Below are 72,089 nucleotides of genomic sequence, written 5' to 3' on the forward strand. Positions count from 1 at the left end.
GTACAAACTGGCTGGGAGGTTAAAGAGAGAAACTTGCATACAGTACTTCGGCATTCCCACAGTACCGTTGTTGAAACTGTCATCCCGGCCACGGAGGAGGGCGACTGATACACAATATATAAGACTTGTCTGCCCTCGGTCCAATGGTAATTCACGGGAGACATAATACTTGCGCGCTAATCCACATATACAACCAGAACACCAATATTGTATGAGTGGGTCTAAAATAATTATTAAATTTCTTATTACCGTACTGATTTTCCAAAAATCACCGTGGGAATTATACCATGTTTCAAATTCACCATCCCACATTTTCCTTTAACATTTCCGGTACGAAACCATCGATAACGATATAAAAATAAATTTTCTCATAACACGAGGTTCAACAAATAATATTCCACGGGTATAATTATAAAATTTAAACCACCAATTTAAACAAATATTTTCCTTAAAATATTTAAACCAATTATGCCCAAAAAATAATATAAAAATACAGACACAATTAATTTATGAAAATACCTTGCTCATGTGTAATAAATACAATTAAATCACAATAATAAAAATTGGGGATTTCTTAATAACCCAAAATTCCGTTTAGCACCAATAAACATATACGTACTTATAAAATAATAATTTTCCAAAATTATAATTAAATTTCCACCACATGAGCAAAATTCTAAATACCAAATTAACACCAAATAAACATAATTAATCACCCCAAAATAATTTTAAAGGTGGATCACTCACCTGGAGCACGCAATTAACCTAAGATCCTCCATGGGATCAATTCCACGACGCACACGTGCTCTTAGAACAACAATTCACGCACAGTCAAATAAATTAATATTTTATTCGGATAAATAATATCCGGTACTCGGGGGGGTCTAACACAAACGTTAACCAAAATTGACAAATTATATGTCTATGGAAAGCTTGTGAGATGAGGATCACATTACCGACCTCCATTGAGCTCAATTCAACCGGCGGTGGTCGGAATTTGGCCGGAAAGCTTCGGCCGAGTTTAAACTTGAGGGATCTCTCAAATGGTGGGGATTTTGGGCAATCTAACCCCGGAAATGGACTCAGAGGGGTCGAAAATGGTGGGATAGAGGTATGGGGTGAGCTGGGTTGGCCGGAAAACACACAAATCGAGGAGAGAGAAAAACTGTGGCCGTCGTGCTTCACCGGCTCGATCTGGGCGCGTCCGGCTACCGGTGGCCGTGAAATTTTGCGCCTGAGCTCACCTCCGTCCTCCGCTCCTCTTTGGCCAGCGCGTGTAGCAAGGTGGTGGCCGGAAATTAAAAAAACGGCAAGAACCCGAGAGGAGGAAGGAAAGGAAAGGAAGAAGAAGAAGAAAGAAGGAAGGGCCTGTGGCCCTTTTTTCTCACGTGGGGGAAAAGAAAAAAAAAGAAAAAAGAAAAGAAAAAGAAAGAAAAAGAAATAAAAAGAAAATAAATTAAAAATAATTAAATAATATTAAAAATAATATTATTATATAAAATAACAATAATAAAATAATATGGTATTAAACATGGTTGACATGTGGCATCTCATCATGGTGACACATGGTCACATTTATTAAGTCACACGTGGCATATGGTTACACGTTTAAAAAATAATATTAAAATAATACAGTATTTGAAAAACTCTACAGGTCCATAACTTTCAAACCACATGTCCAAATCGGATGTGCCACTAGTTTACGAATCGTATCGACGAATACTTCACAACCATGCATGAGTCAAAGCTCAACTTTGCATGAATAAAAAGTCAACTCCGGCATCCCTTGGACAGTTTGGACCTTAACTTGTTTTGCTCATAACTTTCAAACCGTAGCTCCGTTTTCGACGTGCTACTAGTCTACGAACTCGTGCCAATGCGTACTTCGTAACAGTACCTCAGTCAACCTAGAATTCCATCTGAGTCAAAAAGTCAACTTTTGACCCCTTGATCAACGGTCAACGGTCAACCTCGATCAAAGTTGGAAAATTTCCGTTGTACTTTGGGACGGGGTGTTACAATAAGAATTTAAGAAATTCATACCATTAAATCAGAAAATGAAATTACAATTAGTTTTGCTCCCCGAGCATAAATGTAACCAACTCCCACTTACTTTAAAGTAAGCCTGGGATCCTTTTAAGACCTATACAATTTACATACTTCTTAAACACACATTCAGGAAGAGTCTTAGCAAAAGGGTCTGCTAGGTTCTCCTTCAATGCTATTTTAATAACTATTGTATCTCCTCTATCAATGAATTCAGGAAGAGTCTTAGTAAAAGGGTCTGCTAGGTTCTCCTTCGATGCTATTTTAATAACTATTGTATCTCCTCTATCAATGAAATCACAGATCAAGTGATACTTTTTCAATATGTGTTTCTGCTTTTTGTGAGACCTGGGTTCTTTGGACTGTGTTACGGCCCCACTATTATCATAGTAAAGGATAATGGGCCGATCTACACTTAGTATCACATGAAGATCCAAAAGGAATTTCTTGAGCCATATAGCTTCTTTTGCAGCTTCAGATGTAGCCACATATTCAGCTTCAGTTGTGGAGTCAACAACACAAGTTTGTTTAACAATCCTCCAACAAATGGCTCCTCCATTTAGGGTAAACACATCTTCTGATGTTGATTTACTAGAGTCAATATCCCCTTGAAAATCAGAGTCTGTCTAACCAAGGGTTTCAAGACTCCTATTGGAATACACCAACATATAATCTCTTATTCTCTTTAAATACTTGAGTATATGCTCATTGCAGCCAGTGTTCTACTACAAGATCTAATTAGTACTGGCTTACTACTCCCACTGCATAACAGATATATAGCCTAGTACGTATCATGGCATACATGAAACTACCAACAGCCGAAGTATAAGGTTTCTTACTCATGAATTCTTTCTCTTCAGGAGTTTTTGGTGATTGCTCTTTAAAAAGATAAATTCCATGTCTAATGGGTAGAAATCCCTTTTTACAATTTTCCATGTCGAACCTGGTTACTATTTTGTCGATGTAGGAAGCTTGAGATAGAGCTAACATCTTATTCTTCTGATCTCGTAAAAGTTTGATTCCTAGAATATAGTTAGCTTCACCCAAGTCCTTCATATCAAACTACTCTTTTAGGTAATCCTTTACATCTGACAACACTTTCACACTATTTCCTATTAACAGAATGTCATCTACATAAAGAACTAGAAAAACTACCACTATACCTTAAATCTTTTTATATACACATGATTCATCAGGGTTTTTCTCAAAATGTATGATTTGATAACCTGATCAAACTTGATGTTCTATGACCTGGATGCTTGATTAAGCCCATAAATTGACCTATACGACTTGCAAACCATGAGTTTTTGACCCTTTGTTATGAACCCTTCTAGTTGTTGTATATAAATGTCCTTTTCCAGCTCCCCATTTAGAAAACTGTTTTGACATCCATTTGTCAAATCTCATAATTGAGAGTTGCTGCTGTAGATAAGAGAATCCGAATAGATTTAAGCATGACTACTGGGGAAAATGTTTCATCATAATCTATGCCTTCTTTCTGGGTATAACATTTTGCTACCAATCTAGCTTTGAAGGTTTCAACCTTCCTATCTGGTCTTCTCTTTCTCTTGTAGATTCACTTACACCTAATTGGTTTTACATCTTTAGGTGTTTCTACAAGAGACCAGACTGAGTTAGAATACATCAGTATGTAATAACCATAGATTTCATCTCACGGTCTATGGCCTTTCTCCACTCTGCACATTAACATCCTCCGATACCTCTTTGTATGTGGTAGAGTTGTCATCAGGATTATTCAGAATGACTTGATAAGTGTCCTCTAACAAGACATATTTTGCAGGTTTGCGTATCATTCTCCCACTATAAGTTTGCTACACTGGTTGTTATATATGTACAGGAGGATCCAAGTTTTATGGTTCAGGTGGATTACCAATCTCTTTATTATATTCTTGTTCTTGAGTTTCTTGATTTTGGTCTTGAGCTATTTCCTGTGTTTGTTCACCTTCAAGTATATTTTGTATATTTTTTCATCTTTAAACATCAACAAGAAATATGGGTGGAAAACTAGGAGTTTCTAGTGGATCTCGAACTGAGTCAAGATTTTCAAGAACTACTTTACTCTTAGGTTTAAAATTGTTCATATAATCCTCTGCTAAGAAAGTGGCATTAGTACTCACTGTCACCTTCTTTTCCTTTAAATTATATATAAAATATTCCACCTCTTGTTCCCTTGGGATAACCAATAAACATACACATTTCTGTATGAGATTTCAATTTTTGAGATTTTTGTGCTAAGACATATACGGGACATCCCAAATTTGAATATGGTTTAAACTGGATTTGTGCTCTTTCCACAATTCTATGGATGTTTTTGTAACAGATTCAGATGGAACCAAGTTTAGTATGTATACAGTTATTTCTAAGGCATATCCCCATAACTATTCAGGTAATGATGAATAACTAAGCATTGACCTCACCATATCTAAAAGGGTTCTATTTCTCCTTTCAGCGACTCCATTTTACTGGGGCGTTTCAGGAGATGATAATTGAGAAATGATCCCCTCTTTAGCTAAATAAGACTTGAACTCTCCAGACAAGTCAGACTAAAGCTGCTTGATATGGATACCCAATTACTTTTCTACCTCAACCTTATACTCTCAAAATTTATCAAAAACTTCAGACTTATGGCGCATTAGGTAAACATAACTATATCTTGAGTAGTCATGAGTAAATGTGATAAAATACTCATATCCGCTTCTGGCTTAAAAGTTCATTGGTCCACATATGTCAGTATGTACCAATTCTAATGGTATGGTGGCACGATTTCCCTTGGCCATGAAAGACCTATTTATCATTTTACTTTCTAAACATGATTCACATACTGGTATAGGTTCAAAAATTAAAATTCCACTTTTAATCAAACCATGAATTCTACTATAATTAATATGACTTAAACGCAAATGCCATAGATAGGTTTCATTTGAAACCTTCCTTTTCTTAGATATGGAAAATTGCTCATCATCAGTATTTTCAATGACATTAATACTATAAGACAAATGAGTTTAAAAAATATAGATCATTTATCAATAATCTGGGACAAATAAAAGTATTATTACTCTTTATTGAGACTGAGAAATTAAACTATACTGTTAAACTTTGTTCAACTGAACAACCAATAGAAACCAAATTCCTCTTAAAATCCGGAACACACAAACAGTCTAATAAACATAAAATTTTATTATTAAAACATAACTCCAATAGTCCTACTGCCATTATAGAGACATATTTTCCGTTTTCCAACTTCAAACTTCTTTGTCCTTTACTGAGTGGGTTGCTTTGTTTGAACCATTGCAAAGAGTAACAAACAAGGTTAGTGGCTCCTGAATCAATGATTCATTTATCATTGTAATTCTCCTCTAAACAAGCATCAATAACATTTAGACTACCCATACCTGATTTAGGGCAATCCTTCTTTCAGTGACATTTCTATTCGCATTTAAAGTACTTGCCTTTCGGCTTCTTCATTACAGTTGGTTTGATAGCTAGACCTGTTCCCTTCTGCTTCTTGTTCTTCTTTCCACCCTTAGGTTTCCTTTTAGGTTTTGAGAAACTTTCAGTATGATAAGCACTTCCTTACTTCCCGAGAGACCTTTCAGCACTCTCAAGCTCTTGCATAAGTTCAACATGAGTAAGCTTCAATTTGTTGAAGCTTTTTCAGTTGAAGCTTTCCAGTAGAGATTTCAAGATCATGTCATCTTCATCTTTTGTTCCAGCTTAGCCCCCATCATTTCCCCATTACCGATGTGCCCTATCATCTTTAGACAATGGTCTTGCACACTTCCTCCAGTCATACAAGTGTTCATTGGTGCCCCTATAGTTACTTGTCTAGCAATACTGCTACTTTTAGTAACATCCCATCTAGAGTTTAAACTATTTCTGATACATACTCTAGATGATCAAGTTGCTTTTTTAGATGTTCTATAACACTGGCAAAAATATAACAGCGAGCTGTCGTATTCACCCATTGCCATTCTGCAAATTGCTTCTTAGTTTCCTCCGAAGCATCAGCAGTGGGCTTTTGGGGTTTTAGAGTTGTTGTAATAGATTTTATTCTCTCAAAATCAAGGACAATGTAAAAATTGGTTTTCCATAGGTCATAGTCATTTCCAACCAATTGTTTTTTATCTAAAATTGTAGCTAGAGGATTTAAGGATGTCATTTTCTGAAAATTAAAAAGCACACATATTAACACGTAATCAATACAACAAATATATAAATATGTAGATTCCTTAAACTACTTATTATTAATGTTTATTGTAACAATAATTTAATTTCCATTATAAATACTTACGTTGGATAAGACATTTGTAATAAATTAAATTTTGAACATGGGACGTGTTAATGTCCTACTAGGTTAGCTCTCAGGAAATGTGAGGTAGGTATCAAACTCTTTAAAAACCTACCTCCCTAAACAAAGCCTCTTAGATAATACCAGCACATACCACTCAAAATTGATTTAAAAAATTAAAACTTTTTGAACCCGATATGTATAGTGTCCTACCAAGTCAACTCCCAGGAAAGATGAGGTGGGTCAAAGAATCATTAAAAACCTATCTCTTTAGACAGAGCCTTCTCAGATAACACAAACACATATCATTCAAAATTCATTTTAGAAACCAACCATTGTTTCAATAATCTTTGGGCTTTTAATAACACTAACAGAGCCTCGTTGGGAGGATTTTAATGTCACTAAAATTGAATGTAATAATCATTAATAATTTTAAAATTATCTTTAATATTTAAGCATTGTTGATGTTGGGCCGTACAACCTCATTAAAATTTTGAAATTATTTTATATCCAATCCAATAAAATCCTATCATACTTATCCGTTGGGGCATTAAATAACCATTTTATTATTTAACTTTCAATGAGCCCGCAGGTTTCAAATTAATTGAATTAATTTTTTAACCTTCACCCATTTAATATTTTACATTAATTAATTAGGATTTTCCATAATAATATTATATAGATAAAATAAATATTATTATGCACACATATATATCAAATGATACAATTATATGGCACCACCTATTCTAAATGGCATGGTAAGCACATATCACATGTTATATCCATAAAATAGTTAATAGGCCTTAACCGATGGTTTCCTAGAAAAGAAAATTACAAGCTCAAAAGGGCCAAAAAAGCCCAACTTGATATCTGGCTCATACTACTTCTTTTCTTCAGGTCTTGCAAGTCTATGGAGTGTGGGCCAAGTTAGAATTGGTTTCTAGGATTTTTAGCCCAAAAAACACAAAACCCTAACATGTGCCCTATTGATCCCGAGCACCAAAACCGCCGCCATCCACCACATAAAACTCAGATCATCATGAAATTGTACAGGGAGTAGATCACCGCCAAAGGAACCAATTGACCAAAAATCATCAAATTCCAATGCTGCACGTGCCTCCACGGGCCGTTTGAAGTCAGGCACGTGAAAGCCACTCGCAGCCACTTTGGGTGGCGCATGTGGGTGCGTGCAGCTGTCTCCGGCGGTGGTCCTCCTCCCACCGATCCTCTCTGTGTCTTGCGTCTGTTTTTGGTGTTGGTTTGTCAAAACACGGCTTCAATTGGCTTGAAAAACGATGAACCGCAATATGTATACAGTTTTCTCTGGTACTTTTATATATTTTTCCAATAAATCTGAATTTACATATAAAAATTCAAAAAAAAATTGCAGGAAAAATAATTAAATAAATCAATCAAGGAAGAAACCTAATCTTATGATTAGCCTCCTTATTACATCCTAAAAAAAATACAAGCAAAAATCTACCATGAATTAAGGTCAAAACCAAAACATGCATTCATAATACAAAAATTATAAATAACACGATTAGGTGCCATATATCTAATATACATCACATATACATGAAAAATAAAAACAATGGATTCGATTTATCACACACCGTTTCAATCTTAGCTCTGATACCAATTGTTGGAATTATACATACAGCGGAAGCCTGATTGAGATCGAATAAAGTATGTAATAAATTATGTTACTATCTATCATATTCTACTAACCTTGTACACAAAACCTTCCAAACTATTCTCTAAGTGACAGATCGACGTGTGGGTGCACCTGATCACAAAAGAAATAAGAAGGTTAATGTGAAAAATACTCTGAAACTCACAGTTTCTATTTTTCTCTCAAGATGTTTTATTGTCTACTGTAATTCATACTCTCTAGAAAATAATACGTAAAAATCTATTTCTGGAGACTAGTAAGCAATGTATTTATATACTGCTAATCCTAATCCTCCTAGGGTTTCATTACACTTTGGGCCCAATTAATGGACTCTTTCTTGTATCTTAATAATCAATTAAATGTACTCTATCATTTAATGAGCTAGTTTGGGGATTCCATAGCCCATTATTAATCAAGGCTCCTGGTTATGGATTAGCTTGCTCCAAGAGCATAAATCCAACATGGAATTGGTGAGCCACCATACTTGTAGGGATCCTAGGAATTATGCCACATTATTATTTCTTCAATGATATCATCAAAAACCTCAATTGGATTGACTCATCCATCTATCTATTTTTTCCTCATTTTATCAGTAATGACAAAATTTTCTTTTTATGGAGTCTTTGAGGATGAACTGGCGGCTTGAGTGGAGGATGAGCTGGCTTTCTGCTCTTCCAGTAAAACATAGACACAAGGAGTTTGCTGGGATCCAATTGAAGCTATTCATGGATTCTTGGGTATGCAAAGATTGATTGTGATTGGAGGAAGAGGATGGTACTTATTGATCTCACAAAGATATTTGACCAATGGCTTCATATTTTCCTATTTTGGCTCTTGAAGTAAGGTGGTCTGTTCATATGTGAGATTGTGGGTACATAATTGATCCTCTTTATGGATGCTAAAAGTATGGTCAAAAGATGAAGAAGAAGGTATTAACTTTTTCCTTCTTTGTTAATGACATTGCCCAAACATTAGGACTAGCAGGTCAGGTGGTTTCACCTTTTAATTTGTATCACTTTTAAAATTAAATATCACATAATTTTTATAAACTTTCAAAATATTTTAATTGGATATATTTAATTTTTATATATTTTTAAAAAATATTTTAAAATTTATCTTGAATATCTGAAATTCCTTAAATACATCAAAATATTTAAACAAAAAAAAAATCTATAAAAGCCCTTTAAAATTACAATTTAATGAATCCCTTGATTGAATACGTCCGGTTACTGTTTTTTTTTAAAAAAATTGAAATAAAAGTTGGATATGATCTGGCAAATTTTTTTCATATGGCACAAGACGATTAAAATTGGTACCAGATTGTTTCATACATGTTCCTCTCCTATGAAACTATCCAAATGTCGGCTGGTAATGTTGTCCACGTGGCAAGAGCTGTCACTTTTTGAAGTCGGTTGGTATTTGATGTGAAATCTTCTTTCAGCTGGGGTTTGGAACCATGGAATGAATTGGAAAAAAAAAAAAAAAAAAAAAAAAAACAAAACAAAATAATTGGAAAGTACGAAAATCCGAAATCAAAGTAACAAACTACTACTGCAACAACCTTTCAATCAGTCGTCTCTTTCAATACACAATCTCTGATTGTGTTGTTTATACCCGACACCACCACACCCCTCAAAACGCAGAGCACAGACTTCCATACCAAGATTACGAAAAAACCAAAAAAAAAAAAAAAAAAAAACAGAAGCAGATATCGTCGTCTTCATTCGGCTCTGTATATATATATATGTATATTCATATACATTGTTATTATTTCTAACGACCGAATTCAGTTGTTGGTTGGATTCGTAGTTTCTGGGTTTGAAGGGCCTTCGCTTCGTGGCTACTCAAAATGGCGCTGCTGCGCAAATTGTTCTTCCGCAAGCCCCCCGATGGTCTCCTCGAGATTTGCGAGGGAGTTTATGGTTTGCTTCCTCTCTCCCTCTCTATCTCTCTTTTTTGTTTTTGAAATTGATTTTGTGATTATGTTTTATTTATTTTATTTGTTTATTTTGTGGAAATGATGGATACTATTTGATTAGAGAGTCAAAGACGCGAATTTTTTTTTTTTTTTTTTACTTTTTTATTTTGCAGTGTGTTAAACAATTTAATTTTGAATTCTGAAATTTAGCATTGGAATGAACAATAATGTTTGGCTGCTTAGAAACATCTGGGAAAATGTTGAAAGAAATTTTAAAACTTGTTAGGTGGGGATGTCTATATTTTTCTAACATTTTGTTATAATTATGAAATTACGAGTAATACATAATTTGTACTTTGGAGAGGTAATAAGTTGCCACTCAGTTGAGGCTAAAGATTTTCTGTGTTCTATTCCTAGGTTTTTATTTGTGTGTATATATATATATATATATATTTTTTTTTTTTAAAAAAAAAAGGCTCAGGGCTCTAATAAACTCAGTTAGCAGCTCAACGTTGGAGAACATATGAATTTTCTTTTACAACAATTCTCAAAGAAGACCTTTTTTTTTTTTTTTTTTTCAAAAAAAAATAATTTCATGAGTAATGGTTATATGTTTATTTATTTACATATAGTTTTTGATTGCTGCTTCACTACGGATGCATGGAAGGAAGAAAACTACAAGGTCTATATTGATGGGGTAGTTATTCAACTACGAGAACATTCACCCGATGCATCATTCTTAGTGTTCAATTTTCGGGAGGGAGAGACACCAAGTCAAATAGCTAATATCTTATCTGAGCATGATATGACCATAATGGACTATCCTAAGCAGTATGAGGGTTGCCCAGTGCTCAAAATGGAGATGATTCACCATTTTCTAAGGTCATGTGAAAGTTGGCTCTCACTTGGGCAGAATAATTTGCTATTAATGCACTGTGAACGTGGTGGATGGCCAGCTTTGGCGTTCATGCTGGCTGCACTCTTGATTTACAAGAAGCAGTATAGTGGGGAACAGAGGACCTTAGATATGGTGTACAAACAAGCTCCCAGTGAGCTTTTGCGTTTGATATCACCATTGAATCCAATCCCTTCTCAACTTAGGTATCTACAGTATGTCTCAAGAAGGAATGTAACGTCAGAATGGCCTCCACTTGATAGAGCACTCTCATTGGAATGTGTCATTTTCAGATTTATCCCTAATTTTGATGGGCAGGGGGGTTGTCGTCCTATATTTCGGATATATGGACAGGATCCCTTTTGTGATGCCGATCAAACTCCCAAAGTTCTATATTCAACTCCAAAAAGAAGCAAACTAGTCCGAGCTTACAAGCAGGTTTTCCTTTGCCATGCTAATTTATATTTTTATATATTTTGAGGCATTTCCCTCAGCTTTTCCTACTGTAGGAATATCTTTATGTTTATCCATATAGATTTATGTTGTTTTCTATCATTTCACATTACCCTCAGCCAGGGGGTAAGGAAGGTTATGGGAATGCTAAAAATAAAAAGCAAAACAAAACTAACATAAACTGAAATAACTGGGGGGAAAAAATGTCAGAAATATTTTGTCTTTGATACAACGACCATCTCAGGAAAGCAGAACTAAGTGAACAGAAAACTTAAGGAGAGGGATGAGCTAATTGGTAGGTATACAGAAGAACTATCTAAAATTAGAAGTAACCTCACTTGCCAGGTGTTTGAATTTCTAATCACTTGTGTATCTCTACGAAATAAACTTCCAACTGTAAGTCATGGTTGTGATATAATTTTTAGGCAGTTTTATTTTGATCTATGGATGCTCAACAATTGCTGCTGGGATAGGTGCATTTGATGTTGATACTTTGCATCTCATAAGTTATTACATACCTATTCAATGATATGCTGCCTTTGGGGGGTCTTTTTACGCTATCTGACATTTTGACCTGCTAGCAGTTAGAATCTTATCCGCTTCTTATGCATATGAGACTCATTTCAATATTCAGGAAGTGGCACTTCGTGGAAAGGGGCATGAGGAATGGTTTAGAGATGTACTATAAATTTATTTATTTCTGCATTGCTAAGAAACTTACTATGACCTACACATTAAAAAAGATGCCAAAATATGTTTCATCTTCAAGGTATCTTGGTTAATAATTGTACTTGCTTTGTCAATGGGACCCCTCAAAAGAAAAAAAAAAAAAAAAAAAAAAAAATTTCTTTCTTTATCAACTGTAGAAAGGAGATTATATACATAATCGTGTATCAAACTGGTAACTTTTCTTTTTCTATCATGATAAATAGTGCATAAAGTTTTAGATGGTTTACATATTTTGAATGGAAACCAAGGTTGTATGTTAAAACTTGCTGGTTTGTATGCTATCAACGTGCTTTTATATGTAGTGTGAGCAGGGGTTTGGGAATTTGCAGTTAAAATTTACCTGTGGTGTTTTGAACTTTGCCATTGTGGATTCTGGTTTTTGTTTACATATCTTTCTCTTCATTGCTATTTCTTTGTTTTCAATCCTTATGGTCTAATATTGTACGACTTGTCATTTCCAGGCAGAATGTGAACTGGTTAAAATTGACATCAATTGCTCGATTCAAGGCGATGTAGTGGTTGAGTGCATTAGTTTGAGTGATGACATGGAGCGGGAAAAGATGATGTTCCGCACCATGTTTAACACAGCTTTTATTAGGTCTAACATTTTGATGCTTAACCGTGATGAAGTTGACATGTTATGGGATACTAGAGATCATTTTCCAAAGGATTTTAGAGTAGAGGTTTGTTTCTTCATGTCATTTTGGTTGTTGTTGTTTTATTGGTTTTTTTCCTGATGTATAATGTATTGTTTGCTGTCATTTGGACGAAGATTCTTTTCACAGAGATGGATGCTGCTGCCTCTATAGTTGCAAGTGGTATGTCATGCTTTGAGGAGGAGGGTCTTCCTATGGAAGCATTTGCTAAAGTTCAAGAGATCTTCAGCCATGTGGACTGGTTAGATCCCAGAGCTGATGCTGCCCTCAATGTGCTCCAACAGATGAGTGTATCAAATGTTGTCCATGACAATTTACTGCTGGAAACAAGTCAAAAAAAGATTCAAAAAGTAAAGTCTCTAAAAGAAAAGAAATCTATAATATTGGATAATGATGGTAAGAGCTCCATATCCTCTACCAAAATTGAATCTGCCTTCTCACCTAAGAAATCTCCAGAGACTGGTGTGATTAAAAAGGAGACACAGCGCCAAGACTTCAAAATTGCACTTCCACCACCCAGTCAACCACATGATGCAGTATCCCAGGAGATATCTCAGTCTTCTGAATCAACTACAGTTACCTTTAATTCTATAAAAGATTCACCTGCATCACTGCCAAGTGATCAAATCCATGCCTTGCCTGGAATGGAAGTTGTCCCTCATTCGAAGACAGCAGCTCCAGCTCTCTCAGATCCCGAATCAGCTGTTTTACCTGCACCTGATTCCAAGAATGCCAATAGTATTTTAACTGCACCACTGACACCTCAACCTCCCCAGCCAGTGCAATCTTCATTGACTGCAGAAACTACACCTTCACCCCCTCCACCCCCTCCACCCCCTCCACCCCCTCCACCGCCGCCGCTACCATCGTATAATCTTTCAACTTCAAAAGTGGAACTTACATCACCTAGCAAAGATGCTAAAACCTATTTACCAGATGGAGCTCCCACATCAATGATTAGTCCAGTAGGTTGCCTTGAAACTCCGATATCGGGTTCTAATCAACCTTACTCTTGTACAACTCCTGCAATTACTTCATCAAGTCTACCCAGTCAAAAACAACCATCTCGCACGCCTCCACAGCCTCCACCTCCTTCACCTCCTCCCCCTCCTCCTACACCTTTGAGGGAGAATCTGTCTGTTAGAGCTAGACCTCCTCCACCTCCACCTCCTCCTCCTCGTTCTGGGGATGCTGCACCTTCTGCAAACTCATCTTCAATGCCACCACCACCTCCTCCTCCTGCTCCTACTCTTTCAATTAAACACCTTGCATCACAGAATTCCCCATCTGTTCCTTCTGCCCCTCCTCCTCCAGCTTCTTTAATTAAAGGGGTCTCAGTGACTGGTAATGCTTTTCCAGGATCAATGTCCCCGGTTAGTAATGGAAATAGTCCATCTGGCTCTCAAACACCTGGACCACCATCTAGTAACCCCAGTAGTGTTAGAGGACGGCTATCACGGACTTTAACTCCAAAAACTAATCACAAAAAACTGAAGCCACTTCATTGGTTGAAATTAACACGAGCAGTTCAAGGAAGCTTATGGGCTGAGACTCAAAAGTCTGGTGAAGCTTCCAAGTATGTACTATACTGTTGCAAGAGAAGTTATATGTTGTATCATGAATCATTGGTATCTTAAATCTAACAAACTTTGTGTTATTTAACAATTAGGGCTCCAGAAATAAACATGTCAGAGCTAGAGAATCTTTTCGGAGCAGCAGTTCCAATTTCAAATCATGGTGGCAAATCAAGCAAGCCTGGTGCACTTGGACATAAAACTGAGAAAGTGCAATTGGTAATTTAGTACTCTCAGATAAGAGGGATACAAATAATGTTGCATGAAGTTGTCTGTGTCCATTCTACTTTTTAGTCATGCGGCGGTAACTATTAGGATAAAATTGGATCAAAGCAAAAATTTTGATTCATTATAGCTCCCTAGTTTTTTGCCGCCTGCCTTTGTTTACAGGTTTGGACACAAAAAATAATAAAATTTACAACAGGGCCAATAAAGCATTCTATTTTCATTTATAGATGTCTACTTTTGAAAAATATCATCCTTCTAAAAATAAAAAATAAAACATTGGAGTAGATTTGCAGTTAAAGATATTTAGATATACGGGGATCTGTAGGAGTGGACCTATTTTGGTTTGATGTAGTCAATATTGAAAGAAGACAATAGAATCTGAAAGGAGAGCAGATTATCATGAGTGCCTGTGAATTTGAGTTCAGTTTGTTTTCAAATACTCTTTCATTCTAAGCTCAGTACTTTGAACGAGATTACATGCACTAAAAATGCAATATGTAATGTCAAACCAAAAAAGTACCATGACATGCTTTTTTGGAACAAAAAAATACCTGCTTCTGAATGTAGGCTTCTGTAAAATTTCCTTATTTTTATTTCAGCCATGTTTTGCATTCTGTTGCGATGTTGAGAATCTGGTTGATAATATTACTTTTCTACCATAGTTGATCATCAAAATTCATGTGTGCTTGCTGCTTGCAGATTGACCATAGAAGGGCATACAATTGTGAAATCATGCTTTCAAAGGTGAAGGTTCCATTGCATGAATTGATGGTAAGCTTAATTATAATCTATTAATTTGTAAATCATTTGTGATAAAGTTTCACTTCATATTAAACCTCCATAAATGTAGAAATAAAATTATGCAGACCCTTATCATAGAACTATGTATAGCCAGTGAAATTGTATTTTGTTTGAACTGCAATAGAAATTTTTATTCTTAGCCACTTATCCTCATATTGGTTTTAAAATGGCTAGGGAGATCCACATCCTATTTTCTGTTTTCTTAGTGAATGCATTGTTCTTCTTTACTATGGTAATCTGTATCATAGAGCTTTGCCATGCTGCCCATCTACATGCATATGTATGTGTGTGTGTGTGTGTGTGTGTGTGTGTGTGTGTGTGTGTGTGTGTGTGTGTGTGTGTGTGAGACTATGGAATAACCATTCAGTTCTACAGAAGCAACTTTTGAGCATCTTAATTTTTCTGTAATGTCATCAGCAAGTTTCTTCACCTTCCTCTTTGTTGGTTTGATACAAGATCATTTGTCAATTACTTTAAGGTGCTCTTATGCCTTGTATGAGTATTTTTGAAGTCCTTTTTCTGCAATCACTTTTGAAAATAAAAGTTCTGCTAGTTCTTCATCATTTTTTTTTTAAATTTTTTAATTTTGAATTTTTTATTATTGTTTTTGTCTTCCCTGGAAACTCGCATTGTAGTTTCATCAACAAAAACATTGTTCTTGGAAGATAATACTGATGGACAATTAAAAGCTCTTGCTCTATTGTCATGTATGTACAACTTAAGTGATGAAGCGAGAAATAAGCAGGGTACACACCTTATTGTGATCTGATACCGGTTGGAATAAGCTTCTTATTAATATCCTTCTTAAGCCAATCTATGTCTATAAATTGTTGTTATCTCTCTTAAATAATATACCGTAACAAAAGCTTCTTGGTAATTTTGATTGGTCCAAACTGAGAAGGAAATTTAAGTTTTCTTGATGTGAAGTCTTGCATCATCTTCTTTCTGGTTATATTCCTTGTAATTCTTATTCTCAAGGGATGCGAATTTAATGTATTAATGCATTATTGTCATTCTTCTAAGTTCCATTGAAACAAGCTCATTACACAATAATAGAATCTTTCTCTCTCTGGTATTCTGATTAAGAATGCTCTTTTGGGTAACATAAACAGAATTCAGTGCTTGCCCTGCAAAATTCAGCACTAGATATTGATCAAGTTGAGAACCTTATAAAGTTTTGTCCAACAAAAGAGGAGATGGAACTACTTAAGGTAGAAAACAATTAATAGAGTTATGAACATTTGGTACTGATGATAGTGCAGTGAACTATTTCTTACAAGTTATTATTTCATTTATACTTTTGTGTTCAGGGCTATACTGGAGAAAAGGAGAAGCTAGGAAAGTGTGAACAGGTCTGTAGGAATTTATTCCAATTTTTCTTTGTCAAATTTTGTCTTGAAGAAAAGATGAATGAGGTTATTAACAGTTTGACATCTTACAAGGAATGCATATAGATATTATCTTAAACTCCAACTTGTTATATGCTTCTTCAAATATTTAAACTTACCAGCAATCTAAAAGCTTAAGCTTGACACATTAAATTCACAGAATAGGGTTCGTAGGATTCAGACACAAGGAGAAATAGATCAATCGGCTTTAGTACCATGTTAAGTTACCATTAATCCCAAAAGCTTAAGCTAGTAGGAAATGAGTCCAGTTATGTGCATCAAGTCAACAAACAGACACTATATTAACAAGATATGATAATGTCAGCTAGGGTCCTTAGAAGTCTGAAAACAAAACCACTACCACAGATTTTTTTAATTTATACTCTTACTCATGCAGTACTACATATGCGCTTCTGGATTTCATAACTTAGAGCTATATTTTTACTTAGTTTCATGTCATGTGTAATGATTCCTTTTATTAGCTATGGACTCGACTCGAGTTTTTAAGTGTAAGTGGAATTAAACATGCATAACTATTGGTAAATTATGAAACTTTATCGGTATGATTTTGGAAGAAACTCAAAACTTACATTTTTGGTGTTACATCAACCAAGACTAAATTTCGGAAGAAGAGTTCATGTTTGCCTGCTTACCTTTCTTCTTGTTATTAGTTGTGCTTGCCATGATTAGATTTGGAACAAGTGACCTGTTAATTAATCCTCTATTTGTGAAAGATAATTAAGAAAATGAAATGGGTGCCAGATCCTGTGATTATGGCACTGTATATATCAAATGATGTCTTTTGTTGAGTATGACATGTTATTTATTACTATAGTTGATTGCAACTATGGAGAACTCATTCTATCTGTTCCCATGATGTCAGAGGATGAACTATATCTGGATAACATTCTAGCTCAATTATTAATCTTCTATAACTGCACAATTTGGAGAAAGTTTTTGTGAGATATTTGGTTTCACATCATTTTTTGCTTCATCTTGCTCAATGTTCAATGCAGTTCTTCTTAGAGTTAATGCAAGTGCCACGTGTAGAAGCTAAGCTCAGAGTTTTTTTATTCAAGATACAGTTCCATTCTCAGGTTAAGAAGTGGATTTAATCAGCCTACTTGCATAAATTTCTGGGTTTTGCATTTTTAAGATGTCTAGCTTTGTATTATGCAGGTCTCTGACCTTAGACATAGCCTGAATGTTGTGAATTCTGCAACAGAAGAGGCAAGTAATTCTTTTTTATCTTAGGTTTAAACTCATAAAATTAATTGTATTTATTGAAAGCTCATTGATGTTACTATTGATATTTCCTATCAGATCAGAAATTCTGTTAAATTGAAGAGAATCATGCAGACAGTTCTTTCATTAGGAAATGCTCTGAACCAGGGAACTGCCCGTGGTAAGTTGAAAATAAATTGAGTTTGTATCTTTGCTATTTTATACACAAAGCTGAGTTGGAAAAATGACCCAAAAGCTAAAATCGATGTTGGATCTCATCTATGCAGTTTAGAAGTCACGTAGTTCATAGCCATGCAAAGAACAAGAACTCTTAATACATTCATACATCCATCCTGATTTTGTGACGTATTTTTGAATTTGCAAAATCAGCAGCCACCCTTTGGGTTTAGATCCTTTTTTCAGTAATTATGCAAACCCTATTGCCTCGTTGTGGGTTTTTAGAAACTTTGATGACACAAAGTCCTCAATTGCAAAGAAAGTTCAACACTAGTTTTAGCACCCATGGTAAAAATTGAGTTTTGTAATAAGTTTCACCAATGTAGCCAATACTGATAAATAATGCATGGGGTGAAGAAAGGAGGAAGAAGATGACAAAAATACTGAAAAAGGATTTAATTTACTTTGTGTTTTGTTGTTGATTCAATTTAGAGCATGTAGGTCCGAAAACACCTTGAAGTATGAACGGGTCCACTGGGTACATCTTACATGGCCAAAATGCATGTAAAAGTGACAGTTAAAAGACTGCATTCCTTAACTATTTTAGCGTTTCTGTTTATGGTAGATAGATATTCAAATGCTGAAGTAACCTGCTCCTAGAGTTTCTATACCAACTCGCCTGTCACATTCCTATCATGCATAATAAGGTTTTCCAGATCTACTTCATCTTCTTTATTCACTTGAGAAGTTGCCACGATATTGCCACTGAAACCTTACCGGCCAGCAAGATAACTGGACAGTTGAGCACAGTTATAGTTTGGTCTTGTCAGTTTTACTTTAGGAAATTAATAAATCAATGTTGTTTCATTTCGTTCATATTTTTTAGTCTATTACGTTTGTACGCATATTGCTGGCTAAAAAAAAGGGAAAAAGACAAAAAATGGATTTAAAGATTTTTGGAAACGAAAGTAACCATCATTGTTAATTTCTGTGTTTTAAAAATATAGATGGATCCAAAATGGTTCCATGTCATCTCATGAAAAATCTATACTTTATTAACACTACTATGCTCTTAAGGGAAATTCTTGGGTTTTGCCAGATAATATCTGGAAAAAATAATTTCTTTATTACTTTTCTAAAGCTTGTTAAGCTGCATATCTTTTAAGAGATTGGAATATGATATTTGTTGTTCATGCTAGAACTCAGAGTCTTGGTCTTTGGTTGTTTATTCAGCAGCGTAGGATGTCTTATATCTGCCTTTTAAAATAGATTCATGCCCTTTTTGTACTGATTTACAAGCAACTAGTTGCTGATACCACTTCAAAAGTCAAGGTTGCCTGAATCTCAAGCATAGGTTTTTTCATTATAATCAAGATTGTTCATATGCATGGCCTTCTGTAGCACATTATGTTAGATGATGTAAATTGTACTTCAGCTTTGTGCAACAACATACTTTTAGTCATATACAATTTGACATTTTTTAAATCATGCTAGACAATTCTGAAGTATCAAGTTTTTAAAAGATGAAAATATAATATAAGTTATTTCAATGTCAATTCTATTGTGAGTTATTAAGCATGTTGCTTTAGATCTAGTTTCATACCTTGATGACTCACACCATAGTTTCGGTTTCAGTAAGAAAAAGTCTTTATTTCATAGCTATCCATTTTTTATTGGTTTCCAGACAGCTTTCATGCTATAACTTCTGTATCACATATTCTTTTCTAGGGTCTGCTGTTGGATTTAGATTGGATAGCCTTCTAAAACTCACTGAGACTCGAGCAAGGAACAACAAGATGACTCTTATGCATTACCTATGTAAGGTAAAGTAATTTAGATTGTTTTGGAACACTGCTACGCATTGCTTTTGTATTATGTTTTAAAGAAAATCATTTGCAAGGTCGGATACATTTAGTTGTGAGATATATTCATCCATTCATACATTAAATTTATGTTCTACAAAGCTATCTGCAGAACTGTCTAAACTCCACATTTTAGTTATAACTTTCAATAGCTTCCATCCTGTAAGCAACCACTGATAGCTCTGTGTCTTGAAAAGGCTAGAAGCTATATCCATTGAAATTTCTAGCATCTTTTTCTGATTTTGTGATGTGGCAATCAGAGAGAGAGATATTTTTGGACTTTACACTGGCAAGCCCATAAAACCTGATTATGCTTGATTATTTTCTAGCATTATGTAAGGAGGATATGTCTTGTTAATTTTAAATACTAAGTGTTTGACATGAAAATAGTTTTATGGTATGCATTACTGTTGTGTCTTATTTGATTTTGCTTCGTAAGCTGTAGGTACTTGTTGACAAACTACCAGAAGTTCTAGATTTTTCTAAGGATCTTGCCAACTTGGAACCTTCTTCAAAGGTATACTTGTCTCCATTCACTGACATTGATTTTTAGAAATACGTATTGAGAGTTTGCATCTACTGATTGCATTGTGTAATTTTACATGCAGATACAAATAAAATTTTTGGCAGAGGAAATGCAAGCTATAAGCAAAGGATTGGAGAAAGTTATTCAAGAATTGTCTACTGCTGAAAATGATGGTCCTATATCAAGAAGATTTTGTAAGGTATTTAATTTTATTTGCTAAAATATTCATGCAGTTCATTTTCAAGATCAAGAATATAAAATGAAGCGATAGAGAAAAGAAAGGGAATATTGAAGAAGGATAATCGAAAGTGAAATAAGTCTGTTAAAAATATACAATAATATAAAGTAAAATGGTAGCAACTAGAAGAAGTCTAATGCTACTTTTTTTAATTCTCCATACGGCAGAGATAGCAAACTCCATCTTCAGTGGGATAGTCTGAGCTCATCTTTCTGTCCACTTTACAGGTGGATGAAGTCATTATACAGTTGAAATGATAATTTTGTCAAAGGGTTAGCTTTTTTATGATATCACAGCTGCTATAATGATTAAAATTATGCCTTAGTAATCTTCTGTTGAGCTTTTTTATTGAGAATTTATACCCATTCTCCATTTTTTCAAGCTTTGATGCGACTTTTTTCTCCTGTTATTTAGACTTTAAAGGAGTTCCTCATTTTTGCTGAAGCTGAAGTGAGGTCGTTGGCTTCTATGTATTCAGCTGTGGTATGTTGTACTTTACAAACTTTTTTGTTATTCACAGTTGGTAAAGCAATTATTCACTTAAAGCTCAACGTTTTACAGGGTAGAAATGTGGATGCATTGATTGTCTATTTCGGAGAAGATCCCGCCAAATGCCCCTTTGAACAAGGTATCTAAACTTCAGGTTTTAAAACTACCATTCTTTAGTGGATATTTTGCTTTTAGAAATCTCAGTTGTTTAATTTAGTAACTTCCATCTTTTGAGACGGTGGACTCTTTTCCTTTAGGCTAAATATAATAGGAATTGAAGTTCTATTTTCTCAAAAATAAATTTTGTCTCATTAATCTTTACCAATTTGACGAGCCTCAATGTCACTTTTCTAACCTTCTTTGTTTCAGTTTCATGTCACAAAAGTGCTATTTTTTTACTCATTAATTACTGCTACAGTTATTTCAACTTTGCGCAACTTTGTAAGAATGTTCAACCAAGCCCATGAGGAAAACCTCAAGCAAGCAGAGCTTGAAATGAAGAAAGCTGCAGAAAATGAAAAGCACAGGATAGGTGGTTCGCATAAAGAGTCTGAACGATTGTTACACCATCCAATCCACAGTAGCAATGTCAAATAACTAATCCAGCTTTCTTTAGGAGAGAGACCACTTAAGCTCGGCATATTTAACACAAGAAGGTGATTAACCAGACTCCGTTGTTCTTGTTGACGTTTGGATGAAAAAAGGTTGAGTGGCAAGTAGATTCAATCTGAGAAGTAGGTATAGAGTTGCAAAGGAGCTGAATTTGTGGTCTGATAAGCCTTTCAATCTTGTTGGAGTTCAGTATGGAACTTGTACAGCATGCTACTTCATTATGCTGAACTGCAGCATTTGCCAACTTGTACAATACCCACATACCAAATATTTCCCTTTTTATTTTTCTTGTTTTCTTTCAATAGTTGTAAAGTTTAGCAAAGTGTTTTTGGCTGAATTTTAAGTAACAGAAAACATTAATATTACGGTTTATTTTAATTTTAGTTCTCACAATTCAATCCTGTATTTTGTATGACTACAGTTGGAATGAATATACCGATCCATAGAATTATGTACTGGGCAGCGTTGATAAATATATATCTGAATATATGTATGTATGATTTTTCTCTTATCCAATAATTCTGGATAAATATTCATCATATTATTTGTAATATGATAAATTTTGGATAAAATTTTGTTCAGGATTAGTCCTGGATAAAAAAATTTCTATGAACTCATCTTAAATCTTGGAGCCGGAGAGAGGGTGAATGTACATGGGCATACCAAGGCTTCTCTCACATGTGGGTCCTATATGACTCACCCTGTATACCTTAAGCCCTCTACACGTATAAAACCTCTAAAAATGTCGGAACATTTGAAAGTGATAAAACACAGGTTATGTGGTATTTTTTTTTTTTAATTATTATTTTTTTTTCCAGTCAAAAATACTGAAAAATGTCCAAAAGACGAAAACAATAGAAGATGGCATAGAGGAGATGATCCCTTTGAGAGGTTTGACTAAATTAACAATTGAGTAATTACACTTACGTTGATTGAATAACAAATTTGATGTCTCATTTACCCCCAGAAAACAAAATAATTATAATAATAAGAAACATATTTGGATGTTTCAAACTCTATATTCTAGTTGTTTGATTAGTAGTAGTATTTTTAGCCCCATTCTCATCATCATTTCTACCATTTTTTTGGTGACCTGATTGTAGTGGTTATATTATTTATTGTAGATTTGGTTAAGGATTCAACCAATCCACTTGACTTTGTTTTACAAAACCTCTTCAAAAGTCTTTTTGATATTATTAATAATAACTTTTAGGGATTGATTTAGTTTAAGATCTTTATTAATTTATTGAGAAGAGCTACCGCTTGATTACAGACCTGGGGAATAGTAATGCATAATAGACTCTCTTATCACTTTATTTTGTAAATTATGTATATACATGTTTTTGTGGGAAAAATATGTAGTCTCTATATTTATACGTATAAGTGTCTGAAATTTCATTTACCAAAAAACTGTTAGCCCTTTTAGATTCCTCTTTTAGTGCTTAAAAACTGTTCTTCAACTTTTACTTTAGTTAAAAATTCTAGATCAAACACCACACTGCATAATAAATAAATATTTAAGTGTGATCCAATTATAAGACTTACTGCAATCCCTTTAATTATATTACTTTACTGTAAGATCAGGATCAAGATGCCGTTTAGGAACCTTACTTTATTGACAATTTACAGATGGTAATATAATTTTTCTTTTATATATATATATATATGAATAAAGATTCGATGGTTGACCAGTTAGATCAACTGTCACTAATTTGTTCATCCATGAATATATAAAGAAATATTGGTTAGCTGAAGTTAGCCACTGCTAAAGCCTCTGATCCCCAAAATATATACAAAACACGCACAATCTGCAAGGAAGGGGAGGAGGTTCATCTAAAATGTTATTGATAAAGAAATATTAGGTCATTTTATAATATATTAGTACAATCCATCACACAAAGATAGGATAGCACGTCATGGGGTTAGAACTTAGACCAATGTTATGAATAAATTAATGGTCTCGTGGATACCATTATTTTGCATTTATGTTTGTGCATGTTGCATGTGAAAGTGTTTTTCAAACCCTTCTAAATTTCTTCTACCTAAGGACATTGGGAAATGTCAATAATTTCCACTATTTAATTACTCATTGTAATAAAAATAATTTAATTTTCTGAAAGCTTGGGCCAATAGTCAAGAAGCTAGATCACGTTTGTAAATTTTTTTTTTTTTTCTCAATTGAAAAATCTATAGAATCTTGAGTTTTGTTAATCCAAGTTTGTTTGTAGTATATTGTTTAAAGATAACATAATATCTACTTAAGAGCAATTATACCAAAAGATGCTTTTAGATAACACTGTAAAACTAATATTTTATATTGGTAACAATTTCGTAGAGCTTTAGATTAATTACTGCTTTTTTCCATTAAAAAAAGGGGAAGAAAAAAAAGATAATGCTTTTTTGTAGAAATATTAAAAAGTGAAGTTGTTTGAACAATTCCAACTTGTCCAGAACCAAAATAAAAAGTTGCTTCAGCAATAAAAGTAACAATATGCCAAGATAAGAAGTAATAGATACCTACTGACTTGTTTATTATTTCATTTATTGGTATAATTGATTTCATTTTTTTTTTTTCATATTGAATTAATTGAATTAATTTGGTATCCTATATATTAATGGTTGAAAAAGATGTGCTGCTTAAAATTATAAAATAATTTAGAATATAAAGCATAGCAATTTCATTTTATGTTTTTTTATTTTATTTTTTTAATGGTTATAAAATTATTTGTCATGGATTTTTTTTTTCTTTTTTGGTTAAACTAAAAATAGCAGAATAAAATAGGTCATGTGGATCACTGCAGGCAATTTGTGTTGGGTGGTATGATTTTCATTTTCCCCAAACAGTATGTCTTGCGCCTCGTGCAAGTCACGTGCCTTTAACGTTACAAAGATATGGGGCACATTGTGTGTATTAGTAGCTGGATATATTGTCAATATTGATTCTCTCTTCAAAATTTTCAATCCCAATGTTTCTTTGAAACAACAATATGTTGGGTGACTTTTTCGTCTTTTTATTTTTCCAATCACATTTTTTATTTTTTTATTCTAACTTTGCTATAAAATAAATCCCAAGAAACTACCCCCGTCCCTCTATCAAAATTACATATTTGACTTTCAAGGTTTAAGTTTTATTTAAATTTCCAAAATAAAGAAATTTTGAATTTAAAGTCCTTTGAAATATTTTTGCATATCATATATATATATATATATATATATATAATCTATGGTGCGGACGGTCTTCATACGGACCACAATATTGGTGACAATTTTTCATAATATTAGTGACGATTTTCTAAAAAACCGTCGTTAATACTATAAAAAATCGTCTCTAATACTGCGGTTTTTATGCGGACCGTCCTCACCATAGAATTTTCGTATATTATATTACCGAAAATGTCGGACGAATTTTGTTTAAAACAATGAAAAAGAAAATAATTTTTTATTAAAATTGTTATCAATACATTTTTAATAGGGAATGATTATTTGAAAAATTGTCATTTCTTTATTATCCCAAACAAACTTCATTCGGTATTTCTTGCATGTGAGGCTTTTTCCATATGTTACCCCATATATATATATATATATATATATATATACAGTCCGTCTATAGTGCGGACGTTCCTCATGTGGACCACGGTATTGGTGATGATTTTTTATAGTATTGGTGACGATTTTCTAAGAAACTAGCTTTAATACTATGAAAAATCATCACTAATACTGCGGTCTCTATGCAGACCGTCTTCACCATAGAATTTCCATATATATATATAAAAGATTTCTAACACATAATTATTATTTTATTGTAAAAAACTCCTTTATATAAATCGAAAATGCTTTTGAAAATTCCAAGAGTTGGTAGAAGTGTATAAATTACTAAACGCATGTAATGTAAGGATTTAATTTTTTTTTTCAACAAAAAAATCGACAAAAAAGTTATACAGGAGAGAAAAAAACAAAGTTAATTGCATCTATGCCATATTTATTTTTCAAAATAAATCAAACCATGATAAAATTTTTGATGAAATATAATATGAAGGATGATGTACGTAGATGAAAGCATTTTTTTTTTGGGTTGCAGATATTGGAGAATGGGGATGGAAATTCGACCACCAGACCTTTATTAGAGAAAGCAGTAACATTACCATGTAATGTATTGTTTAAAGCCTTGAACATGTATTAATGGAAAAAGGACCACACTTTAATTTAATTTTTTTTAAAATCAGATAGAGAAACTCAGTGTGGGGACTAGTTTGGTACCTAAGAGGAATATGAGAGACAAGATTCTCAATCTTCTTTCTTTAATATTGAAAGTGGTTGGTAACTTCCCAGAAATTGACCAAAAACCATATTTCTTTTGTCCTCCTTTTTCATTTCAGCTTCTCTCCAAAGAAGTTACCACTTTCAATGCCCATAAGGCTATAAACTGTTACACACATAAATTCTTAGGTTCATTTTGATACATATGACTAATAGGTTTTATAATTTAGACCATCAACTTTCAAAAGTAACTATATAAATGTTTAATTTTTTAATTTACTATACATGGGCTTAATATTCAATTTTGACCAAATAAGTTGATGATAATTTGGTCCAAATATTTCTTTCTATAATGGATTGAAAGGTATTTTTGTGCCTTTAGTGGGCTGGTTTTTTCCAGTGATTGCAATGGTTTCTTTATCTCTTCATGTTCAAAAAACTTTTTTTTTTCTTTTAAATAGGATGCAAAATCTTATCTATTTATTTATTTTTATTTTTTTCTCAAGATTGACGTGAATTATAACACGAATATCTATTTAGTATAATATGGTATAATGAGTGGCTTCTTCCAAGCATAAGCTTGTATGAATATGTAAACATGATATATGAAAAGGCTCTGTTTGGAAGTATTAAAGTTGAGAAGGAAATTGATTTCCAAGATTTAGTTTCTTAGAATTTAATTTTCTGAAAATTAATTTTTCTCTTGATTTATTTGGTGAGTAATAGAAAAGTTGGGATTTATAAGTAATTAAATTTAATATTATATAATAAATTAAGGGCAAATATGTATTTTAAAAAATTTCAAAACTATTTTATCTGCAATTCTCAAAATGACACTTATATAGATGGGAACAACTTTTCCACATATTTTTCCACATTTGAGGGAATGTAATTCTTTGAATCCTTACTTTTCCACTTTATAATAAATATCCAAACAAAAAAAAGTGTCCAAGGGATTGGTTTACTTTTGAACATATATTACTTTTCCAAAAGAATTAGATTTCTACTAACTTTATCTTTATCCAAACATGCCATAAATGAATTTAATTTCATTCAAATATTTCTTTTTATAATGGATTGAAAGTGGTGGAGTTTGTGAGGGAAGAGAATAAAGAAATCACCTGGATCAAACTAAACTGTTATCAGTTTATTTGGCAACCCAGTTTATAATAAATTGAAAAATTATGGTTTGAATTGCTACTTTTGAAAATTAAAAATTTGAATCACAAAATTTTACAAATAAAAGATATTAAACTGTAGTTAACCCTAAATATCTACATATTACATAATTAATATCCTAAAAACATCCTTATATGAACATTAAAAAATGTCCATATCACTTACTTTATAGGCTATTCTTAGGGGTCACCTTTTCTTTTTAGATTTTTAAAAATCTAGATCAACATATCTGGTACCATAAATTGGTAAATATCTTGTTGCCGACTAGTTCTAGTTCTGCTACATATCTATATGCAATAATGAATTAAAAAGGCCATTGATTCTTAATAGAACAAAGGGAAATACTAAATTTTCCCTCCAAACAATCCACTAACAAATCAATTGTTTTCTTATCAAATGAACTGAGTTTGAATCCCTTCTCTACCATATTAAAATAAGGAGAACTAATTGGTAAATAAATGGCAATCTGCCTAACTAGTTCCCATGTGTCACTTGCATTTGTTCTTGTCACTACATATAATTTCACTTTGCCAAACTCTTTAAAAAATAAAAATAAAAATAATCTAAACATTGAGCATTAAAGAAATGGGGAAAGAAGCGTGTCGGTGGTGAAAGTTGTACCTTTAAGCTTGTCTCCATATGAAGGCAGTCCCTGTGGGAATGATTTTTGGCCTTTGTATGTTGTGGTAGTGGCAGGTTCTTCTTTTAATATATCAAATGTGTTAGTACCTCTACGTTCACAAAAACCAAAAATAAAAAAGTTCTAATATGTCTGTGGATTCCCTCATCATCACCACGCCAAACAGTTTGATCTGACCTTGATCTGCCCTGCCAAATAATATAATTTATAAATTTGATCTTAAATTATAATTGGCATTAATGGTATCATTGCATGTAGGGCATTCAAAAGCAATGATTTTACTTAGGGTTAAATTGTTAATGCACTTGATATGTTTTGAAAATTTGAAGGCTTTGATAGCAACAACAAACTTGTGAAATGGTTTTGGGTCCAGTAGCAATGCAATAATGAGTGAGCATAATCAATATTAGCTAAAGATATGAACAAGAATCAGCATCAAATTTCAGCCATAAAGTGAGAATCTAATCATGATTTTTGACAAGCTTTAAAACATTTTGTATGATGTTTTTGGACTGTAACTAAACTTTATAATTCAGCCTATCCATCAAACCTATTTTAGCATTTTATTCAACCTCTATATTACCGTTCAACAGGATTTGTTATTTAGCTTGTCTTTAAAACAATAGTTAACGGTGCCATGTGAAAGTTTTGAAGGTTGGAATGCCAAATAAAAACTATAAAAATTATAAAAAATTCTAAAGTTTGAGGGTACAAAGTGTATTTAACTCTTATATTCTTAACATTATTCTACATCTACTCAAGATGCATTTATGTCCCTTCAAAAATTCTTATTATGTGAGAAAATAAAATAAATAAATAAATAAATAAAAAGTTTAAAGAAATAATTGTCATCTAACTTGATTCATAAAATTCAAAGTATAGACAAACAAATATGTGGGGCAAACACCCTACGTGTCAATGTAATATCGATGGCATTATGCAACCCCAAATTAAACAATTCAGTACTTTTGTATGCTTTTGGATGGTTTTTTTTTTTTTTTTTCTCTTTTCTTTTCATAAATCTATCCAATACTTTAATTTATGGCATGTCAGTCAACTTTATCTTCTCATTATCTGGCTAAATATCTCGTAATTTTTTTATTTTTTGTTTTTTTGTTTTTGCTTTTTGACCTTTTTAGAATTTGATTTTGCCTTATGATAATCCTTGATATTAGGCATGTTAATAAACCAGAGTTGTAATTTATATATCCTATTCATTAGCTAAGCAAATTCATTGATGCAAATTTGCAATTATTTTTCAACAAATTAATCGTTTCTCATTTTTGCCCCCAATGGTGAGGCAAAATACAATTGTTTGCATTGTACAACAACTAAAACAAAATAATAAGGCCCTTACTTTTCATTAAAAAAAAATAATAATAAAAAAAGAAACTAAAAAAAATTAATTTTTTTGTGCCTTGATAAGGACAAATTTGTCAAATGGCTCACTCTCACCAGAAACTCAAGTAAAATATTCCAAACCACTAATTTTGCAAGCGGTGCCCACGTCAACTCCTCTTTGGAGTACCTTTTGTCTCTTTCTTTACTTTTCTGAGTCTATTCTGGTTTCTGTTTCCTTCGGCTCTCCACTCAAATGGATTTGATAACAAAACAAATCAAATAACGAAAGCTTGTGGACAATTCACCCAACAAATTCATCAATTTTGACTATCCGTTCCAAAGGGTGCATATAGTACCAAAAAATAAATGTATAAGGTTATTTTGTTTTTGGCTTTTGGTATCTTGGATAATGGTTATATATAAGAATTATCTTATAGTTCCATGCATAAAGTATATCAAATAAATATTAAGTTATTAAGGATTATACATATAAATTTACTAAGGGTTATAGATATACATTTACTACCCTTTTATTTTTGTAAAGTTTATTTTGGATCTTTAAATTTCTTTTTGTATTGGATACCCCTTAAATTGCAAAAGTTACATATTAGTTACAAAATTATTAAATGCTAATGGGACATTAAGGGTTCATTCATTTTAGCCCTAAATTCTATTGTCTATTCTTCTTCCAATAAATGGTGAGTTTTATTATTATTTTCAAAGATATATTACATTGTACATTTTTAAAATTTCTCTTAATTACAAAAAGATATTTTTATGTAGTTATAAAAATATAAATATAAAGATATCCGATTGTAACAAAAGAAAACCTAAAAAATATGCAGTGTAGTATATTCTATTTTTAGTGATTATAAACTAAAAAATAAAAATAAAACTGGATAAAAAATTAAGTTCCATTAACATTTAATGGTTTTGTCACCAATATATAACTTAGTGTTGAAACTTATAAAGTATCAAATCAAAAATATATATAATAAATTAATAAACGGAAATTCTAAAATTAATTTTGTACAAACTAAAAAGTGATAAAGTGCTTTCAATCAAACATTTAAACATGGTGTTAATTTTTTTTTTAAATAAACATGTTGTGTGAATTATTAAATTCAATAAAGAAGAGGAGCTAAAGGAAAAAAATTTCACCAATCTATTGCCTTATGTCATGAGTATCATGACATACATACTTTAGTTTGTAGACAAATGGGGGATGAACCACCCTCACCATCTATTTGACCATTTATCCTTTAATAAATAGCGAGAGAGAAATAAAGAAAAGCTGTGCCCAAATTCATAAAGTAGATCAAAGGTTCATGTTGGCATCATTCACACAAAAGTTTTGTTAGCAACTTTAACGTCATTAATTGGGTAAGAAAATGATCAGAATTCTGAGAAGATTTGGCAAAATTTTAAGGATACGACCCTCTTGCAAAATAGCAAAGGTTTTTTGATGCCCTAAAAACAAATTCCATGAGGACAAATTGGGTATGGTTCCAAAACCCACCTCTCTCTGACTTCTAAAAACAATAGCATGTGAGACATATGAGTTTTTGGTACTACTACTGCGTCGGTCACAGTGCCATAAGAGAGATCCTTTTGTCACAAAAGTTGAGGAACGGAGGGGAATATAAGTACCCATGGCCAAAACACACCAAAAAATCAAAAGAAATTATTTTAAAAAAAAAAATCATGCTTACCTTAAACACAACCTCCCCTAATAATTCAACCCCACCAAAATTTCTAACTTTTTCGCTTTAGAATCCACACACCATTTTTCTTTTATTTTTTATATATATATTTTTTAATTTTTTTAATAAAGAATATTTAAGAAAGAAAAGAGAGAAAGAAGCGGCAGGGAGACCATAACGGGGTCTCGTACAAGTTACAACACAATCTACCATTTCTCTTTATTCTTTTTTCTGTTTATCCGCTCTCAATTTTTTTGCTTTCCAAAGGCAAAGGGATCCCAATGTTTCACCCCACCAACCGCCATTTCTTCAGCTTAAAGCTTTCCATGTCCCAGCCTACTCATTGCTAGAGAGAAGAGAGAGGCAGAGAGAGAGAGAGAGATACAGAGAAAAGAGAAAAAAAAAAAAAAAAAGAGGTATAAAAGAGATTATTAAAGGAGAGATATGGATGTGGGTAGGAGGAGAGCTGGAGCTGGGACTAGTGTGGTTGCTGGGTCTGTGTGGGAGAGCAGGATGAAGCATGATGAAGTCAGAGGTGGGATAAAAGTTTTCAATGGAGAAGAAAATTCTGAGGAGAGCAATGGGATTTCAGCTGGGTCGAAGTTGAAGAGAGGTCAGGCTGCTGCTGGGGCAGTGAGTGCTTCTGGGAAGAGGAAGACTTGGAAATCTGAGAGCTTTGAGAAGAACCCAATTCAGATTGCCAAAGGAAAAACTGAGTCCCCAAGGAATTCTGAAGAACAGTGCAAGGAGCTGAGTGTCTCTGTTGATGGGTTGAAGAAGAGCCCAATTCAGGTGAGAAAGCTTAGATCTGAGGGGAGCAAGGAAATTGGTGTTGCTTCTGATAAAGCTGAGAGGAGCCCAGTTGGGATTAGGAAGGCAAGGAGTGAATCGTTGAAGAGTCCTGGTAATTTGGGGAAGGAAGCTGGTGAATCTGGTGAAGGAGTGGGGAGGAATTCAATTCAGCTGAGGAAAGCCAAATCTGATTCAATTAAGGTTCAGGAACAGTCCAACAAAGATAATGATGGTTCTGGTGCTGCAATTCAATTGGGGAAGACGAAATCTGAGCCCATTAAGGACTTGGTTGAATCGGAGAAGGGAGTTGAAGAGTCCAGTGAGGAAATTGAGAAGAACCCAGTTGAGATTGGGAAGTCTGGATCTGATGAAACATGCAAGGAGTTTGGTGTTTGCCAAGACAAAGTCATTTCCAACGGTGAAAGCAATGTGGATTTGCACAACTCTGCTCCGAAAGCTGTGGTGGATGATAATGATGATTATGGTGACGATCAGGAAGAAGAAGAAGTAGAGGAAGAGTTGGGCGAGGAAATTGATGAGGTTGAGATTGAGATTGAGATTGAAAAGAAAAGCCTTGATATTAAGGAAATTAATACACCAGAGCACAAACCCAGTAACGACAAGGTCATCGGTGAAGAGAAAGTTGTAAATGAAAAACCCAACAAGGTCATCAATAAAGAGAAGGTTGTAAGTGAAAAACCCAACAAGGTCATCAATAAAGAGAAGGTTGTAAATGAAGTAAATAAGGTTCATTTTGAGAAGAAGGAAACCAAAAAGTTCCATCAAATCCATCAAAAGCCAGAACCCATCTCTATAAATGTGAAAAAACAGCCTCCTGTGATTAAACGAGCAACTTTGCATACAAATTATGCCAAAACTACATGTAAGATTGTTTTCTTTTTTTCTTGCTGCATTGTGTCGTTGGGAATGTTTTTCCTTCATTTTTATTTTTTATTTTTTACTGACAAAAGTCTTAACTCTTTGGACCATGTAGTTAGAGCAGCTTCAGATGAATACCGTACTTTTCCTGAATCCCATAACAGATTGCAGAGTTTTGGTGAGTTTTTGATTCCTGGATTTATTAGTTGTGAAATTTTCACATTTGTCAAAAATTTATTACAACTTGGGTCTTGAATTTTTTCTCATTTGTTATTATTATCTCAGTGGATTTGATCATGTGGAAAGACATATCAAGATCGGTTTTTATCTTTGGAATTGGAACATTTATCATTCTCTCATCCTCCTATACAAAAGATCTTAACATCAGGTTAAAAAATCCTGAATTTGGAAACTAATTTCATCATAAATTTTGTAAATTCTCTCTGTTTCCCTCTGTTTAAGAACATATTCCATGACTGAAATTCTGTTTGATTCGTCTCATACAGCTTTATTTCTGTCATTTCCTATCTGGGTCTTGTCTATCTTGCTACAGTCTTCCTTTTTAGGTCCATTATCTACAGGTAAAAACAATCACCGACACAGATTAAGAAAGTTGGTATTTAGTTTTGTTTTCGTTTTTTCATCTTTTTAAAAAAAAATTTGTGACTTTTTTTTTCCCCCTGTTTTGGTGAAAACAATACCAGGGGAGTTATAGATATAGATAATACAAGTTATGTTGTGGGAGAAGAAGAATCAATTTGGTTGCTGAAACTGGTCCTTCCATACCTAAATGAGTTCCTGCTAAAGCTTAAAGCTCTGTTTTCTGGTGACCCTTGCACTACAATGAAGGTAAATTACCTTTTATTGGTTTTTATTTTTATTTTTTAATTTTTTTTGGTTATTTTTAGTTCTTGCTTTCATATTGAGGAAGATACAAAAAGCGTGCTAAATTGTTGGCAATGGCAGTTGGCAGCTTTGCTCTTTGTTTTGGCCAGATGTGGCAACTCCATAACCATTTGGACCATGGCTAAATTGGGTAAGTTTCATCTTGTTAAAACTGCATTTTAAATTATACTTATATAAATTTAGCTTAAAAAAATTTATAAATTTAAATTCCTATACCCAACTTATAAATTTATAATAATCTAATGTATTTTTTGCTCCCCAGAATTCTTTGCTCTGAAGAGCATCATTTTACATAGATTTACTGATTTACATTTTTGTTTTACTTGGCTAGTGAAAAATTTCTCTTTAAATTGCAGCCAAAGAAAGAAAGAGAGAGAAACTGGCAAATTTTGTGACTGTTCTTTCCACTTTTTATTTATTTTACTTACTGTTTGGGTGTGCTAAATGGGTCAGGTTTTTTTGGGGTTTTCACCGTACCAAAAGTCTGCTCTTTGTATTCGCACCAGATTACTGCATACGGTAAGTTCCAGGAAATTAAAGATCTTTGTCTACTTTCGCGCACATTGAGTGATATATTCAAATCAACACCCATTTAGGGTGTACAAATCACCGTATACTGTGCTTTATTTGTCTTTGGTACCACACCATTGTTGGACTTTCAGCTTCTGCACAAGCAGCGCTGCCGCTTGGGTGACTATGAACTAGATCTTCAACCTTACCTAACCTTTTTACCTACTACTACTACCCCATTAAAAATGAACGTTTTCTTATATATATTTAACGGCTCTTTTATTTTTTTTTTTAATTATTTTTTTTTTTAATGTTTGATCATCATCCCTAGGCTAGATTTTATGGGTCCCATTTCAAAAATTCATAAAATGTGATGGTAGGGTCTCCTTAAAGCTTTCTTTTTTCTCCATCAAATAATGACTCTCTCTAATTGTGAATTATTTAACTTCTTTTTCTTTTGCTGGGTCAATAATTGTGAATTATGAATTTTTATTGGGTATTTTTAATTTTATTAAAAAAAATATTTTAATTAGCCGAATTTGGGAAAGTAGAGTTTTTTTTTTTTTTTTTTTTTTTTGGGTGGGGATAATAGGGTATAAGCTGAATTTGGGAAATGTTTGCTAGTCATGGTAATGGCATTTGTATGTGGATGTGTATTGAAATGTGTCACATGAATGTAGCAAATTCAATTGGACATGCTCTTTGAGTACGTCTCTGTTATTGGGCCCAACAGAATTGGGCCACCTCCTTCTCTCTCTGACAGTTTTTGGACAGAATACATTGTCTGGGTGTGGGCCCACTATCATGGGGTTATTATGAGCCTTTTGTCATTCTGACCTCTCTCTTTAGTTTCTTGGGCCTACAAAAGAAATAGAACAAAAATCTTTGTTTTATTGTGGGCCCTTAACTCGTTTTTTTCCCCCTTTTTTTTTGAAAAAAAAAAAAATTCTTTTTCAAGGGATCAAAATTTATTTTTATCACGAATGATAAGAATCTTTTGTTCCGATTCATTAAAAATACTAGCAAAGTAAAAATAAAAATAAAAAGTTAAAAATGAAAAAAACTACATTGGTTCAATAAAAAAATAGGAATAGAAGATCTTCCTCAGAATATGTCTAAAAATGGTGAGATTCAAATTTCAATATTTTTTGTGGTTTATATCTTTGTCATTAGGTTGTTTCGAAGATACTATGTATAGATGTCATTGATGAAGTGCTTGACATGTTTATGGATTGTTGTGCAATTTTCTTTTTGTACAAAGATTGTTGTATAAATATACATGCTTAATTTCACAATATATCAGACTGAATGGGGATTAAAAAAAGAAGAAGCATATTTTAGTGTTATTGTACATAAAATGGAATTAGATGAGTTGCTAAAATGAAAATAGTATGACAATTGAAGATTTGGTACTAATGTTTAAATTAATAATGTTGAAAATGAAGCCAAATTTTGGGTTCGAAGATTTCGGGATGCTTGGAACTCATGCTCTCACAAGAAAGCCTTGACTGTTGCCATCTTTCTCCTTGTTTGGAACCTTTCCTCCATCGTTGCTCGCATTTGGGCAGGTACAAAAAAAAAAAAAAATAAATAAATAAATGATATACCCTTTTTAAATTTTATACAAATTCAGTGGCTCTTTTGCTATTTAGGAAAGCTACTGGATACGTACCTTTTTTAATTTTTATACAAATTGAGGGGCTCTTTTGCAATTTAACAAAGCTACTGGATCTGTTTTAAGTTGTGGTGATGAAAATCCATTTTTTCAGTGTTCATGCTGTTTGTGGCCTTTCGATACTATCAGCAATCCATAGCAACAGATGAATGGATGGAAGATGATGCAGGAGAAGAAGACATTTGGCATGAACCCATTGGAAGAGATGAACAAGGGAATGGGCCCACTATTGTTGACATTACTAAACAAAAGAAAAAATTTTAAGAAATAAAATGATGTTGCCATTTTATGATATCCTCTTCCTCTTCCTCTTATTCATATCATAGTTCTAATTTATTTTATTGTAAATATTTGATAATTAGTGAATATATTCTGTTTTCCTCTCTAACAAGTTCAATAAAATAATTTATTTCTGGTTTCTGTCCATAAAATTTCAAATACAAAGAGAGAGAAAAATTTCAGTAAAAAAATATATAAATAAATGAAAAAGAAGGAGATGAATAAATGCAATACATATGTTTGATATTTTTTCGTTTTAAACAAATATTCAAATATAAAATGTTGCAGTGTACACATGATAGAGCCGTGTGTGTAGGTCTCAATGACGCAGGTTTGTGGAGAATACTATTGGGTCAAGTTCACTATTCCCATAGAAATTTTAGTCTGATTAACTATTAATTAGATTTTGCTAATACATAATAATAAATATATATATATATATACAATTTTATTTTACTAGCCGATGTCCGTCAAAATAAAATAGAATGATTTGTATAGCTATTTAACCATGTGGTTGAACGTGTATGTGTGTTATTGAGGAGAAAATTAATGTGTTTTATATCTATATATATATATATATATAGAATTTCATTCATAGGTAATGTTATTTTTTTTTCCCAAAAAAGAAACAAAACCCTTAACTAATTCTGCTTAAGATTATTAGAAAAAAAGGACTAAATCACATTTTTTACGCAAATATGTGGAAAATCAAGGCAACCTAATCATTTTTTTTTTTTTGGGTAATTTGACAACAGAACCAATTTGAAGAGACTTTGATGGGGAATAATTTGGTTTTATTTCCAACCCTAAACTGAGAATATCATGAGTTATTCACTAAAAAAAAAAAAAGAGAGGAGAATATCATATGAGCCTCTGCTCAAAATTTGATGTAATTCCATAGCTTGCAATTCAATTCGGTCTATATATCTCCACCCATTTTTTTTTTATATTATATCTCCACATCATCATCATCATTATTATTCTCCACTCAATTATTCATTGGACAAAGAAATACAAATTTCAAGACCTAAAATAAAAATAAAAAATAAAAAATAAAAAACCGTTATCAAACCCCAATGATATTACAAATGTAATACGTTAAGTTTAATGTTGAACTTGATTAATTATTGATTAATTATTTTTTTAAACTCTTGACCTAATTAAATAAAATATTTAATTGATTTTTTATTATTTATAATATTTTTTTCATTTCATATTTTAAATCTACAATCTTATATAAATGTAAATGATTTATTAACGAATCAATCTCATTTGATAAATATTTAAATGATTTGATAATGCAACTTTAGTAAAAATAATGCAATGATTTTATGTTTAAAAAAATAATCAATAATTGTATCAAAACATATTTTTTCAAATAAAAATTAAAATTAAAGGACTAAGGATATAAAAACACAGATGTTTTTTGTTTTTTGTTTTTTTTTTTTTTTCCCCCTTCAAAGAGAAAAAGAAAAGAAAGTGTGTGCGTTTTGTTTGCTGTACAAAATTCGGTGTAGTAGCAAACGCGGCCTGAGCCTGACGAAAAGCACTCGCAAGAGGGTGAGAGAGAAGAAAGGAAGGTCAAACCGCATTCGCATCCCAACCCAAACCCCGACCCGACCCATCATTTCGCCATTTTCAGCCTTCGCTCGCCCAGTCAAACCAGATGTCTCCGTTTCTTGCCCTTTCTCAGAGGTTCAAAAATATTTTTTTTCCCCCTTAAATTTTTATTTTTCTTTTTGGTGTTTATCTATCAAGTTAGCGAAACAGACCAAAAGAAGAAGAAAAAAAAAATTAAAAAACCCAAATCAAAACCCGTGAATTTTGTATCTTTCTGCACATTCAAGACCCATAAATTTCTTGGAAGTCTTTTGAAAGAGGCAATTAAAATTATTATTATTATTATTATTATTAGTTTTAATATTTTTGTGGTTGAGAAGGTTATAGGGGAATTCTTTGGTAAAGGGTGTTGAAGAATAAACAAATTTACTTATGATTGATTGTCTTGGACTCACATCTAAGATTCTGTTTCTGAGTATCTTTTAACTTATCATTTTTGTAGTGTATATTAATGTTCTGTTTGTCTGGGAAGTATTCTTATTTCTTTATTTATTCACTTTGCCTTATTTTTACTCAGTATTTTTCATATGCATCTTGCATCAAACGAAGTGAATAGCAGTTAATTTTATGGAAGTTTTGTCGTTCTTTATTGCATCCAATACTTAGACTAGTTTCATTCCAATAATAATTCTGTCAGGTTTTTCAAGTGTCCCAAAAATGGCCTAGTGGTGCCGAAGTTTCCTACAACCCTGTGACAACAATTTTTAAAGGTATTCCACTCCCATTCTTCTTCTTCTTTCAGGTCTTTTAAATTGTGATCATCTTAGTTTTAAAGGAATGCCCATCTAAGTTTGTAGAATAGCATGTGCAGATTCTTCTTTATACTGTTGAAATTTGTTTTAAATAATTATGCTTCGGCCTCTTTTTGTTACTTGATATATTTGCCTTCATGGTTATATTATTCTGTGTTTTATGTTGATGGTTTTTGGTACTTGCAAAAGCATCTTTGCGGGTGCTATATATATGGTCGTGTTAATATACTGTATTTAGGTGCTATTTTCTTCGTTTTCCTTTTATTTTTTATTTTTTTAACTTGCGGATGAAATGCTTGTTTACAATATGAAAATGGATTATGCATACTCATCTCTCAACCCATTGTAATCATCAAATGTAGAAGGGGATTAGTGGATTGATAGTGGGTATGATCTTTGTTGCTTTTGGGCATGTGTCAGTATTTTCCTATGGCGTACAGCTTGTGGAAAATCTATATGAGTCTGTAAGCATGCATGTCAAACGCATAAACATGCATGAGGGGCTGTCCTATTTAATGAGCTTGACAAATAAAATTGGGTGTTAATTCTCAAGTTTGCAAAACGTTTTGCTAACGTGAGCTGATTGTTGATGGTAGAGCTATTGCTTGTTTAAAGTTGTGCTTGTCCCCTGTGTTTTATTGGAGATTTGACTTTGAGGGAATATGTCATTCAATTGGTTTTGTTCACTACAAGTCAAATGAATTTTTCCATTTCCAAACTAGGCATTTAAACATTTAACTTGTTTTTGATAAAACAAAATATTATTTTGGTAACATTTTGGCTTGATCAGCATACTTGATGTAAAGACTTAATTCATTTAGGTGTTTGTTAACTATCACATATTATGGTCTGATCCATATGGTGCAAGGTTCTTTTTTCATTGTGATATTCATCTTCATTTTAGAATAGATATATCTCTCTGTTATTTTGGTTTCATTGAAGGATATAGCGTCAGTGTTTTGTCTTTATCAGATTAGTTGGCTGTGTTTAGATGCTTTTTCTTTTCCTTGTAGGGTTGATTTCAGATTAGTTGGTTGTGTTTAAATGCTTTTCCTTATCTTGAAAAATAAGTGTCTTTATTACTGCTTATTTCACTTCAACATTAACATTACTTAGGCCCATTGCAATTTGCACAGATGAGTCTTGTGACTGATTCTCCAGTGAATTCATCTAGCAGTGATGACTTTGCTGCACTTCTTGATTCAGCATTGGATTCTGCTTCTTCAGATTCATCACCAGTTGAAGAAGCTAAGGATGACGATGATGTTGAAATTGAGAGGTGCTGATTAATTTTTTTGGTTTTTTGAATTTTTTGATTTGATTTGATTTTTTTTGAAAGTTTCTGTTTATGTATATACCCACAACCTTAAACAATATTCTGTCATTACGGATAAATCTTCCTCATTTCATTAAAAAGTTCCTTTGTTACTTTTAGAAGCCACAGAACCCAAAGGAAAACCAAGACTGAAATATTCCATGAAAACTGGCCTCTTTTGGTCTACCAAGGCTTCTGAAAATAAATTACAATAATAAGTTAAGCTGTCATATATGATAAGACAGCACATAAGTAAAGGGTAAATTCTTACATTAAAAACCATAAATAAACTCACACCGCAAAAACAGATGGTGCACTATCTCCCTGTTCTTTATGCAATACACCTTGAGTGGATAACAATAAGATGGACCTTCTTCTTAGAAGCAAATGATTAGCATTAAAGCTTCTTAGATAGGTATACTACCTTCTTTTATTTTCTTATTCTACTACTTTCGCTGGTTAAATATTATTTTTTTTTTGAATTTCTATTTGGTAAACCTTCCAGTATAAAAAGGCATAAAGTGGAGAATATGGGAAGCACAGAGGAGCCTGATGGATCAACTTCTCAAGTTTCTGTGACGGAAGTGCTAGGTAAATTTTATGATTGGGTTGTCAATCCTTTGATTGTTGCATGCATATAGACTTCTTCTTGACTGTCTAAATGTTTCCTAGACATAGAGTGTTTTGAGGGGTCTTTAATACCAAACCCCTTTCTTGAGAATCGCGAGACAAACTTAGTGATACCACATTAGACAAATATCATTGTGTTTATATATTCTCTTTATCTTTTTATTTTATTTTATTATCTGTTTATCTGTTCCTTTTCCTCCTTAAAGTCTGCATACGTGTGTGCATGACATGCATGAAAAGTTTTGTGGGTTGAGGAGTTAGTGTCGCTCACAGAGTGATGGTATCTTATATGTATTTTGGATTTGACAGAAGCTTTAATGATCTCCGGTTATCTCTGGTCTAAAGACATACTGAACTAATTTTCTAATTAGTTTTGCCTTAGAAAAGAGAATGTTGTAAATCATTTTAGAATCTTTTAATGTTGAAATTTTATTATTTATGCCCGTAACTTTCCTTGTTAAATTTACCCATACACTGAAAGCTTTCTGTTGCTTTGAGATGAAAATGCAGATATATGCTCACTTATTTTCCTATTAATATGTAGTCTTTCCATTATTCATCTTGTTTAGAAACTGTTCTTGTTAGGATAAGAAGAAATACGATTTTGCTACATGCATGGCCACCAATCATTGTAATCATGTTCTTCGTGCAGAGGAAGAATCCACAAAGCAGAATACGTGTACACATCCTGGTTCGTTTGGAGATATGTGTATAATTTGTGGTCAGAGGTTGGAGCAGGAGTCTGGTGTGACATTTGGGTACATTCACAAGGTATTCCTTCTTTGAGATAACTACCAGGTCAAGTAAGCTTTTTTGTTGCTTTTGTTTAGTTTGAAAATAGTCAATGGGTGGATTTATGGGTTTATATATGTATGTGTTTATATATATATATATATATGATTTTGCTATAGAAATGACCACTTTGTGCATGCCTGTGGGGGCCTAATGTTCTGCAACATGTTGTGGGACGTTAGGCATGCATAGGCGTTCTCTATGTGGTGCTCTCTATAGCAGGACTGTATGTATATATATATGTTATTATTATGTACTCATTAGGATGTCCAGATGGAATTATCGTATGGACTCAAAGGATATGCTCTGCACATTAATCCTATTGGGTCCTGATGGGAGAATTGTTGTGTGTATATATATATATATATATATGGAGAGAGAGAGAGAGAGAGAAAGAAAGAAATGGTATCTTAAGCAATGTTGCTAAGCTTATGCTTAGCAACAACGGTGTTTCACACTAGTCTTAACTTATTATTTTACAGTTTTTCACCTTCTTCACCATATTCAGGATCTAGAATACAAACGCATTCTTGTGTATGGGGGTATGTAAAAAAATGTAATACAAAAAGGGGCTAATAATAGGGTCCTATGTCATTGTTGCTAATGCTAAGCAACATTGCTAAGGGATCATTTCTCATTTTATATAATGTAATTGTGGAATTATCTGGAGTACTTTTAGCTTCGCTTGGTAGCTTTTCGTCAAAAAGCACGAGATTGGTTGTAACCCTTGCATCCTATCTATGTTGCTCAAATGAAGAAAACTCCTTGATGTAGGACAGGTGGGGAAGGAAAAAAAAAATGAAAATTAAAAGATAGGTTCTAGCATCACAGCAGAACAATTTTAGGAATCACTCCTAAAATCCCTAGGCATCATACCTAAGTTTGGTTTGCATCACACAAAACCAGAGAAATAACTCTCATAAAATACTTGTATTACTAATCATCTCCTAAAAGAATTACAAAGGGCCCTATTTATAATAAAATTACCTAACAACATTAGGAAACTAAAATAATAGAAAACCTAGTTAAATAAGGAAACCAACTAATAAACTTTCCTAAAAACTTAAGGAAATTAAATAATCAGAAGAAACCTAATAAACATAATAATATTAAAATCTTAAAAATCATAAAACCCTAATGATTAAAATTCTATGTAATCTTCATCATTCTCCATCATTCTCCCCCTCTTACAGAACGAGACTCCAGTGAGTTTAAAGCTGAAATCGTAAAGCAATAATCGAAACTTCAAGAATGATAGCATCGGTGGCATAAGCTCAAACTTGATGAAGAAGACTACATGCCTAGCAAATTTAGGGTTATTTAAGGTGAACAAAAACCTTTCATTCAAATGATCTGAGTCCAACTTGACACATTTAGGTTGTGTAGATAATGGTCTAAGCAAGGTGACAGGTTGTGTAGGTAAGAGATGGTTCTAGTAAGGTGACAAGTTGCATAGGTAAGGGTTTGAATAAGGATTTGGATAAAGTGTCAGGTTGTGTAGGCAAGGGTTCAGGTAGGGATTTGGGTAAGGTGGCAGGTGGTGTAGGTGGCGGTAAAGGTTCAATTAAGGATTCAGGTTTAAAATCAATAGGCTGTCCTTCTTGAGTAAGTGTACCTCCAATTTCCTCATTTGATGCTCCACATACAGTTTCAAAATCCTTTGTAAAATCTGTTAGTTGAAGAACCTGAGCCTCAGTCATCTGTTTCTCACTTTCCTATTCAAATTCTTTATTGGAAAGAATGTCCTGCAGCTTTTGTGAGTTAGAAATTTTACTTGGCTTTTCCACTTTATATTTATCCATCTTAGCTACCGTCATAGGCTTCAACACAACTTTTCTATTATTAAACATGAAAGAGTAGGTATTTTCTCTTCCACAGTGAAACACATCTCTATCATAAAGCCCAGGATGATCAAGAAGAATATGTGTTACTTTCATTGGAATCATGTCACACCAAATTGAATCACTATAAACTCTACATGAAAAAGAAACTAGACAGCGTTGGGTTACAGGAATTGAAGTATTATCAATCCATGCTACTTTGTTCTTTGTATGGATGTGGATGTAGTTGAATAGGAAGTTTTAGTCATCCTACCATAGATGCTAAAACAACATTCATGATACTACCACCATTAATGATAAGCTTTTGTGCTTGATTTTCACAACGATCCAACATTTGAAAAATATATATATGTTTCAATCTTTCTTCCCATTTTTCGAAATCGAAAGGATATGTCTAACAACAACATTTAATGAAGTATCTACTTTATCTCCTTCTTCCAAATCATCAGGATTATATACCCCATAGTTGAAGTTGTCTTCATCTTCCTCCTTCTGTTGATCACGTACTTCGTGATGTTCCACACCAAGATGTAAGTTTCTCTTAGGACAATTATATGCCATATGACCAGGCTGTCCACACTTGAAACATTTATGGCCCTTTCTCTAAAATTAGCGGCATCAAAAATAGATTCCTTGGACTTTGTGGGCTGAATAGATGGTTGATTTGCTGTAGTTCCAATGCTTTGATTCAATGTTGTATCAGGTCTCTTGAAACTTTCAAGATACTCCAAATCCAAAGAAATTTGAAAAGCTTGCTCCAAACTATAGATAGGTTGTCGTAACAACTCCCTCCTAATGTTGGATCTCAAACCAGATTTAAATCTTGCTAGTGTTTGCCTTGGATCTTTAAGTAGTTGGCTTCGAGTCTTCAATTTATCAAACTTTTGCATATATTAAGGAACTGACATATTATTTTGCTTCAAGTTGATTGCTTGCTCACATAGTTTGTCATAATAATAGGCATGTATTTTTCCCTAAGCTTAGCTTTCATCTCTTGCCAAGTACCAATGAGTGGTAATCCCATTCTCTTCAAGTCTCCTTCAACACCCATCCGCCAAATCTTAGCAAGACCTACTAGTTTCATCCTGGCAAATCTCACTCTCCGATCATCATCCATATCGTACCAATCAAAATATTCTTCAATGGAAGAAAGCCAATCAGCAAACTCGGTTGGATTTACCTTACCTTCGAAATTTGGTACTTCAATTTTTACCCTCTGTGATGTCATCAAAAGTATTGTGTTGATCGAACATGTCTCTCACCCAATTAGATGCTTCTTGGGCTGTAGGATAGGGTATTGGAGCAGTTGTCTTTGCTGGTTGCCTCTCTTGATCTTATCATCATTGGCTTCAAGAATCTCTTTTTGTTCGTTGTTAATTAAGGAGCTATTAGGCTGAAATATTTGTGCTTCAATATTGCTAACCCGAACATCAATATCGCTAACCTGAGCAGTAAGAGACTACTTGTTCTACCATACAAATAAATAGTTCTTCAAATTGATTGTCAGCTATTCTGCCTTTAAAACTCTTTCCAGATCGTGTAGTCATGATTCTTTTAGTCAAAGAAACAATCTGATCATTGGATACTGTTCACACGGAGTACTGTATTTGCAGTGCAGGGATACTGTTTACGGGAATGTTCACATGGGTACTGTTCACGCGGCAAGGGTTGGAACCAGGCTCTGATACCAAACTGATGTAGGACAGGTGGGGAAGCAAAGAAAACTGAAAAATAAAAGATAGGTTATAGCATCACACCAGAACAATTCTAGGAATCACTTCTAGAATCCCTAAGCTTCACACCTAAGTTTGGTTTGCATCACACAAAACCAGAGAAATAACTCTTATAAAAATACTTGTATTATTAATCTTCTCCTAAAAGAATTACAAAGAGCCCTATTTATAATTAAATTACCTAACAACATTAGGAAACTAAAATAATAGGAAACCTAGTTAAATATGGAAACCAACTAATAAACTTTCGTAAAAACTTAAGGAAATTAAAATAATAAGAAGAAACCTAATAAACATAATAATATTAAAATCTTAAAAATCATAAAACCCTAATGATTAAAATTCTATGTAATCTTCATCATTCTCCATCACTTCTATCTTGAAGTAACCTATTGTGCTCCTACAATTTTAGCCAAATAACAATCCATTCAAAATCTGGTTGGATTGGATTGATAGTAGGGTGAAGTGGCTTGAAGGCTTTGATTAATGGAAAGACCAGATATGGAAAATAGGAAAAAGCTGACATCTCAATTTTCAAAATTTCAGGATATAAACAATTTCATAATCATTTTTAAGCTTTGCAACTTAATACATGGAAAATCTAAAATTACAAACTACGAACAAAAAACAGTACTGAAAATAACTTGGTTCAAATCTGATTTGATAGAGATGGTGCATCAATAGTAAATTGATTTTGATGACTTTGGAGACCCATAAATTCCAGAAGTCTCGATAATTGATGAACAAGTAGTAAATGAGTTAGAAGTATGGAGATTTCCTCTGCAATTGGTAACTGGGAAGCCAGATAAAGATGCCATCTAGGGTTCTTCTGAGAAATCACAAAAGATAGAGATTTCATTGTTAAATTTTTAAGAAGGAAGATTAAAGAGAAGATAACTAAGAGTTATATAAAATATAGACGAGAGATTGCAGAGGGTGCATGCTGGTGATTAGCCTGGCAGGGAGGTAGACATACCAAGGTTAAGGGAAAAAGTGAATAGGGCTCTTAGTGGCTAATGCAGGAAAGCTGTAGAAGATTTTTTATTTTTAATATATAAAGATTTTTGTTGTTTCTATTATATGTCTTCCCTGGGATTCTTTTGATAAATTATTCTTATAAATAAGATTTCAGTATGTTGAGATGGAGAGGATATCATCCTTCTGATCTGTTATGTCTTATGTCCTGTCATTGACAAAATACCAATATCTTGATAAAAAAATGACTTTTTTGCCTTTGCTCTGTGCTGCTTTTTCTGTATTATATGTTAATTGGAATTGATACGTTGAGGCAAACAATTTTTATTGGCAGGGATTAAGGCTTAATAATGATGAGATTGTTAGGTTGCGCAGCAAGGATATGAAGAATTTGTTACGCCATAAAAAACTTCACTTGGTTCTCGATCTGGATCATACGTTGTTGAATTCCACTCAACTCGTACATATGACACCAGAAGAGGAATACTTGAAGAGCCAAACAGATTCTCTGCAAGGTATACACTATATGCCCTTGATGTGGTTCTTCTTTCTCGGTTTCATTGGCATTTCCTCTTTAGAAGAATATATATCACATCAAAAGAGTTTGCTTATTTCTGCTTTAGCATTACAAATTGAATAGAGCTTATCATTGATTTGATTTGCTATTAAATTGCCTTTTAACTTTCCCTTTAAGTGTGCTGCTGACATAAACAATTTGTTTTTTGAAATGCTAGTATTTATGTGCATGTGTTCATTTGTTTGAAATCACTTTAATTTTTTGTTTGGGTTGAATCATTAGAGCTTATTTGGCATTCTGGATGATTTAATGGGTTCACTGATGCTGTTGCATTGTGATTTTCAAATACAATGAGTTGATAGATGTCTCAAATGGGAGCCTCTTCATGCTGGAGAATATGCATATGATGACCAAGTTGAGGCCTTTTGTTCGGACATTTTTAAAAGAAGCAAGTGAAATGTATGAAATGCACATTTATACAATGGGCGATCGAGCTTATGCATTGGCAATGGCTAATATTCTTGATCCCAAAAGAGAGTACTTTGGTGAAAGAGTGATATCACGGGATGATGGCACCCAGAAACATCAAAAGGGGCTTGATGTTGTGTTGGGGCAAGAAAGTGCAGTTCTAATCCTTGATGATACCGAAAATGTAAGTACTTTTGTAATTTAAAAGATTTTTAACTTTTGAGCATTTTCAATGCTTTGAAAACAATTATAACTTTCAGTTTTCAAAAGAATTTTTCCGTAGGGAAAAGGAAAAAAAAAAAATGTTGTGAGCCAAAAAAAAGGGGATCTATATGCGATTCTAGAACTTGGTTTGTAGCTGTCGTTCCTTTATGGTTCTGACCTCCAATTACTTGCTTTTCATTCTTTTATGGCGCTGTAAATTCTTGCTTTTTCGGATAATCCAGGTTGTTTCCAGTCTTTGAATCATCTTAGGTGGTTATTAATTGTTATCCATACTGCAGGCTTGGACAAAGCATAAGGAAAATTTGATACTAATGGAAAGATATCATTTCTTCAGATCAAGTTGTCACCAATTTGGCTTCAATTGTAAGTCTCTTTCTGAATTGAAGAGTGATGAAAGTGAGACTGAAGGAGCTCTTGCAACAGTTCTCAAAGTTCTTAAGCAGATCCACAACAATTTCTTTGATGTATGTCTGTCTTTCTATTACTCTGTCAACACATATTGTTATACTTGTCTGCTAACCTTATTGTCGGGACCTTTCTGTAGAACACCAGTGACAATCTTATGGGCAGGGATGTGAGGCAGGTACAGTGGTTTGTTGTTTCACCCCATTTTAACTTAAGGATGAAGTGTGCTGTTACAGTTGGTAAAATTTTTGAGCTTGGAATGGTACAAGTGTTGAGCTAGAATATTCGTGCTGTGTTTCAGGTGTTGAAAACTCTTCGGCAGGAAATCTTGAAGGACTGTAAAATTGTTTTCAGCCGTGTTTTTCCTACCAAATTCCAGGCTGAGAACCACCAGCTGTGGAAGATGGCAGAGCAGTTGGGTGCTACTTGTTCAACAGAACTTGACCCATCAGTGACACACGTGGTTGCAACAGATGCTGGAACAGAAAAATCTCGTTGGGCAGCGAAAGAAAAGAAATTTTTGGTCCATCCCAGGTGGATTGAAGCTACAAACTATCTCTGGCAAAAGCTACCTGAAGAGAACTTTTCTGTTAGCGTAGTGAAAAACCAATGACCATTCGTTTATCAGTGCTAACCCTCTGTAGTTGTGCATAGTCTCTAATACTCGGCCTTTTTTGCGTTCAGCAAAGACCAGTTCTTCTAATTAGGGCTGGACATATTTGGGTCTACCATATTCTGCAAATCTTATTGCTGAATTTCAGTCCAATACATTTTAAATTTTGTATGATTAAGTTGTATTGGGCTTGTTTATAGGGATTTGGATCCTCTTCATTAATAATAGGACCGATCATTTTACACCACGTTAATGTACTTAAATTGAACGGTGTGTCAAATTGGAAAGTATTTTAATTGCGTTAAATGGTGTTTTTAACTTCTCTTTCTGTTTGTTGAATTATTTTTGCCAAATTAATGATTTTTGTAAAGGAGTTGTAAATATAGTTTTGTTTTTTAACCTTTTAACTTTTTATTACTTAATAATAGCAAGAATGTATTTTAAACAAAAATTATTGTCTAATAATGAAATTTGTAGTTTGGATGTAAGTTACAATGAATTTATTCGCTGCAACAATAAAAATCTTTGTATACATAACAGTCGAGACTACCAGTACAAAATTTAGGAATTTGAACTGTGGTGTTGATGCCAACTGGGAGAGAGCCTAAAGGCTCAATGTTGTTAACAATAATAACAAAATTCTTCGTAAGGTTTCCAATATAACTTGCTATCACTATTTACCTGCATTGATAACGCTAGTAGCAAATCCATCAAATTTGTTTACCAAAGTTTTTATTGTGTTTTATAAGTAATTATGTTTTACATTTGCATATTAGATCATGCATTTTTTCATATCTGAAAATTTTGGTAAATGTATATACAGTATAGTACATCCAAAGTCGCCAGAGACAAGTAAACAGAAAATGTTGCTAGACAAGATGTGATGGGTAATGGAAAATCTAACACACGCTAACTTGGAAAAAAAATAAAAATAAAAGAAGAATCTAATAAACGGGTCAAAATCAAAGATGGAAGTTGGCTTCAAACCATTTGAAGTTAGGCACGCATGCATGCATGCAGAGTATGCAGTCTCATCAATAGCATCATCATTATCTTATCTAACTACCGGTCCACAACCTGAGAGCTAAAGAAATCCTCCAAGCTCCACAAGACTTTCAATAAGTAAAAACCATAAAAACCAATATAGTTGTGGAGGAGACTGACTGATTGAGTTGGATAATACGAACCCAGTTACCAACAGAATTTAGAATGCCTGAAAAGAGTTAGTAACACGTAGGTGTCTGTATATGTAGGGATAGGACACTGAAAAGAAAGGGATTCATCAAAGTACTCGACAGGGCCATGGTATCAACTTGAATTAATTGTACCCCATTTGCGTCAAGGACTTGTCTTTCTGTGCAATTCTTCCTTTTTTTTTTCTTTTTTTTTTTTTTTTGTAAGGAGACGTACTAAATAGGCCATCATTGCTGCTCCTTGTGTATGGTGCACATGCATGGAAAGCAATATGGTTTATCAAAATATATGCAAGAAACAAGCATGGATTTTCATTCATTTTGATTTTTGAACGTACTACTATGGACTAACTTAATTTCTCCATCCAGAGTAATTATAAGTTTCATCAAATTGGAAAACCTGGTTGTATTAAATGAACAACTTTAGTTCACGTGGGTAATTGATTTTCGTCTCTTAATTGATACATGAATTTATACTAGTGAAAACCTTAATTTTGTTCTTATAAACCTCTGGTTAATATAATTAACATTCCCTTCACCAGACTAGTGGGCTTAAGACTTAAAAACATATCGAACTAGACGTTCAATTAACGAATATTAGGTCGGGCCAATGGATACTCAAATCTGTTTTTTGAGTTGTAGTTTTCAATAGTCCTTACATTTTTGTTTTTGTCCAACACTTGCCTTCAATAACGACAGGTGCGAATGGTATGGTGGATACATTTCACATGCCTAAAATTATATTTTCTCAACAACCCACTAAGTTTCCAGCTATTTTGGGTCGATCTTCTACCAGGAAAAAGCAAGTAAAAACTATGAAATTTCAAATTTATGATCAACACCCTGAAAATCTGCCTAAACTGACCGAAGCCTAATCTAAAACGTATAGTCAATGAATCAATCAATAGAATCACACAATGGGAAAGCTATCTATTTTAATATCTACAAGTCTATATACCCTACATGAATTGAATTGGTCTTTTTGGCGTGCATTTGCTTTTGTTGTTTTGCTTGATAATTAATTTGATTAGGGCATCAAAACCTAGAATTATTGTGTTTTCTGTCTTTTTGTCTAATAATTTGTGTTTAGGAATTAAAAAAAAAATAGAAAAGTAGTATATATAAAATATGGTCCCTTATGGATATCCCACACTTCAACACGTCGCAAGCTAACCGCCTACTCTATAAGTTAATATTGTCAAAACCAATATTACCAAAAATATATATTTACATAAATACATATATATATATATATATATATACATTATCAAAATCAAATAAACAAATACGTGGCATGCAATTCATAATCATATGAATATTTGGATTCTTCTGGAGGCACTCTTAATTAATCACTAACTTTGATCAAATTATTCATTGATCTCCTTGTGTTTATGACATATATATTTGAGTAGAAAAGATGTATATAGTATTTTCATCTATGAAACTGGTAATGGATTTTTCTTTTATTTTTGATTTCAATAATGTTATAGAAATTAAAATGTGTGCTAAATTAATTTATCAAATGACACAATATTATGATGTTATTGGTTGATATATTTATATAATCTAAATATGAATGAGTGAACTTTTAAATGAAAAAATAAATTAAAAAAATCAATAAAATATTTTTATTACTACATCATTTATTATGTCATTTGATCAACAAATTTGAAAAATATTTCAATAAATTTTGTATCATTACTTTGATTTATAATTGTATTACATTGAGCATTAATTATTATTATTATTAATATTATTATTATTATTATTATTGTTATTGTTATTATTATTATTATAATTTTATTAAGAAGAAGAACACAAAACATCACTTTGAAGGACACGGTTAACCACTCACTGTTCCAAGTTTTTAACTTATTCATCCATGATTCAAACAACCCTAAAGAGAGAGTACATCTAGCTGAACAATGAACATTTCTATTTGTCTCTCTAGGAGCAAAAGAACACTGACCGAACACCCCCAACAAATGCTTAACAAAACCTAATGTCATCAACAAGAAAACAATTAACATCTAAAAACATATCTTGACTCTTAAGAATAGAATTGGCTGATTGCAGCATTAATTATTAGTTGAATAGGGTTTGATTGAGTGGGAAAAAATGATATACACACACACACACACACATATATATATATATATATATAGCCTATAATCTTAAATAGAAAGAAAATATTAATTTTTCATTAGTGTGTAGAAAACTGCTTGGTCCATGGTTCAGTATATCTTTTAGTGTACAGGATGTTATTGTTGTCTCCATGATCAAACGTAAATCTCTCTCCTCATTGCTTGGAAACTTAATTAGTTCGGTGAGGTATTCCTTCAATCAAAAAAAAAAAAAAAAAAAAAAAGAATCATCGATCTTCCCAAAAAAATTATTATTACATTTATAATATCTCCTAACTCCCATACAACTTATTGCTCTTTATATACTCTCGACCAGCTTTTAGATAATTACATTTAATATTTTATTTTATTTTATTTTCCTTTCTATAGAAGTTAATTGTCAAGTTTTGAACATAAAAACTTATAGATCTTTAACTATGATATTCAATTGAGTTACCATATTCTTACAAAAAGTTTCAAGCAATGGAAGAGTAAATCATCGTTACGTTTATATTATCTTAATTGACCACAAAATGATCACCACAAAAATAAGAACTAAAAAATATTTCACCAAATTAAAACAAAAACAACAACAACAACAACAATAAAAATAAAGGAAGTGTAGCGATTAATTGGGAGATCACGATTTTGTCACTAAATATATGTGTACGTGACAGGTCATGTGAATTATCAGAAACAGACATATTATAGTTTGGATTTGGGGATTTTTGTTAGCTTTTCTATGATACAGATGTGCCAATGGCATGAATATATTCAGCACGCGTTGTTTGGAATCTTTGAATCTTCACTGATTTATTTCGTTTCTTGGCATTTTTTGTAATATCTGATGACAATTCCAGTATCAATCTGCATCATTCAACGATTTCTTTGTCACTTTCAGTATCTACCAGGAAAAATCAAGTTATCAAGATAGATATAGGTTCGGGGCCAACACTGTAGTGGCATATTATATATATATATATATATATACATATAAGCAATATTAGTATTATATTTAAATGTTTATTCAGGATTTTTTTTTCCCTTAACAAAGCATATTAGGCATGTATAACACTATATATTCTTTCATGAATGTCTCTTGGGTATTATATTTTACTGGAATAAGATGCATATATTCCGCTAGGTAATCTACTTAATAATAATTCTAGTGCAGAACAATACTGATCAAGGTTGAAGTAGCTAGCCAGATGTCAAAATGTCAAAATTGATTACATAATAAAGTAAAAAATGTCAATGCAAGAATCAAAATGGTGACGTTTTGTGATCGGCCCATATAATGCTCTATTTGATCCTTTCAATCATTTGTGTGGCTCTTATTTCCTGTTCCTTGCTCCTTAATCTTTAATATCCTAATATTATTTTCCATTTGATACTCAAAGTAAATAATTGTTTAAAATACAGTAAAATACCTAATGAATATTTATAAAATTATAAAAATTAATTAATACAAAAAATTATTTGTTATTTGTAAATGAATAATTTATTAATTTAATAGAGAAATGAATATTTATTAATTTAAAAAGAATTTTACATTTTTTTAAAACATAATTACTAATTATGGATGTATTTTTTTTTTAATTTTACTTAGACATATTTATAATTTATCAAAACTATTTGAATTATTATAAAAATGATATAATGATGGTATTGCCTATTTGATGAAGAGATTATTTAAGAGGTAATGAATATATCTACCGATGATAATGATTCATATGAATTGTTTTTTTTTTCATAAGAGACCTTTCAAGATGTAATAACTTTAAATAATTATTTCCTATAAAATGAAAATAATATGTCAAATGTTGTGTGTGTGTGTGCATTCAATGCATTGCAAAATTTAATGGGTCCTAAATAATTTTTTTTTTTTAAAAAAATCTTATATATTTAGCGAAATTATTAATTTAGTATATTAGCCCAAGTCGGGATTAGATAATTTTATTATTTTAGCAAGATTATCTTTTTATCAACGTTCATTTATTGAGATTTTATTATCACCTATATGGATAAACTAATCCAAATATTTAATTAGATAAATACGTATATATACAATTTTACTATAAAAATATGCACACATTTGCTATCAACATTGCATGGCGTAGATATCTGCCTCTTTCCAGTATTTTATTGTTCAAATCAAAATATCACATTCGCTTAATAAAAAGCCAGTAGCTCAAAGTTCTTGGTGATACAAACAAACAGCACGTACTCCTAGTCGGCCAATATACAGGGAAGATTTGGTAATCCAATCTGCAGTCTATAGTCGAGAGAGAAGGTGAGTTTATTTAGTTTTGGCCTGAGAGAGAGAGAGAGAGAGAGAGAGAGAGAGAGAGAGAGAGAGAGAGAGAGAGAGAGAGAGAGAGAGAGAGAGAGAGAGAGAGCTTAATAGAATGACCAAATTTGATAGATAGCTTAATTATCTTAAAATTAGTACATTAGAGAATAAATTGCAATAAACATTGAAAAAAATTCTGAACCATACGTGCATTTTGGTACCTTTCAGCTGCAGGGATTAATGTTTATTTGTCTCCTGATGGAACATAAATCTCCCTCCTATTGCTTTGCTTGGACCACTTGTCTTCCCCTTTGCGGGAAGCCCTGTAATATGGAAACAACAGGAAATTTATAAGGAATTTAGGGAGATCGAGAATTATTAAGGACAAAATCCACATCCATAAGATTGCATGATTTGGTATTCAGCCAAAAAAAGAAAAAAGAAAAAAGATTGCATGATTTGGTTATTTGACGGTTTGGATAGTTGTCTTTCAAATTTTTTTTTAATATATATATTTTTTAACATATCATTTTTAAACATTTTGAAAGATTTTAAAAGTATTTAAAAGTTTGAAGGTATTCGATTTAGATTTTAAAGTAGTTTATACAAATCTAATAATATTCAATTCAGATTTTAATGAATTTTATAAAAGTCCATTAAAATTCAGGTGTATTCAATTAGGACTTTATAAAATTTTTGGATTTTAATGGATTTGAAAGAATTTTAATAGTAAAATTATGAAGAAAATTATCAATATGAAATCTAACCTCAGTTCCAAAGATTTTGTTGTATCATTATAAATTCTTTATAAAATCTATGAAATTCCATTACAATCCATCAAACTTTAAAATTTATAACTCATTTTAAATTTATTAAACTCTAGATTGAATACACCCTTTTAAACCTTTTATTATATCATTTTTATATAAAAGAAATAATATCCAAAGCTGTAAAATTTATATGATATTTTTGTGATTTGATCGAATGTGAATGGTTAATCGGCTATTCATTACCGTATTTTTCTATAAATTCTTTATCATATAATTTTAGAAAACAAGGCCATAAGTAGCTTATGGCTATGGCTTAGGGGCCAATGCCACCTAAGGTTTTTGAAAATTTTTAATTACATATATATAGTTTTAATATTTTAGAGAAAATTTTGTTATTTTTATAGAAAAGGATATCCAGAAAAAAAAGAAAAACAGATTAAAATAATCTAATTATAAGTTAATTATTTTTTATTTTTAATGTAAATTATGATAGTAATCTACATTTATACCATAACTATTTATTAAATTGAAAGTATTTATGTTTATGCTTTTGATTTTCAATATGTAATTTTTAGGGTTATTTACCATTATCTAGAAGAATTTTATTATATTATTTAATATAATGACACTAATCTTTCAATTTTGTCCAAAAAAAAAATTGATATTATCTTTCAAATATATATATCATGATATTGATCAATTAGGAAGTAATACTTTTAGCAATAATACATACAAAAAATGATAAATATTTTATTTATTACTTGTTTATATATAATTAGATAATTTTAGTCAATAAACTTATAATTATTTTTTTGAAAAATATCTTAGCGCCATCATGGTCATTTTTTGGCTCTATCCTTTATTAGAAATGATATGATAAAGAATTTATAGAGAAGAACTATAAAAAAACAATATCCTAAGCTATTAAGATTTGTTTGATTTTTGCAATCTAATGGGTGTGGATGGCTGTCTATTAAAATTTTTCTCTATAAATTTCTTATCATATCATTTTTATATTAGAATATAATATATGATATATTAATGTACCATTTGCATTTGCACCATGTATGTATGGTGTTTATTTCTTGGATATCTTCTTTTTATTTTCTTAGCAATTTTTAAATCTCATCATAATATTTTCATCTGTCATATTAATCATTGCAATAATTTCTCAATTTGTTATATTCATCATACCTGAAAAAAAAATATGAAAAAAAAAATTGATTATCACATATATATACATTTATATGATAATGCTTACAGGTTGATTTGATAATTTTAATATTAAAATCTTTTTTATTAACTTTTAAATCGCTTTAAATGTACAAATTTAAAAATGCCATAGAGGCCTAATATTGTTAAATATCTTATTTGCAATCCAAAGATTAATAATAAAAAAATAAATCTTGACGGTAAAAATTAATGTGAACTTGGATGTATACAGGCTTGAGAAGACCACTACTTCAAGTGTATGTCAAATATTTGTAAAGCAATAAACCTAGAGAGTACTACAGTAAAATCCTAATAAATAAATATTCGATAAATGAATAATCTTAGTAACTAAATAAAATTGTTTAATCCTAACTCATATTGGTATACTAAATAAACAAATTTGCTAAATGATAAGATAATAATTTTTTATAAAAAATCTTTTAGGACGCATTGAATATATAAATTAATATTTGATTAAACTTATAAAATAATTAATAAGAAAATTTTACTTAATAGCTTTTTTATTTTTCCAATTTAGTTTTTTTCCTAAATATGCATTTAAAGGCTTTTTCTTTTACCAACATGAACAAGAAAAGGAAATAAAATTTGAAGTAAGAATTGATCAATTGATACTCTTGAATTTTTTTTTTTTTTTTTTTTTTTGTAATTGTTAATTGAGTGGTGCTTAATCCCATAAATGTAGATTTTATTAAGCTTGGCTGATATTCTTCTTTGTTGATATATCTATATATATATGTATTATATAGTTAGTAAAATTATTTCTCAAAACTAGTATAAAATTCTTTTTATATTATTAAATATTCACTTATTGATAAATCAGTAAATTATTCATTTATTGATAAATAAATAACTCTTTTGAACTAATAATTTTTTATAGTCTCAAGTGTATTAATTTACAAAGGTTTTACTGTATATACAAAATTTTGATTGATTGGAAATCTTATATCATAAATTTCAGGATACATAAATCATTAAAAATTGCTACTTGTTTAATTAAATTTTTAATTTTAAATTATTAATTAATGTGATATCTTTTGTACTTTAACACATTATTATGTATATTTCCATCTTATATTGGAGAGTATATCCAAGTATAACTCACCATGTATAGCACTAATTACATTTTAGTAATAATTCTTAGTTTGAGATAGCGTATAAAACGTTGCAATTTAAAGTTCAAAACATATGCAAGTGAATAAGCATCATCTGTTGATCAATATATCTTTCTTAACCATACTTCTTATTTTTATTTTTGAATATGTTAAGTGCTGGAATTGGTAACACATTTATATATATGTATATATGTTAAACACAAAGCCCAAAATGATGACATTGTGAAATCTATTTGTTAGTCCATATAGCCTTTGAAACATTCAATCCCATTCTGCAGTTGTTATTTCCTTTCTTCCTTATTTATTTATTTTTTTTTCCGTATATTTGCCCTCTGAGTTTCCAAAGTAAACTATTAATCTGTTTAACCTAGGCAAACCAAAGTATTTATATTAATTTCCTAGCTTTAGATCCTAATAATAATTAAACCACTCTGGCTCTTTTAATGATTTTATTATATTTTAAACATGAGAAGATAAACTTAAACAATTATTATATTTTAAACAGAGAAGATAAAACTTAAATAAACAAAATGTTGATCCTTTGTAACTGAAGGACATTGAGCAAGTTGCCCCAAGTTAATGGTTATCCAAATAATACTGGCCAAAAAAAGAAACTCATAATTATGGTCGTCTCCAAAGAAAAAAGATAATTAATTAATTTAAATTATTTTAAAACATTAATACAGGAACATTAATTCGACTTAATTGTCTGAACCTTTTCTGCAGTTTGTTTGATTTTCATGGTCTAAATGAATCACGCCATCTTTTAACAAAGATGTTGCTAGAAGCAGCTGGCATTATGTACAAAATGATTTTGATGACAATGATATGAAAAAGACTGGGTTAAAATAATTGAAAAAACGAAATTAAATTTAATGGCTTGTTTGAAGAAATTAAATTTAATTATTCTTCATGAAAGTGATATGGAAAAGACTGGGTTAAAATAATTGAAAAAACGAAAGAGGTATGCAATTTCGATATGATTGCTATTAATTCTCGGCTAGATTTTCCAAGAAAAAGGAATTTCCTTTTTTCTTCTTTTGTTGTTTATTAATATTAAGGAGAATAATATATCGTAATAATGCATGCGCGCATGTCTGTGTATATGAGAATAAATGTACATGAAAGCAATGTATTTCAATTATTTATTTATCTATGTATATTTTATTAAATTTTGTCCAACATTTTACAGGTATGTAGGCCCACCAATAATTTAAATTGTATCAATTTTTCATCATTGATTTATTTTATAACTTAACCTTAATTATTTAAATAATATAATTGGCCATACTTTGAAATTTGCGAACAGATGTTACTATATATATAGAGATAAATATAACTTGTATATTATTTTGTTTTCTCTCTTTAAATTCATAATCAAATGGATGAGACCTCAGTGATTCTTATAAAACTCCTACTATATTAGATCTTTCATAAATACAGAATACTAACCATCACTACCTTTTTTTGTGCAAAAAATACAAAATTAAGGTTGACGACGACCAAATTGGTAGGTCAATTCTTAGCACACAAAAAAGAAAGAAAAAAAAAAAATGGTAGGTTAACGACTAAATTAATTAAAAGACACTAATGAAATTGAAAACCAAAGGGAATGAATGAATGAGTGCATGGTGGTGCTTTGAACCGATGGGAAAGGCTAATGAATCAATGAGAGAGAGGTGGCTAGGAAGCAACCAGTAATGACTAGTGTAGGTCTAATTGGGATTATTACATGACAACCAATACATTGCTTAGGAATCTTCCACATGGCGTTAGTTTCTTCCATTATAATTTCAGACATTGTTCATAATATAGATTATATTTTATATAAATTATATTTTCTATTACAATTTTATATATAGTTTATTCATCAAAAAGAAAAAATAAAAGATATATAGTTTAGAAAATAAAATTCTAAATAATATAGTCATATTAAATCAACTTAACTATTTTCACCCCTACGTGCATTTTATATATAAAAAAAAAATAATACAAAACGTTTTAATTTTAGAATTTTTAATATTAGAACATTATGAAAATGAATAACAGAACTGGCTTTCTTTTTTCTTTTTTCTTTTTTATTTTACGAAAGTTTTCGTTAAAGCCATGTCCATTATTGAAAGGACGTTAGAAAAATATATAGTGCCAAACATAATGATTTTTGGTAGTTATATTGGAAGGATGATAATTTATAAACCAGGAAGATATACACATGTTATCTTAAAGAGAAAATGATATTAGCTTAACAATATGTGACTTTGAGCTGGACCGACTGGTTGTAATGTTGTAAGAGTTTGGATCTTCTGTTTGTTTTATTTATTTATTTATTATTTATTTTATTTTATCAATAATATAATATCATCTTATTTTAAAATATTAGTAAGGAAATAAAATAAATCAAATGAAAAAGATTAAAAAAAATCTATATTTAAAAAAAAAAATTCTATTACTAATTGAATATACATGGAAAATAGAAGAATAGAAGGAGAAAATTCTCATAGACATTTTACAAAGGAAGCCAGAGTTGTGGGCCAAGGAGACATGAATTGGATTTATAGTGCACTACATACCGGAAAGTGTCCCATTCAAGCCAACGCAAATGAAATGTAAGTGTTAGGCTCTTTTTGGAGCTGCCCATACATGTTGGGTCCTTTATTTTTTATTTTATTTATTTTTTTTTAACTTTTGGCAATCATGTGGGTCTTTAATTTAGATCATATAGATAGATCCTACCATTTTGAAAACTATTTTATAGATTCAATAATGGTGTGGATACCAATTTATTTATCAAATTTTATTAGTGATGTGATAAAATAGTGTTTTATTATTTTATAAAAACTATCAGAGGTACCAAAAAGCTATGAGATATTTACCAATCAAAATTTCAATTTAGTTCAATCAAATTTGGCTATATTTAAAACAATCCAGTTTAGCTGGATAAAATTTAAAATAGTCCAATCTAATACAGATTAATTGTACATTTCAATTGGAACAAGGCAATAATTAATATTTAGTTTTTATTTATTTTTAACTAATAAAATAAATTTAATACATCATTTTTGTCGTATCATTTGAAAAACAAAGTGATATGCGTATATTATTACTATTTCCATATTATATCAAAAGAGATATACCAACGTAAAACTTGTTGTGGATGATAATCAATAATTCAAAATTAAAATTTTAGTTTGCTCTGTGATGACTCTTACTTTCTAAAAGATTTTTTTTTTCCTTGAAATGTAGAATTATTCATTGGATCACCAAAAAGTTGAATGCAAATAAGTGGTATTTTGCAGTGGCCGAGATTGAAATAGTGTCTGCTAATAGAAAGATGAGTAAGGGAGCATGTATGCATCTATATGTATATATATATATATATATATATAGGAAGTATTTCATATATCAAGATATATGACAAATATCTTTTAACAAATCCTCTTAGTATTTATTGGATATATCAAAAGGTGAATAAATATTGGAAGTTATTATAAATATTTATCTCTATAATTTGAATACTGTTAGATCTTTACATCTAATGAAGATGATAATGAGAATTGTTGGTGTTATCATGATTTCTAATAATGCAATATATCACTGCTTTTCTAACCCTTCCTTGTTAATTTCCTAAATTCCCATCATCTATCCTTTCCTTTCATTTTTTTCTTTGTTTACAGGTTGAAAATTGCCACACCTTCTAACGTCCATGGATGTCCATCAAAACGAAAAAACATTTTTTTTATTATTATTATAGCCATATATTTCACCCACCTCATCTAAATCAAGGTTGTAAATATCTGAACAAAAATTTTCATCATTTTTTATAAATTATTATTAATATTTAATAATTTTTAATATTTTTATAGATTTTTTTATATTTTAAATTTTTGATATTTTCATTGGTATCGAAATTTTAAATTTTGATCTAAATTAAAATATATCTTAACAAGGCATTAGAAAAATAAAAAGAAGGGACCCCACAACAAGGCGCTTGAGTGGCACATATGTGTGTGTGTGTGCGCTCGCGCGCGTGCATAAGGAAAAATACATTGAATGAACATTTTTATTTTAGAAAAATTGATACTATTACGTCACACTTTTTTTTTTTTTAAAGTTAATTTTTTAATATAATTATCACATAATGACATATAGGATCAAAAGTGAGGGTGCAAAATGCAATTATTTTTTTGGTCAATATTTCAAAATGCAATTTAAGTTTGAGGTGCAAAGTGTAAAAATTTTTAAATGAAAAATTACTAAATAATAATATTACTTTTAGATAAGTTGGTAAATTAAAAAAATTACAAATGGAATTTTCCCCCAAAAAAAAAATATTTACATATAATAAAATTTTTAAAAAAATAAACAAAGACCAAATTTGAACATGCATTAAAAATATTATTTTTTTTCGAAAAGTAAAAAGTTTAAAAAATACATATTTTTTTTGAAAAATAAAAAAAACTATTATAAGTATATTTTTATAAAATAATAAATATAAATATAAAAAATACGTGCAATAAATAAAATAATATTTTTTATACATAATAATTTTCCTTCTTTTTTTTTTTTAAAGATTTTACAAAATCTTATTTTTCAAAAATTACATTTGCATTCTTTTAAAACTTTATTAATTTATTAAAAGAGAAATAATTCTTTTTAATAGCAAAAAGTTTATTGAATTTTCATTTTGAAATTTTTGCACTTTACATCCTTAATTATATTGCATTTTACATCCTTGTTTTTAGACTTACATGCCAATTATATGAAAATTTTATTTAAAAGTTGAAAAAAAAATGTCAAGATGTAACATGAAAAAAAAGTGAAGTTTAGGTGCATAATGTCACCAAAAAAAAAAAAAAAAAAATTTAAATGTAAAGTATGCATAGGTTAAAGCGCATTGATACCAATATTTCTTTATTTTACATGTCTATACGAAGAGACAATGGTTTGAGGACTCTGTCACGCTTGTTGTGAAGTGAAAATCATTATCATGCACATACATGCAGTAGGTGAGCAAAAGATTCCAAATTGCATTGATTTTATAGCCATGTATTTTTTTGGTATATTGATGTTAGAGCTATAATTTTCAATGGTAAATTGATTTTAGAGCTATAATTCCAAATTGCACCATATGAGAGCTGTTTAAAGCTATAGATGCTATCTTTTTGGACGTATATTTCAATAATTCAACCATCATTTTTATTTACTTGATATCTTCATCGAAGTATAATTTTGTCAACATTAATATGCATTCTGTGTTGAAGGTGTTTTTTCCTCCGTTGCAAATTATGTACATGAGGGAAAAATTAAGCTTTGTCTTTGTTCCAAACTGACATATATATATATATATATACATATATAGTTGAAATTAGCTAGCAAATAATAATATTATAATTGATCATTATAAATATAATATATATCATTTCATTGGAGATTTACAGTAAATATTGAATACTGGAGCTAGCTTAATTAGTAATAAACTTACAAAATCAGATCAATAATGTTAAAGGAAAACAAAATGATATTCCTTCAAGCATGCTTTTAAGCAACAGATTCTGGTTTTCCAAGAACTGCGCATGTGTAGGTTAAGTAGTGTGTGTGTTTGTGTGTGTGTTCAGGGTTCTGTTACATGCCAATTCATTATGTCCAAATTAAAAGAAAAAGAAAGAAGCTAGATGAAAATTTATGAGCTTGCTTAATTTGTCACCATATTAAACTAAGACAATAAATGAGATATTATTTGCTGCGTCCTAATTAAAGTATAGTTCAGGTAACAATGTCAATTTTATTACCGAAGTTAATTTTTTTAGTTTCTATGATATATCACAACTTCGTCTATGCCTTTATTTTCTTTTAAAAAAAAAAAAAAATTTCTGTCAAGATACAATACTTAATACTTATCACATTTTTATTTTTTATTTTTTGAAATATTGAAGATCAAAGATTTGAACACAGTTATAGAAAATAATGATTTTTACTGTTAAGCTATTCCTGCATAGACCCTAATTAAACCCAAACATGGCGGTAATTAGTTTTCCAATAGATAAGAATTATATAATAATATTATATACCTACTACATAATGATATATTGAAAATATATTTTTTATAAAATGAAAACGTTGTCCCATGTTAAATATTGAAGTTGTTATTTTAATTAATAATTTAATATTAAAGTTTTAATTATGTATATAACAATTATTAATATTTATTACATTCTTACGTTGTGGTGGATACAATGTAAGAACCATAATTTCAATAAATAAACATATATACATATATAATTCTGTTGCGTGCTTCTTGAATATTCGTGCTTCTAACAGTATTATTAAACTGATGCTTGGAATATTTAATTTAAATAAAATATCTTCTACCAAACATATATATATATATATATATATATATGTACACGTTTATGTCTGCGTAACAGTGCAGGCCTCGATTAATAAGCTGGTATATATGGTACTCACGTCTCATGCTTAAAACGATGAAAGCATCGTATTATACGATAAATAATACAGATCAATCATGAATTCACAATTTCTTTATATAGTTCATATTTTTTATATTTTTGAACCAGTACGTAGCAACGAGGAAATCACACCTATTGACTTAAATAGTGTGCATACTAATTTAATAAATTAATTAGCACCAAATAATATGTATATGTGCAAAGACACATTAATTTATTTTTGAGGACATGCTACGAGCTAGTTACTTATTCGACGCTTGAAATGACCAGTATCAATAATTTAAAAAAAAAAAAAAATCAATCAATCAACTTTCAATTAATTAATAAAAAAAATCCGAGATACAGCATAAATAATTACACAAACTATGTACCAAACTTATTTATCAATATATGATATGAACTGGTCTGACAATTTTTTATTGGTTTGTACTTGTTGGATTCAAAAAGAAAAACTGGTATTTTTAACAACATAAATAACTTGAAAATATATAGTACACAATTAATTGCGAAATTGGGGTTTATTAAATTCCAACGTAAAACCTAAAACTCTCACATGGTGAATTGGTGATCAACCTTAGCACCGGGTTGTATGTGAAGGTATTACTTTATTGTTATCTTTTTATATTAAGATGAAACAATATTAATTGAAAAAAAAAGAAAGTCTATAATGGCATGCATATAGTAACATTGTGCATGTATATATACTATAGATACTGTTTGGTACAGAACTATTATTTTGAACTGAATTGGATGGTATGGAGATTGGATAAAAATTAATCAAGTCTTACATATTTGGTGTCAATCGGCCAGACTGAACTATTTTTACAATAATTAATAAAAATAAATAAATTTTATCATATAATATATTATTCTTTAATCAAGCAAAATGATTCAAATGAGATTAGTATGTTATATAATAACTTTTTTAAACTTTGTCATTTTAATATTAATTGTTATACTAGATATCAACAAATATCTTTTTTTAATTGTAACATTGCTAAGAAGAAAAAAGAAACAAAGAAAAAAATACAACAATTGAAACACTGATGAAGGGAGAGGAAGAAAAAAATAAATTGAAAGAGGAGAAAAAAACAAATATAAAGGGAAAAAAGTTAGATAAACGTAGAGGAAAAAACAAACATAAATAAATAAATAAATAAATAAAGAAATATAATCTCAGCCTTGTATATACTATATATAAAAAATTATTTTTATATGTTTAATTATAATTATTTTTTGTTTAATTTTTCTTTTGTTTGAATTGGAAATAACAATATTTCAAAATATTATTTAAAAAATTAACTATTAAAGCATTTTTTATAAATTAAATTTATTTTTAAAAAAATAAATATGAAAATGAGGCAGAAACCCACATCTCCGAAAATGGGCCCTGCCTAGGGGTGGGCATGGATTTGATTGGTTCGGTTTTGGACCGAAATACAATCCAATCTATACATATCGGTTTTTTTAATTTACAATGCAAACCAAACCATTAAAACATTAAATCCAAACCAAACCAAACCATTTATAATCGGTTTGGTTTGGATTGACTGATCGATTTGAAACTTACTAATTTATAAATATATAATACAAATAAAAAATTTTTCAAATATAAAATATAAATAATAAATTATAATTATCTAAACATAAAATACAATTAGAATAATACAACATAGTCTACAATGGAAAATATAGCAAATGATACACATCATGCACTTATTAAATAGCAAACATTAATGTCATCATCTCACTTCTATAAAATTAAATTAAAATTGTTAGAACAAATAATGTAAAATAATACATTCGTCAAAATTCATTCACTCAAGAATCAATGCATAATTCTTTTTTTTTTTTAACCTTAAAACTTTGGTAAATCATAAGTCAGTCAACGTTGACAGGTTCACTAATTTTAATTGATTCTGTAAGCTCTACGAAGATCAAAACAATAAAATTAGCAATAAATTATATTTAAACATTTATATATTTATATATATATATATATATATATATATGATGGGGAAATATATATATATATATTATGATGATGGTGATGGACTGGTGGTGGACGGTAACAAAGGTAAATGTTTAGTTTAAAGTTACAACTTACAATTTGATTTAGAATTTGGGATATGGGGATGTAAAAGAAAAAAAAAAAAAATATATATATATATATATATATAAATATATTAAAAATCAATATATAAAAATGAAAAAAAATATTAAAATTAATATATAAAAATAAAAAAAATAAAAAATATATAATTTTTTAGTTATATAATATATTATTTGGATTGGATTAAATTTATATTTCCAATCCATAACCAATCCAATCCATACAATTTATAATATTTTGAATCCAATTAATGTAAAAATCCAATCCAAACCATTAAAAATGGATTGGATTAGGCGGATTGACCGGGTTGGATTGGATTTTGTCCACCCCTGCCCCACTCCATGGGTACTGGGTACGGAATTGGAAGTGCTTGAAAAATCTGCACAGACGGATTACCCCAATTGGATCTTAAATTTTATTTTATTTTATATTCTGTTTTGTTGGTTCAATAGCACCCACAAATTTCATTTTCCTTACTTTTCTTGTTGTATATATATATAGATATATATATTCTAATGTTAAGGAAGCTGGACAATTCAAACACTCCAAAACATGAGTAGAAGATTTTGGACAAATAATAGCTGCCCAAAAAAATATTAAGGTGGGGCTAAGTTCTTCAACAATCTTCAACTTATGTGGCACAGACATTTGGCATTTTGGCTACCCATTATAGATTACATGTCTACCTACCAATTTTCCATAGCTATGCAGCATATCTTTTAAGTAATCCTTGCACGGGTATATTGATTAGTTTAGTTTTCTGTAATTATTTTATTATAAGTACAGAATTGTAACCTTTTATTTGAGTTGACCCTGATGTGGGTTTGTGAAAGTAGTACTCATTTTTGGTCTTCTTGTTATTATTCAAAAGTACGAATGCACTTCCATGATTTTGTTTTTGGAAGCAAAAGTGTGTGCTTAATTTGTTTTTTTGCTGCGAAAGAGCTGGATTCCAAAACTGCAATTGTCTAAAAGGGAAACGATATCACTAAGGTGTACAACACCTTTTACACACCCTATAGGGGCAAAATATTAACCGCACAATATCATTGTCCTTAATTAAATAGTGTACAATATTTTTGGCCATGATGAGCAAAAACATGCAAAACACTACACGTCAAAATAAACCCTTTAATATTGATAGATGGATCGATTTAATGACATGTGAATGTGATTTAGCATCATGATGATGAAATTTTACAGGCTTCTCGAATTCTAACGTAATTAATTAAGCTTAATTGGGTCAATCATGTTGTGAATAAAATTGACCGTTTGGTGTGTTATTTAAAAATTGAGGTTGTAGTGTCATTTTCATTTTGAAGATGTGCTATTGATTGATTTTGCTAAATAATTAATTGCGAGAGTTTGAATTTTGCGTGGTCGGAAAAAAATTATTGATAGCTTATCTTAGACAAGTAGATAAGGTATGCATGTGAAGATTTTCTTTCTTACTTTATTATTGTCCCTGTAGACCAATTTCTAATTAATTCTCTGCATTGTAACTTTCACCCTAGTTATATAATTATACATAATGTCAATTTATATAACTTTCATACATTATTCTTTTGTTATTTTTCTTGGTCCACATGCTTGCTTTTTCTTTAATCTTTTGACTTTTTCAAATAAAACAAAAAAAAAAATTGTTGATTATGAAACACAAAAGTAAACGAAAAAAAAATTTGTTGATTATGAAACATAAAAGTAAAAGAACTTTATCTTCGTATGGTTTCTTATATACATGATGTGGCTATAAATCAACTGTTAATTAAACCCTGAAAGAGTGACTGTTTCCTTTTCTTAGTTTGGTCGAATTTAAGATATGCTTGTTGTCAGGACCCGTCCAGAATTTCTCCTTCGGAACCCTAGACAAGCCCTGATCTCAGGGAAATACCACCGAACCTTCCAACGGAAAATCCGGCAGCACCTCCCCTAAGGGATTTACTTACCACAAATCACCTGCACTGAAAACACACTTCAAAAAAACATCCCCTTATTCCTCCCACAAACTACAAATTGTTCCACAAATTTTAACACTTCTCAAAACAACAACAGTCCAGTGCATAAATAAAACAGAAGTATCCCAATAGTATACAGAGCTTTAAGAAGTGCTAAACAACAGAAATACAACAAGGCTGAAAGACATAATACACTGAAATGAAAGAGTACAGAAGTACTTCTCGAAACACAACAGCAGCGGAAACTTGGTTCGCTCCGGAAGAACGTCTACCACCATTTGCACCTAAGGGAATGGAATTTAAGAGTGTGAGATGCTAATCATCTCCGTGAGTAACCCGAACTACTGAACACCTTTTAATAATAAAATAATATTAATAGCAATTAAGGAATAGAACAAATACCAACAATTAATAAATAAATAATAATAACTGTTGGAAAATAATAATTTCCCTCAAAACTCTCACCAATCGCTCCGTTTGAAATGTTCCCTTTTTAAAACCTTTTCGCAAAACCCAATGTACATACCTCCCGAAAACCAAGGGATTAAACCATTTGGTAAACAATAATTAAATAAAAACATACCCCAATATATATAATAAAAATATAATAAATTATAGTAAATAATTTTGAACACCTTTGGGGTTTAAACCATTATTTGCAATTTACACCGACGCACCACACCATATACCGGTGATGCCCTCCGATACCCAGCGTCCCGAGCACCGACGGGCGGGGGGTTAAAGAGAGAAACCTGCAACGGCACTTCGGCGTCCCAACAATACCGACTGGTAAAACCATCAACCCGGCCAAGGAGGGGGGCGGCTGTGGCCAATAACAACTTGCCTGCCCACGGTCCAATGGCAACTCACGGGTGAAGTAATAACCGCACGCTAAACCATATAATAACCGCGTGCTACCACGTGTCCATACACCATACACCAGAACACCAATACTGTATGAGTGCGTCTAAAAATAAACATTATTAACCAACCGTACCGTTTTCCAAAATTACCGTGGGAAGTATACCAAATTTTCACAAAACACCATCCCACATATTTTTATTCAATAACCCGGTACGAAACATTAATAACCAACAACCACAATTTTCTCGAAGCACGAGATGCAACCATAAAAATACAGCGGGCATAATTTATAAAATTCAAACCAATATTTTCGTAAAATATTTAACCCAATCATGCCCGGAAAATCAAATTTAAAACCACATACAAATACTACTAAAATACACCTTGCTCATGCATAATAAATTAAACCACAATATAATTCATAAATAAATCACACCACATGAGCATAATTTGAACACCAATTTAAATACCAATTAAATATAATTAATTGTCCAAAATAATTTTTTGAAGGTGGGTCACTCGCCTGGAGCACACAAATCAACTAAGATCCTCCTCGGGATCAACTCCACTACTCGCGCGTGCACCTAAACAACCACAGTGCACAAACCAAAAATATTAATATTTTATTAGGGTAATTCCCAAATGGGTACCCGGGGAGCGAACACCAAACGATATCTAAGGGTTACGAGTTATATACCGAATCGAAGCTCGCGTGATGAGGATCACGGATTCGGTCTTACTTTCTGGTGATCGGACCCGACGGGGTCGGAATCTCGTCAGAAAGCTTTTCGAGTTTCGGCTCCGCAATTCTCCCAAACCGTCGCGAATTGGAGGAAACGGATGCCGGATTCGGGTTCAGGAGGTCGAACATAGCGGACTGGAGCTGGCCGGAAAACTGGGTACTCGCCGGAACAGTACTTTCCGGCAAGCCGCCGCGGTCACCGGCAACCATCGCCGGCGGCGGCGCGTGCGGTGGCCGTTGGTCGTGAAATTTTGTAGACTTGTAGATCGTGTGGAGAGCAATCCAACGGGACTGGCGGTGAGCAAAACGGAGGTCGGACGGCGGAGAAATCACCGTTTGAAGATTTCCGGCCCCTCGCCGGAAAACGCTCCGATCCCGGCGCGTCGGTGGTCCGATGGCCGTGATTTTTGGTGGGTCGGCCGGACTTAAGGAGAGGATCAAGGGTGTACGGCGCGTGTGGCCGAAAAATGGCCGGAAGTGGGTCGATTTGCGGTGGCCGGCGGTGGAGGGGAAAAACTCGCCGCCGATCTTCGGAGGTCCGATCCGGGCGCGTCCGGCGGCCGTTCGCCGTGAAATTTGGAGGTTTTGCCGGAAATGAGGAGGGAAAGCTTGCTGGCCGGTGCGTGCACAGTAACTCGGCCGGAACAGTGGAAAAATTCCGGTGGTTGGCGGACTCTCTCTCTCTTTCTCTCTCTTCCCCGAGAATTTTATCAAATAAAAACCCATGTGCGACACTGTTCATGCCACGTGGACCAATCAGAAGCTGACACGTGGCATTTCACTGTTCACCAACCCAAAAACATTAAAATATTACGGTATACGGCAAACTTCAAACGTCCATAACTTTTTAACCGGATGTCCGTTTTGAGCGTGCCGCTAGTCTGTGAACTCGTATCGACGAGCTCTTCACAACCATGCACGAGTCAAAGCTCATTTCCCCATAAACAAAAAGTCAACTTTTGACCCCCTTCGGTTAATGGTCAACGGTCAACCTCGATCAACGTGCACGGATTCCGGTGCGATTTGGGACGGGGTGTTACACTTGTCATATACTAACTGGTCTTTAATTTATAATCTCTCTAAACCATTCAATCTCAAATATGTGGCTCACAAAATTTTATTTGCTTATTATTATAATTTCAACCCTTCATTTTGGTGGTCTACCCTTTACACACTAAATAATTAATGTCTAGTAAAGTTTGATAGATTTTACTAATGCTTTCAAAACTATTAATTTTTATTCTTCAATGAACAAAAAATAAAAAAATAAATGAATTTATTTATGATAATAATTATTATTTTAGATATTTTTTAAATAAATTATTCTTTTGAATCTTTATTGATGGTTATTGGAAGCATAATAATAAAATATATAGTACGGAGTTTGGATCAATGTGGTATTGTTAATTTTTTTAATGAATGGGAACGATGCTTAGGAATATAATAGATCACAAATTGGCATGAGAAATGTGGGTTGCTCTAATGTAATTTTTTTAATATTTCAGATTCTTCGTGAAACCAAAAGTTAGAATATGATAAATAAATTAAATAAATAAAATCCATAATAAATAAAGATTAAAAATTAAATGGTTCAATGAATCAAAATCTTGGGCCAACCAAGGACTGTGACTGGATTCCTGTCCGTCCATTTTAACATTGAAATGCCGTGCAATGAAGCAGGTAATATATATATATATATATATAGACACACACACACACACACACACACACACATACATACATATATATCCAAAAAAAAATTTGTTTATTACTGTGTGTTAATTGTGTTAACTTATTAAACTTTGTTTTTTCAAAAAAATATTGTTATTATATTTAATTTTGAAAAATATAATATTCATGCTTTTTTTTTTTTTTGAATTTAAGGATAGCTTCCATTTAAATCTTTCTACTTTACCATAATTACTGTTATAATTTTAACTGTAAATTAATTAAAAAAAATTGATAGATGAGATCTAAATATAATTTTTAAAACGCATGAATTTAATTATAATTAAAATAAAATTAAAAAAATAAATGAAATTTTTTCTAAATATAATAATACAGGCTAATTGCCAAGATGTATGCACGTTAGCCAACAGATTGTATATTATGAAAAGTTCAAGATAGAATCTTACCCCCGAAAAAAAAAAAAAAAAAAAAAAGGTTTAAACATGCTGTTGGTTCATCAGAGTATATGTCTTGGCTTGAGGTAAGGCCTGGATGGATCCATGATGTGCTTCGAGATGATGGTTGTTCCTCTGTTGGTTGATTTATAAAATTTTTATTTCATGTTTCAATATATATATATATATATATATATATGTACAAGCGCGAAATACACAAAACTCTCATACTGTTTGACAGTCACATATAAAAAACTCTGTAAATTACCAATAACCCCTATATTAAAGAAATTAAGATATTGCAAATTATACCCTAATAATATTAACAGTTCTTAAAATATTTATTAAATTTATATATCAAACAATATAATGAATAATGTGTTAATATTTAATTGAATTTTTTATTTACTTATTTTTTTTAAAAATTACTTATTTATATTTAGGTTATAGAATAGGTAAACTAATAATATATTAATAAGTACTATTTAATAAATATTTTTAATAAATATTTTGATGTTTGTAGCACTATTTCAATGAGTTTTTTTTTTTAATCTTATTTTATTTATTTTTCATTGCCTCCTTCTTCTTAACCCTATGGCACACTTCTTTGCACTTCCCGGCTATGATTTATGGTAGACCACCTTTTGGCAATCTTACACCTTCAACAACCACCCAAACATGATCTCACAGCCTTGCTAGTCACCTATTAATGTGGTGACAATATCCGTCTTAAAAATCCCTTAAAGATTTCTAGATAACTTTGTCTAGGAAAGTCCCACTAAATAATTCTTATAGAAAATCTGACAAAACCTCTCCTACAATAAGAACAATCACAAAAAAAAAAAAAAAAAAAAAATTCAAATAAAACACAGTTCAATATATTTTCACAACAACAAAATGTCATCTCTACAGTCAACATCTACCACCATAACTACAACTAATACATAAACCATTTTTATAAATACTAAACATAAATATCATCATGACCATTGTATTTGAAACACACTAAGAACAATTTAAAATGGCTAAGGTAATATAAACATAATTTAGGTGCTACAAAAATAATAGAAATATGAGGATTACAAGGTTTGCTGGTGTGAACAAAGCTGATAAGATGGTGTGCAAAGAGAATTGTCAGCTAACTATTAGAACCTAGGGGAGTAAAGCAAATACAATATGAGAAAAGAAGATCTAAATGAGTGGTTTAATACCATTAGAAAATAAACATTTAACTTGAAAATTCTTTCTTCAAAA

General features: G+C 31.5%; 3 protein-coding genes across 14 annotated transcripts; all 3 read left to right on the plus strand.

The window, feature by feature from the left end:
• The first annotated feature begins 9,484 nt into the window (after positions 1-9,484).
• LOC107426900 (formin-like protein 13) lies at positions 9,485-22,183 on the plus strand. 7 transcript variants are annotated; one of them, XR_007242440.2, is made up of 17 exons: positions 9,485-9,952; positions 10,581-11,281; positions 12,487-12,708; positions 12,798-14,257; positions 14,351-14,474; positions 15,183-15,254; positions 16,397-16,495; positions 16,595-16,636; positions 17,689-17,769; positions 17,852-17,902; positions 17,996-18,077; positions 19,802-19,896; positions 20,381-20,452; positions 20,544-20,660; positions 20,867-20,971; positions 21,114-21,182; positions 21,261-21,331. XR_007242440.2 is itself a non-coding variant. In XM_048478971.2 (17 exons), exons 1-17 carry the CDS (start codon positions 9,880-9,882, stop codon positions 21,783-21,785), a joined length of 3,606 nt encoding a protein of 1,201 aa, XP_048334928.2. In that variant the 5' UTR covers positions 9,486-9,879; the 3' UTR covers positions 21,786-22,183. The 7 variants fall into 7 exon arrangements, 2 of the variants coding, with proteins under 2 accessions (XP_048334928.2, XP_024933927.3); XR_007242444.2 differs by having other exon boundaries at positions 20,867-20,926; positions 21,261-21,330; XM_048478971.2 differs by lacking the exon at positions 20,867-20,971 and adding an exon at positions 21,607-22,183 and having other exon boundaries at positions 9,486-9,952; positions 21,261-21,327.
• An 8,800-nt stretch (positions 22,184-30,983) lies between these two features.
• On the plus strand, positions 30,984-36,095 carry LOC107426797 (reticulon-like protein B21). Its single transcript, XM_016037086.4, has 9 exons — positions 30,984-32,595; positions 32,707-32,769; positions 32,877-32,979; positions 33,098-33,172; positions 33,296-33,440; positions 33,558-33,627; positions 33,951-34,016; positions 35,453-35,575; positions 35,777-36,095. Exons 1-9 carry the CDS (start codon positions 31,365-31,367, stop codon positions 35,944-35,946), a joined length of 2,046 nt encoding a protein of 681 aa, XP_015892572.3. The 5' UTR covers positions 30,984-31,364; the 3' UTR covers positions 35,947-36,095.
• A 1,337-nt stretch (positions 36,096-37,432) lies between these two features.
• LOC107426942 (RNA polymerase II C-terminal domain phosphatase-like 4) lies at positions 37,433-48,094 on the plus strand. 6 transcript variants are annotated; one of them, XM_016037266.4, is made up of 10 exons: positions 37,435-37,656; positions 38,219-38,291; positions 39,450-39,612; positions 40,154-40,239; positions 40,931-41,049; positions 45,954-46,134; positions 46,499-46,788; positions 47,108-47,293; positions 47,374-47,412; positions 47,536-48,094. In XM_016037266.4, exons 3-10 carry the CDS (start codon positions 39,470-39,472, stop codon positions 47,845-47,847), a joined length of 1,356 nt encoding a protein of 451 aa, XP_015892752.2. In that variant the 5' UTR covers positions 37,435-37,656; positions 38,219-38,291; positions 39,450-39,469; the 3' UTR covers positions 47,848-48,094. The 6 variants fall into 6 exon arrangements, with proteins under 6 accessions (XP_060667189.1, XP_015892752.2, XP_015892748.2 ...); XM_016037262.4 differs by having other exon boundaries at positions 37,589-37,656; positions 39,470-39,612; XM_048480957.2 differs by lacking the exon at positions 37,435-37,656 and adding an exon at positions 37,663-37,841.
• The last annotated feature ends 23,995 nt before the right edge of the window (positions 48,095-72,089 follow it).

Source organism: Ziziphus jujuba, chromosome 1 (assembly GCF_031755915.1).
Source record: "Ziziphus jujuba cultivar Dongzao chromosome 1, ASM3175591v1".
In the NCBI taxonomy this organism is placed as follows: Eukaryota; Viridiplantae; Streptophyta; class Magnoliopsida; order Rosales; family Rhamnaceae; genus Ziziphus; species Ziziphus jujuba.

What these genes read in the sequence shown, in the direction of transcription:
- LOC107426942 (XM_016037266.4), top strand. Translation starts at nt 39,470, where the DNA reads ATGAGTCTTGTGACTGATTCTCCAGTGAATTCATCTAGCAGTGATGAC. An exon ending in CATTTGGGTACATTCACAAG is followed by an intron (nt 41,050 to 45,953) that starts GTATTCCTTCTT and finishes TTTTATTGGCAG; the next exon opens with GGATTAAGGCTTAATAATGA. An exon ending in TCCTTGATGATACCGAAAAT is followed by an intron (nt 46,789 to 47,107) that starts GTAAGTACTTTT and finishes TCCATACTGCAG; the next exon opens with GCTTGGACAAAGCATAAGGA.
- LOC107426797 (XM_016037086.4), top strand. Translation starts at nt 31,365, where the DNA reads ATGGATGTGGGTAGGAGGAGAGCTGGAGCTGGGACTAGTGTGGTTGCT. An exon ending in ACAAAAGATCTTAACATCAG is followed by an intron (nt 32,980 to 33,097) that starts GTTAAAAAATCC and finishes CGTCTCATACAG; the next exon opens with CTTTATTTCTGTCATTTCCT. An exon ending in CGTTGCTCGCATTTGGGCAG is followed by an intron (nt 35,576 to 35,776) that starts GTACAAAAAAAA and finishes CCATTTTTTCAG; the next exon opens with TGTTCATGCTGTTTGTGGCC.
- LOC107426900 (XM_048478971.2), top strand. Translation starts at nt 9,880, where the DNA reads ATGGCGCTGCTGCGCAAATTGTTCTTCCGCAAGCCCCCCGATGGTCTC. An exon ending in CAAAGGATTTTAGAGTAGAG is followed by an intron (nt 12,709 to 12,797) that starts GTTTGTTTCTTC and finishes ATTTGGACGAAG; the next exon opens with ATTCTTTTCACAGAGATGGA. An exon ending in AAACTGAGAAAGTGCAATTG is followed by an intron (nt 14,475 to 15,182) that starts GTAATTTAGTAC and finishes TGCTGCTTGCAG; the next exon opens with ATTGACCATAGAAGGGCATA.